Source organism: Leptinotarsa decemlineata, unplaced genomic scaffold (assembly GCF_025532065.1).
Source record: "Leptinotarsa decemlineata unplaced genomic scaffold, Ldec_3_MD MMD2_tig00000035_RagTag_RagTag, whole genome shotgun sequence".
Classification (NCBI taxonomy): domain Eukaryota; kingdom Metazoa; phylum Arthropoda; class Insecta; order Coleoptera; family Chrysomelidae; genus Leptinotarsa; species Leptinotarsa decemlineata.
The window spans coordinates 10,267,191-10,339,279 of NW_027412540.1; the positions used below are offsets into that span (position 1 = coordinate 10,267,191).

Sequence of the window (72,089 nt, forward strand, 5' to 3'; positions counted from 1 at the left end):
TCACAATTGTGGAGTACTGCTGAATGATAGAAGCCGGTTTAAGTTCAAATCTGAGATTTTTTCAAGTCCGTTCTATAATTGTCGGTACATAAACATTGTTAGTTATGATCACATGAGTAAACGACTGATATGTATTGATAACAGTCTATCTTAAATGTTTTACACTTATTCAGTTACACCCTGTATATCATTGATATATATATATATATATTATATATATATATAAAGTGATAACTTTCATTCTTTTAATAAATTGATGGATGTAGCCGTTACTACGTTGCAAGAAATCATAATGAAGAAAAAGAGAATTTAAACTTTCTATGTTTTTACCACTTTTATTTGGAAGTAACGTTACTGCAGTTTCGTCCTATAAGGAGTGGTAAAAAACATAGTGAGTTTCAAATCTCTTTTCTTCATTTCATTCTTTTATTATCTAATCTTTTCCCCACTTTTCTCTAAACCACTATACAAAGCGATGCTTCATGTGGCTAACTCTTTATTTATTTGTAATATTGACATTGGTTACTGTAGTCGTTTTTGGCAAATAAATATTATTATTATTATTATGATTATATGATGATCACCAAATTATTTAAACTCTCTGGAATATTCAAACCACTTCAATTAACTCCACAGGCAAAAATCGTTTTTTCAAACCTATTCAAATGTAGTTTTAGATCTGTTTCTTTTCGGAAACAAAATTATAAAGGCCTTGAATTCACGCATGATTCTGCGTGGACTGTTCTTATTGTCTCCCAGTTGTCAGTCAATATATCGTTACATCACAACACTCCAGAAACCTTATTGCATAGCTTCTCACGGAATCAACATAATTTCTGAAAGCGAGTGTAAAGAATAAAGAAGTCCAAACGGTATGAATAATGAATGTAAATAACTTTTCAAGTACTTTCACATGAAATAAATCAGAGTATTACTTATGTTCAGTGACAATAATAGGTAACACAATTTTTTCTTGACTTGCATTTTTTCAATTCAATACTGCACTGAAATGAATCATCAGTTATAGATCATGTGAGCAATCTCTTATTACTTGAATAACGCATTACATACGGATTAATTACATAATAACTATCGAAATCTTTGTCGAGAAGTTTCATCTCAATTCTCAAAGGAACTTTCACATGAATCTGCACGCAATAGTAAAATTAGATGGAATAAAAAATCAGTGAAAACAAAAATCAGATTTCAACATTCTAATCTGTTTGATGAATAAGCAAGTATTGTTGATAGAACGGCTTCTCACAGAATATCAATAATTTCGATAGTATGCAAGAATTGTCGAAGAAAAACAGCAGTAGTTACAAAATATTCGTTATTGGTCACTTTTAAAATATTCAAAGGTCTTTTTCTGAAGCCATATAGCCAAATAAATCCCGAAAACTGAATTATAACCAAAATATTGTTCTTAATGTCATAGAACAAAATCATAAAACCTACAACATATCTTTGAAGTTGATGGAGTCAGAAAAAATAATTCGAAATTACGAATTCTTTTTCATCTTTTTTCCTGAAACTTATATCTCCTAAAAAGTCCCCTTTCCATTCATATGAATTATCAAATCGAGTTCGTGAAAAAAATATTCAAATAATTTTTTTTAAGTGAATATTCTCGTTCATATCATGAATCTTTTCAATGTGGAAGTTTCCTCAAACATGCAAAAAAAAACATTTGAATAATTTCAAAATAGTTTTTCATTATTCGCAGCAACTATCGTAGTAGAAACACGAGACATTCGGAAGTAATAATCTTTGCATTGGGTACTACATTTATGACTAATTAATTCAAGAAATATAATTTTTCTTATTAGTCGGTGGGCTATGCTTGAAGACTGGCACTAAACAAATCTAAAGAAATGAACTTTAAACGTTCAAGCCAGTCTCTAATATATCTACACAGTAGGTTAAATGGACTGACGCCTATCAGAAAACCACTACACCCCTGGCTGATACCACGAAGGACGTTGGATTATATCCGACAGGCGTCTGTGCAATAATCTTCACAGAAAATTTCCTGCATATGCAATTGGCAATACAACTGAAAGAGTCGACCGGTTTCGGGCCGAAACCGGTCTGCAAGTGTGCCCGTTCCAAAATTGAAGATCGAGACTGGCTGAAACGTTTAAAGTTAATTTCTTTAGATTCGAGAAATATATGTCTGAAGAAGAATTTTTTTGTGGATCATCGACATATTATTTTGGAATCGTAGGGTCTCAGATTATATCTCATCAAAACCCTCGTTAAACAAACTGTGTTAGACAGACCTAGAAACTTTCTTAGAACAGATATGTTATGATATAAAACATTACATATAACAAACATTATCTTAGTCAATCAGAGGGGAGAAAGGAATGTTGCCTGGTGGAGTAAAAATCTGGTGATGAAGATGAGACACCAAACTAGAAAAGCGTTTCAGAGTGCAAGAAAATCCTTCCAGAGTGTAAGGAAATCGAGTATGTGAAATCAATGCAAAAGGTCACCAACTGAAAACAAGACCGTGATGAAATCTCGTGAAGAAGGCAATACGATAAGGACGAACAGACTAAAGTGTGCGCCAGAAAATAAGATACACTCGATAAGACCTCAGGTCTCAATAAATAGTATCTAACGGATAGGCTATACTAGAGCATCTCAGATTGCACTTCCTCGAATTAGAAATCACAAATGTAAAACCGAAAACTTGAACGAATACTTTTACCATCAACGCTGGTGTTCCCCAACGACTTATTGGAAAAAACCAAGAATCCAATATATTGCTTTGCTGACGACAGCACACTTGTTTAGTCACTTCATTTGGATTCCACAACATCGGCGACGGATGCACATCTTCACCGGCAGCAGGAGATTGCATATCTCAATGAGGATCTAGAAGTACTTTAGAATTGGAGGAAAAATAATCAGGTTCAATTCAATGCAACAAAAACCCAGGCATTCTCCCAGATTTTCTCCAAAAAGATAAATGTTTCCGAACCGGATATAATAACGTCAGGTCAGACAATTCCACCTTCTACTTCGATACGTATGTTGGGGGTTGAAATGGACACCAATATGTCTTGGCACAATCATGTCGCTGGAATTGCAAAGGCTGCTTCTCAAAAGCTTGAAACACTGTTCCGAACTACCAAACTACACAACTCAGCAACTTTTGATGCTTTATAAAGCTCAGATCAGACCTTCTTTGGAGTATTGTTCTCATGTATGGAGCTTAGCCCCGAAGCTGCTGGATTCCATCTAGAAAAGATCCATCCACCTGATTGGAGACGCGAACATCACTTGCAACCTTGATATTCTGGAACATCCAAAATAGGTTGGAGTTCAAGATTTTCCTATAGTGCTTGTGTTTTGTCCTTGAAAAAAATATATATAAATAATCGAGACCACTTATATAGTAATGCTACAAAGAATTGAAATATTGACTCAAAAATTATGTGTAATTCTCCTAGAGTACCTATCGACTCATACTTAACATTAATGAATTTCAATCACCTTCAAACAAACTCAACATTGATGTTATAAACCGACATTCGTGTATGAGAGAAAACCATTACTAAAAATGTAATTTTCCAATAACTATTGAAAATTCAGCATAATTATTCGGTGTCTTTGGGGAAACTCACCTGGTTCTCTCAATATCTTTAGGTTACAAAAGCGAGCCATTCGAATATTGGCAGATGTAGGTTTTCGGGAACCGTGTCAGCCAATTTTTAAAAAAACTAGGTATCATGCCTGTACCAACGTTATTCATTTTTCATGTTTTGCTAGAAATCCACAGAATTGCGAGTACCTTACCTAAACGTTCTAATATTCATCAGTACCGTACGAGAAACGCTGAAAAAATCTGTACAAATCGATATCGCCTAGCTAAATCACAAAAAAATTCTTTGGATGACAACTTATATAACTGTTAACCAGTCAAGCTGAAAGATCTTAGTATGAATAAATTCAAACAATCCATTAAACAACTACTATTGGAGGGCTGCTTTTACTCTGTCTCTGATTACCTGGAGTATTTTAAAAATCGCTCCTAAGTCTCAACATACAAGCAACATACTCATCTGACTACCGTAAATATGCTATATCATGTTGTTCTTTCATGATTTTAATGTTAATCTTTATGTTGCTCTACTTTTTATCTTAAATTATATTTTATACTCATCCGATCTGAAATTACTTTTGCTGTGCGTAAGCATATGTAACAAATTTGTCATGACTTGCTACAAACATGTAAAGTGTAATGTGGTTAAATAAAGTTCTATTCTATTCTATTCTATTCTATTCTATTCTATTCTATTCTACTATGAGTTTTATTTCGATAAATTTAAAAATACTTTATTGATAGAACTATTAACGGCCTAATATACACTTGCTAGGATCGGTCTTGTCTTCGAATCGAGTTTGGTTTTACGACAAAAACTTCTCCATGCCTGGTCATTGAAAAAACAAATTATGCCAACTGAAACAAGTGGGTATTTTCAACTACTGCCTTTAATGATGAGTGCGAATGTGTATGCAATCATGCAAAGCTAAAGGAACTTCAATTTGAAGCTTCAGCGAAATGAGCATAACAGTATTTTTACAGACAGACAAGCTGGTCTGAGAATGTAATTGAAGGCTGAGACAACTGCCGGATACGACGAAAGAGCTGATGAGTGTGCCAGACACGGATCCTCAGCTTTTAATGTAGTACCTGAAAAATGTTGTGTGGTTTGTTAAATCTCTTGTATGGTATCAGGAAGTCTATCAGAATTATAACCAGAAGATACTGGGAAAATGATAGGAAATAGTAAAATACTCGGAAACACAAACGGTGTTCACGAAGGATGCATCCAAAAAGAGAAAACTGAAGAGCTACTTCAACGAAGCAAGGATCGTCTCAAAACAATCACAACGCTATTCATAGGGCACTGAAGACTGAGAAAACACCTGAATAATAGAGATCTTAGCTGCAGGCGATGCAAAAAAGGATAAAGACAACCTATCATGTTTTTTGAGAATATGGTGCCCTGGATCATAGGAGGCCAACAATTCATGGATAAACCAGAAGAATATGAATAACAGCCTTCAAGGAATGATAGTCATTAAATGGGGAGAATGCAATGAGTCCATGACGCTGCATGTTTTCCGGAGACTTGGAAACTGAGATTATCTTCATATGAGAACGGCGAAATAAGTGATGAAATTATTCAATAGATTTATTAGCATCATCTTGTTTGATCTGGGATAATTATATAAGTAATTCTTTAACGGTAATATATTTGGTGACCTTTAGAATCTGTTATATTTTATTATACCTGTCATAATAAATACACTCCGGAATAAATTGGATGATTACCATCAATTAATAACTTTCAATATCAAGGTGATTACGTGCATAAATGTAAGTGCTTGCTTCGTAACTGTAAGTTTTTTAACGATGACATCAATCAGAGACAGAAAGGCCGAATGTACTGAATACAGAAAAAGTACCTAGGTTATTGAAATTCCCATCAAAAATATCATATTCAGTTAATTATTATTTCGAATCCATGAATTTTGATGAATTCAAGCACTACGTGCACGGTGTTGTAATTTGGAATATTTATCTGTAGTCTAATTATGAGTAACAGTGAAGGAAAAAATAATTAGGGAGGAAACAGCGAACTGTTGAAGGAAAAACTGATTAGCTACTCGAAAGTCAAACAGATACTAACATAAAGAGTTACCACTGTGAACAATGACTACCCCAACAGTGAAAGAACTCAAAATATATAATTATTTACGTGTTCCGTAAATTATTCTACCATTTTCACTTCGAATATGAATTTTCACTTGTATATGAAAATGTAATATTACGTACTTTGAAAGATAGGAGCAAAAATTACTTTCCAAAGCAAGCTTTTATTGAATCATACTAAGCTGATGTATTGAAACTGAAATAAAATGAGTTTTTTCCAGAATAGAGAGATATTTTCAGTAAAATAATCAATAAAGCGAAGAGAACAATCAGAATTAACCCGTCGAATAACGATTATCTTGGGACTAGAAAGTATCACACTAACAAATTGTATCGTTGTATTCAGAGTGATTTCCTGATCATGAATAAAATTAATTGATTTTTTTCATGAATTTCATTAGTTCGGACTTCCATTGTCTGATATTATATAAAATGATCAGAAATCCCTGAAGGAACTAATAAAAAAGAAGCATTAAAAATGAATAGCTGAAAATAACAATTATATATGAGGCAAAAAAAAAACCTGAAATGAAATGATGGTGAAATAAAATACAAGTAAAAATAGAACAATTGAACAAAATAAAAAATAAAAGTTAAGAGATTCCAAGCCAAGTTACTTCACGACGTTTCGACTGTAAGTACCTATCCAAAATCGTCTTCGGGTGATGACTGGACTAATTTCACCAAGTGATGACTGTTTATGGGTCATTCGAGTACTTTCACTAATCTCCGCTTTCCTTTTTCCGCTTCACCGGTTTAGTGGGAGATGACCGTTTGGCGTGGAGTTGGCAATTTTTCGCTTGATTATGGGTTTCCATATGTTGCGTATCTTTACGCTAGCTTGGCTGAATACATTTTTGGACAACATGAATGCGGCTTCTTCGAATTTCCTCCTGAACCAATGTTTCTCCCTGTGTATGATCTCAGCTTGGGGCTACTCGATGTTATTTTGATGGGTCCAAACATGCTCTGCTATTCCTGATTTGCTGGTTTCTCTTCGCTGTGTATGTTTCTTATGCTTGACAATGCGAACATTCAATGGCCTCTTACTTTCACCGATATAGGATTTTCCGTACCCACAGGGTATCTGGAAAATGAAATTCTTGGAATCGCAGTCCGCGTTTGGTGGCCTGGTTTTCATGAGGCCACTACGGATAGTGTTTCCGGGTCTGAAGTAGGTTCTGATGTTTTACTTGTGTCCAATTCTTCTTATCCTTTCCGATACTCCTCTGATGTAGGGAAGTGCAAGCACTGGTTGTGACGAATTCTCTTCTTTGCGAGGCTCCTGCTGTCTTTTAGCCAAAGTCTGTTCCACCATCGCTTGAGAGTAGCCATTCCGTTGAAGATCATTTTTGATGTAATTCGTTGATTAGTTCCTTCAAGGATTTCAAATCATTTTATATAATATCAGACAATGGAAGTTCGAACTAATGAAATCCATCACGAAAAATTGTCAATTATCTTCAAACAAACGTTAAAAAATTTTCATGCTGAACGGTTTTGTAAAAAAAAAAGATGATAATGATGTAGGTAATGTGCTAAACACTAAAAATTAATGCGAAAGGTAACAGCCATCACACCACTCTCCTCAGCAATTTATAGTATTGATCAGATAAAAAGTAATGAATTCGTTGGGCGTAGTATTGACATATTTACTAAGGTAACGCTACGCCCAACGATTTTATTATTTTTTTCATCTGATCAATACGGTTGATTGCTGAGGAGAGTTGTTTGATGACTGCTACCTAGGATCTTCCGTATTATTTCTTAGTGTTCATCAAATTATCTATATCATTATTATCTTTTTTTCAATAAAAACCGTTCATCATGAACATTTTTTTTACTTTTACGATAGCCAAGCGGTTCGGCATGGGTGCTTTGTTCACTCACTCGAATTGACTGCCGTGTTGGTCGGTGGTTCAAGCCCTAGTCTGAACGATCGATCTTCACTTGCTATCGTCCAACCCGTGTTAGGAATCACACGTTAAAAGGTAAGACCTCGTTAATCCTTAGCTCGCACAAGTTTCGACTTGTGTCGTTCGTAGGGGTGCGACAGCTGGTTAACGGAAAAGCAGATTTTAAGATTTTAAGCAGATTTCATTTTGAAGTTTTCAGTTTATAATTTTGTTTCACAATTCTTCTCATTCTTTCAAGAATCGGTATCACAAGGTAATATGTAATCCGCCATTTTGTAGCTGCGGCCATTTTGAATTTGCATCTTTCTCAAAGTTTACCTACTACTTTTCTTTTAGTCAAGCCCTGTCATTTGATACCCATATTGAGGTAGTTGTGATTGATACCCAGATTGATGTAGCTGTGAGGAAATATGTAATCCGCCATTTTGTAGTTGCGGCCATCTTGAATTTGCATTTTTTACAAAGTGTACTACTATTCTACCAGTCAATCCCTGTCATTTGATACACATAGTGAGGTAGTTGTAAAATAATATTCAATCCGCCAATTTGTAACTGCGGCCATCTTGGATTTACAATGATACATAATATATTTCATTGTATTGTCATCAAAACAAAATGTGTGAATCAAATTTCAGATCAATCTGTCATCACGAAGGAGGTCAAACTTTAATTACTAAATTTGACCCAAACAAATGAACAGGGCAAGCTGGAAATTATTATTTTTACAATTTTTCATTACTAATTATGTAACAATAACAACAAATATATATATTTTTCAGGATAGATGTTTTTTCGTATATTTTAATGTATATCATTCCTATGAATTATATCTGATTCAATTCCATGACAAGTGTTTGGAGTAAAAGCTGAATAGGAAAAAGGGATTTTCATATAATGTTATGTTCATATGGAATACGGTGTGTGGGAACAATTACTTTCACATTATACATGTGAAAGTAGTTGTTTGGTGAGGGCTTTTCTTCTAGTTTGTATCTGAAAGAAATTTCTATTCATTATTTACACACATTGCGTTCATTTTGAACCTAATTGCTTCTCTCCTTCCGAAGGAAGGAGACAATCTTTTTCTCATCAGATACAAATCAGTATTCATTTCATAAATAATTTTTGTCAATACAATTGAAGGAAAAAAATGATTATGAAATATCGAAGAGTTGAAGGAAAGGCTTTGTCAGGAAATCCAGTCAATCACAACCATGGTAGTAGATGATTTTCAACATATTTCTTATAAATTTATTGGATAGTGATTCGAAGTTCAATTTGATGATTTTCTATTGTGTTAAAATTTCACACATTTTTTTTGGCAAATATATCCGTTATTTGTCAACTGTGTGAAAAATCTGTCATCAGTTTGCTATTTGAATTATTGAAAATTCCTCAACCAACTGGCTAATTCAAAATGAAAATTGAGTCTGAGTATTTCACTGAATTACATTTAGAAAGCACTGTATATACTGAAGTCAAATCAAATCGATAATGACTTTATAACACCGCCGCTAAACGCTCGAAGGCCACGGAATTGCTCAGTGACAGTGAAAGTCTTCATCCGAGGAAATATTCAAGAATTTATGGGATTAAAATGTTCACCTACATAAAACAATGATACCAGGCGCCATACTTGACCCCATGTAGGTTCTGCCAGTATAATTTCTACATATCTCAATGGTGAGCAATATATTTTATTGTGTAATGTACGGAACTCAAACCCATTCATTACAACAAATCACCGTAAACGATCGGAATGGTTTCTAGCGAGTAAACATACGATTAAATATTTCTGAACAAGTATTTAAAAAAGTCGCCTCTAGTGGTTTATTTTTATTTGTTTGTTTTCCGACACTTCACTCCAGGATATCACATTTTTCATTATCAAACAATGGAATACTTCTCTCATAACATATTGACTGGTGGAAAAATATATCCTTATATTTATATCTATATATTTTCAAATTTCCCAACATTGTTATGTAAGTGGCAGCAATATGCCTATAGTCAGATGTGGTTGCCTTCTCTAAAGCGGTATTGCAATGAAAGAAATATTTTGATTTCAAATATATGACGACCACTATTATGAAATGAGGTGGCATCCGAAATGGATCTTTTCCATATCCAAATAATGAGTGTACACGATCTATATATGGAGAAAGAAAGTAGCACAATTCTCAAACACTAGTGGAAAACACATATCACCCTACGTAATAATAATGAATTTTGTCATATTGCTACTTTCTACTTAGAAGGATGGACGACCATAGAAACAAATAAATTACGAGGGATAAATCCCAACATCAGTCAACAACTATCTTGGTTTCGGTCAGGTTGGAGCCTGGCTCCCTTACCCTTTCAACTGTCTTTTGTCAGAGGGACAAATGGGTCATATCCATATCTAATGATGAGATGGCGACATAAATGTCCTCAGACATCAGTGCCGCCCTTCACGGAGTGTCGGGGCCTTCTATATCGGGAAGGGTCGTCTGCAGCATAATCTGTAGCTTCCCTAACTAACGGATTATCGTGAGTTTCTGCGCAATCAAGAACTCGCCGATTCCTCGACTGAATGGACTGCTGAATGGAAGGCAGCTGCAAATCTCTGCGGATGGCTTCGTTCCGAACGAACCATGGAGCATTCACAATATTCTTTATCAACTTGTTTGCAGTGTACAGAATAGCTATCCGACCCTCGATCTTTGTTTTAACGGATACAATGTGCGGGTTCCAGGTGAGCCTACGGTCTATTAGAAGACCGAGGTACTTTACCCTCCCTTGCCTGTTGATCTCCCTTCCAGAGACCCTCACTTTCCTAGCCGAAGAAGATATCGTTCTTTCCATGGTTATCGCCTGAGTCTTTTCTGGGTTCACTTGGATCTTCCACTCGAGGTACTAGCGCTCGAGGTCGTCCAATGCGCGTTGCATGTAGACGATTCCGGGCTCCCGACCCATGGAAGATGAGAGGAGAGCCGAATCATAGGCGTAGAGAGACACCTTCATACGCTCGGACTTCGGGAGGTCGCTGGTCTAGAGTGAGAGAGCACAGCTCCTTGTGTTATTCCAGCGAGGATCTCTCTGTTATCAGACAGAGAGCGCTCCACTCTTACCTGAAATGTTCTGTCTTTCAGAAAAGACCAAATCCACCGGATCAGGCCACGAGACAGGTCGAACGCAACTAGCTTATGCAGAAGGCCTTCGTGCTATATACGGTCGAAGACCTTCGAGATGTTTAACAGAACGATGTGAACTTTGAGATTGTGGTTCAGTTCTTGAATGGTGTTTTCGACCAGTCTCAGAGCCTGTAGTTTGATGGGGTGATCCCTCCTGAATCCGAATTGTTCGTTAGGCAGAACATTTCGGTCCTCAACTTCTTCGTTGAGCCTTTGCAGAACGACTCTTTCAGCCAGCTTAGCCGCCGATGAAAGCAGACTGATCGGGTGATAGTTCTGTGAGAACAGTGGGTTCTGACCCCATTTCGGGAGAATGACGACGATCGCATGCTTCCACCTTCTGGGGGAGTATCTGAGGACCAACGAACTGTAAATCCCAAAATGCACTCCTAGAACTACCAATCGATCTAAAAGAAAGAGTTATTCTCACTCGTCTTAGAATCGGACACACCACCAACAACTTAAGAGAAAATAATTTGCTGCGAAATGTGAAGTATGTTGTGTGATCAACAGTGTGAAGCACATAATCGTGGAGTGCTCCGTTTTGAATATGAAAAACAAGGGGATAAACTTCCCAATGACCTCAGTTATGCATTAGAAGTTGTGAACTTGAACTCTTCAATAACTTCTTTGAAATCTATCTAACGGAAAAACAGATTTTAAACAGAACAGAAACAGAACAGATTTCGGATGAAATATGATTATATCTAATTGTCCCTCCGCTAATAACCCCTAGCGGTTGATGCGGTGATTTTGAAATAAAAAATTAACTATTTTCTAGTGTTCTTATCAAGACAGGTCACTTAATGTGGAAAAGTTTCAATGTTAGGTTGAAATAGTTACGTTAAGTTGAAGAAATACATAAACCTCATTGCTCAACTTCAATTAGAATTTGGAATCTTCTACAAAAAGTCTCATGTAACGTGAAATTCATCATAAATACCTACTAATTCCTTCAAAGTTTCATTATCTGAGAGATACACGATTTCAACCATTTTCGGAAAGTGTTGACCATCATTTATTTCGAGTGGATTTCCGAACATTTCCCTTGATATAAGTAGTTCTCCTGAGGTTAACTTATAATTACTTCTAGATATTTATTTATTTGGAACTTTCAATTACTCGTATTATTAACGCTTCCAATTATTTTATTTTGGTAGTAATTAAAACGAGTAGCTAAGTTTTATTGGTAAAATAATTTTTGTAATTCTAGAAAGTTCAGTGCTTCTTTATAGAATGATAATTGACAACACTGATACACTGTTGTGTACCAGTGAGCAGAAGATTTTAAATGAATTCAAAATAACCTCTCAAAATACAATACATGTGCCAGTCATGTTATTAATGAATCTATTTTTTAAGGAAAGTAGCACATTTTCATGACTCTATTGCATTTTAATGATTTTTTATTTGTGAGTTGTCTCCCCAAGTGGAAGCAAAAAGCCAAATTTCAAAATCGAAAAAATAATAGTTTGGATGAGCTAGGGCAGGTTTTAGATTTTTCTCTTTTTAGACCTGTTTTTGAAAACGCCCTGTCTCTCAGCATCTGTTCATATCTTCTATTGAAAACACTTTCCCAACACCAGAACAAAAATTACGGTCTCTCGATGCGCGTTTGGCGTCCTCAGCGGATCACTATGACTAAATTTTACTAATATGTTAGTGCCCACAACGAAAAATTTTTGTGTTTGAATACATTGCTACAGTCTTTGTGAGAAATAAAGTCATAATACATTGTAGTTTGCTTTGTGAAATATTTGCGTTATATTTTTTGAAAGTAGTGCACAGAAAGCTTCATTCTGCACAACAGATCACAGAGAATATATTTTCCTTCCCTCCAAATGGAAGCTTTTGGTTTGACAACTCCTATTGTATATACTGTGGATGATATGAGTCAGATCAGATATTTGTTTCGCCGCTGTTTCAGCTAGTTTAGAACAAAGGCAAACTTGAGTGTTCTGTGTGAAGTACTAACTTCACATCAAATTTTTGGATTAGTAGGCTATATCCGAAAGAAAACATGAATTCGGCCTTTTGCACGAAGAAAAGACCTTAAGTAGGTTTATCTTAGAATTTTGAGAGTTCGCAGCTTTTTTTTCTTTTCTAGGAGGTTACGAAGTTGGAGTTTTGAAAGAAAACTCGACTTTGTAAATAAAATATTATATTGAATAATAAAAAAATTAAAAAAGTGAGGAACAACAAAACAACAAAATAGGTAATAATAAAAATCGGTGGATGATAAACAAAACGAAGGAAAAGAAACTAAATTTCTGGTATGTAAGACACTAAACAATTAAAAAAAACTAAACAGTGTACTGAAGGTACTACTAGTTTTTTCTTCCTAAATCGTCAACATCTATTTTTGCGTGCCTTCGCCGACTATGCTATCGTATACGGAGAGTGATTGTAATACTCAGCTCGACCAGCCTATGATATTTTAATACTGGCTTGAAACTTTGAAATAATCAAAACACACGAAAAACATTTGCGCCACTCTGTATACTACTTTTTGGCTAACTCCTTCCCAAAATTCATACAAATGTTATTCAGACAAGTACATAAATCTCACCAACGACTATTTTTCAAATTTTTCCTCGGTTAATCCAAAGGTTTCGATCTCGAGTGGACGTAGTAATCCGTTATTCAATGTCGTGGAAAAACCTCACTTCACGGAGAGAATTCACTCGCTTTACCGGCCACGGTAGACAAAATTATTATTCGGAAATTTCACTATAAATCCGCCAGATATACGCTCATACGCTCAAATTAACACTTCTTTATTTCCCTAATAAACCCATATAAATCGCGCTATTTCTCCAATCTTTAAAACATTACTTATTATCGCTCAAATAAGACGCTCGATCGCGCGTTGTTTCCGCTCTATCCCCTCGATAGGCGCGCGTCGCGATTTTTTTTTTCAAAATCTTTCAACTCGCTCCCCTACGCTTAAAGACCTCCGTCCACATCTTTTCTTTTCCCACTGCCTCTCGCCGGCCACTTTTTCAACATCCATTTCCCTGTTCCAAAATCTTCATCACCTCCCTCGACCAATTCCGGGAGGCTCTCTTTCTCTCGGGGTCAACTTCAATTAGTCAAGATCATGATTAATTAACCCATAACCCCGCCTTTTTTTTTTAATGGACGCTAAGCTCGGTTTCAAGTCTCGGAATTCCGACTTCCCACGAAATTGTTCACTCAGCAAAACTCCGAAAGCCTTTTGTTTAGATTACTGTCGCCAATCTACAAGTCTTTATGACCTAGGCTGTTTATCTTATCCAAGATTTCCGTCCAGCGGTCCCGCATTTGAAATAATAATATATGACCCACAAGTGTTCTTACATAAACATTTTCTCCTTCTCGCTAGTTAGCCGATAAATTTTTAACTGTTATCTCCTTCATGACTGAAATCGTTTTTTTTTGTTTTTTTTTCTTAAAGCGATAATTTTTTTCGAACGTCGCCGGTGAAATTTGTGGTGATGTTCTTCATGCAAATGATTCTATGTTTTAAAATACTGACATTGTTAGGTATTACATCTGTGTGTAGACTTCCGCTGACTAAATTTGACATTTTCCCCAAAATACCCATATTCCTCATCAGAAGAACGAACGTAACGTAACGTTAACTCTAATATTATGTCATTTTATGCAAAGTCGACATTTCTCACAGTCTAGTCATCCTCTCTGGTCTAGTCATCCTGGTCCCAGAATGAAATTCCTTATTCGTTTAATACTGATCTCTGGCTGCTCATTATTGTTTTCTCATGTATTGTATACGTATATCCGACATATTTCCGCTTTATCAATTGCAATGACATGTGAAATTTTGTTTTCATTAAATACTGAAATGTTTTTCAAAATATTCCAAGTAACCCTTCCTACATTTTTTTTTTTTATTTAAATTATCCAACAGACAAAAAACTTATCAATCCCTGAGATACAAATAGAAGTGTCATGAATATAATGACTACTTATTCGAACAGAAACAGTCATTGTCATGATCAGAAATATCATGCGAATGAACAATTACCCTAAGGCTTTCTTTCGAAGGATTGAAAGAATGTGAATAACAATAGCACCTAAATTTCTCAATTATTATAACTATCGGTGAACTTTTACAAAATCAAGCCAAATGTCAAGTAGTGAACCTTATAGTCGTTGTTGAAGTGAGTTAGTTGTATTGCATAAAAATTGTACACTCAACCTATTACGATACAATAAGTACTAAGGTGTGGCTGATAGATAGGCGGAAGAATTCAAGAAAATGTGTTGTTTATGCATAAAACGTTTCTGTCTCCGAAGAGTGCAATCTAACTGGGTCAAAATGTGTACACCATGAAATGGTTCATGAGTCATTGTTTCACGGAATAGTGTCTTATCCAAGTGCTGCAATTTCAAGAAACGCAAACAATTCAAAAACAATGAATGTACTGCCCCGTTACTTTATGAAAAATAATAACACTAACCAGGATAACAATTATAAAGTGATGCCAAATAATTCAAAAACAGAAAAATTATTAGTGAAAGACATTGAAATTTTTAAATTCTCGATAAAAAGTGAAAAGACTATAAGGTGGAAAACATCATCAATAATGAGGAATGTAAAATCATCATATTACTCAAATCACAGTTCAAAACTAACAATTTAAATTGAAGACCATTTACGAAATCTCATAATATTTGGTAATATGATCTGACATCTATATACAAGTGCAGAATGGGAAGACTTTCAGTTTTTCCCGATAAATTACTGCGTAAATTCAAAGTATTCTTCAGAAAGAAACATGTTTTATTCATCAGTAACTTGTCGTATTCGATGTTTTGCTTATCAAAAAAAGAACTAAGATATCATACAAAACTTATCTTAACGTTTCGGAGGCCAAAATCTGTGACAAAATATAAGTCTATACGCAGTTCTTCCTTTGCTGATTATTTTTATTTCTCAACTTCTTCGACAGATGTCAAACTCCTTTGACTCCTTTGACAAAATAGACCACGTTTTTTAAAAAATACTTTAAATATACGCACTAACCTATCGGGATGAACTGAAAAGTTTTCCCATTTTACACTTGCATAAAATTATCCATCAAAATTTTCACCCAATGAAAATTCGATGAAAAAAAATAATGTGACAATGTATGTGATAAATAGTTTAGGTCTTAGGAGATGGAATGAAGAAACATAACAAGTGTTTGCAATAATAATCTGTCTCTGTAATAAATTGCGACTAGGTATCACAAATTTGCATTTTAGCATATACATCAGGAGAAGGAGTTAATAACGAGGTGAAAAATAAATGAGGCTCCCCAAGGCGGTCAATTGCAAAGCTAATAATCGACATCGAGCACCGACGAGATTCTTCGTCTGTCTTTCACTGCAACTATATTACTGTGATGCAACACCAGACGGCGCTGTCTCGACTCACGTTAGGCCTCATCATTGGAATGAGTGAATAGAAAACGAAGTACACCCCAGATTTACCTTGCTAAGGAATAATAATCAAAGCTGTTGGAATTGTTTATTATAATATATCGATGTTAATATTTTATCTCCCTATAGGAATAATTTTGTTTTATGTTTTTGGTAACTATTGTATAAAGTAGAGTTCAGTTGTTAAAAATTATTAATAAAAGTCATTACGAGAAAAGTCAAAGTCTATTTTAAAACCGATAAAATTATAAGAATCCATCCCATTTACAACATTTGGCGACCGTGACAGGACATAAAAGATGGATAGTTTGAAGAAAAATAGGCAGCAGTTGAGGAGACTTTTCAAAAAATCTGTTGAAGCGCTTGATGGAGCTTTGAAGCTGAGAGATTCGACCAAAGATGATTTACTGTTTCTACTGAGACAATTGGAGGATAAGAGTAGCAGATTATTCGAGGCAGATGAAGGAGTTAAAGAAAAATTGTCATTAGAAGCCGTCGATGATATTGAATTAGAAGAGGAGTACGACGAGGTAGAATATTACAGAGACGAACTGATAAAATATAAATCCAAATGCGAATTCCGATTGAACGAGATTACGAAGACCCAAGAAGATAATTTGAGCTGTGCCAATTTCTCTATAACGGAGAAAATTCAGAGAGAAAATTTCATTTACCAAGAATAGAACTGAAGAAATTCGATGGGAACGTGAAGAACTGGATTGGGTTCTGGGGACAATTCAAGAAGATTCACAACGACCCAGAAATAGATAATGAAGACAAGTTTCAGTATCTTTTACAAGCGACGGAAAGTGGTTCAGTTGCTCGAGATTTAGTAGAAAGTTACCCCCCGTCTGGGCCCAATTACATTAAAGCCATTGACCAGTTGAAGACTCGTTTTGCCAGGGACGAATTCCTAATCGAAGTTTACGTAAGGGAACTATTACAACTTGTACTGCAACAATCTTCAAAAGCTAAAACAGGTATGTCTCTTTCCAATCTGTATGATAAACTTGAAACCCAGTTAAGAGCTTTGGAATCCCTAGGAGTTACTAGCGAAAAATATGCGGCTATGCTTTTCCCTCTTGTAGAATCGGCTTTGCCTGCAGAAGTTTTAAGAACTTGGGAAAGACATCGTAATTTCAATCAACGAAATGAGAAGAATGATAATGACACTTCCAAAGGTACTAATTATTTGAATATGTTATTAGGTTTTTTGAAAATGGAGGTTGAGTCAGAAGAACGAATACATTTGGCACAAAAAGGATTTGGAAAAGGACACGAGCACAACAAATATCATGACAGTAAGAATAAATATTTTCCAAAACAAGGTGAGCCCGAATTATATACAGCAGCTGCTTTGTACACAGCTAATCCCAAAGATTATTTAAAAGATAAGCAAAATAATTGTTTATTCTGCGATTTGAATTCACATGCAAGTAAGGATTGTTTGAAAGCTCAAAGTCTTTCAATTGATGAAAGAAAATCTAGAATAATGAAAAAACGTGGATGTTTTTCTTGTTTAAAATTGAATCACATTAGTAAGAATTGTCGAGCTGTAATTAGGTGTTTGATATGTTCAAAGAAACATTACCCCATTTTATGTCCTAATTTGCATGTGAAGAAAGGTATCACTGATCAAGATGATAAAAATCCAAACAATAAGGTTGAAAATACTTTAACTAACAATTTTTCGAACGAAACTCTATTGCAAACGGTTGTTGTCAAAATTGTCAATAATGACAAACAGAAATTGATTAGAACGTTACTTGATTCAGGATCGCAAAGATCATATATTTCACGACAATGTGCAGCTGAATTACGATTGGATAGTGTTCGTCAGGAAAATATTGTACAAGGTGTTTTTGGTGGGTTTCAGTCAGAACCAAAAATACATGATGTGTATAATATTATTATTCAAAATCCAAATAATACGTTTGAAACAGAAGTGAATGTGGTGGAACAAGTGAAAATATGTAACAACTTACCTCGTTTGATTGATTTATCCGTTATAGACTATTTGAAACAAAGAAATATAATTTTGAGTGATACTAGAAACTTTGATGTTTCAAATGAAATACAATTATTATTAGGAGCCGATGTTTTTGGTAAGCTTTTGACAGGAAAAATCGAAAATTTGATGAATGGCTACGTTGCTCTCGAAACTTATTTAGGTTGGACAATAATGGGTCAGAGAGTAAGTGAATGTTCGACATATTCTACTATATTTGCCGGTTTTACTGAGTTTTCCATTGCAGATCTATGGAATTTGGATGTGATAGGAATAAAAGATGTTGCACATATCAAAACCAAAGATGAACATGAAGAAGAAGTTTTAAAGAAGTTTAATCAAACGATAACTTGGAAGGAGAACAGATATGAAGTTCATCTACCTTGGATTGAAGGTCATCCAGAAATAATGAGAAATGATGAAATGGCCAATTCTCGATTGATGTCTACTACAAAAAAGTTAAGAAATACAGGTAAATTACAAGAATATGAAAAAATTCTTCATGACTGGGAAACACTGGCAATTATTGAGGAAGCAAAACAAGCTGAGGACAAAAAAGTACACTATTTACCACATCACGCTGTCATTAAAGAAGTCAGTATAACACAAAGGTGAGGCCGGTTTTTGATGCTTCGGCAACTGATAAGAGAGGTGTATCTTTGAATGGGTGTCTAGAAAAAGGTCCAAATATGATTGATTTAATCCCATCACTTTTAGTTAAATTTAGATTAGGAAAGATAGGAGTAACAGCTGACATTGAGAAAGCATTTTTACAGATCAGTGTTACTGAAAAGGATCGGGATTTTCTAAGATTTCTATGGTGGCAAGATGATTCATATGAAAAAATAAAATTTTTTAGGCATCGTCGAGTAGTTTTTGGTTTGAAATGTAGTCCATTCCTTTTAGCTGCAACTATAAACTACCATTTATCTAGATCACCTCCAGAATTCCAAGACACAGCTTATTTGTTGAAGAAATCGTTTTATGTAGATAACTGTTTATCTAGTTTTGATTCTGAGAAAGATATGAATAAATTTATTATTGAATCCAAACAATTAATGTCTTTGGGAGGCTTCAATCTTAGAGATTGGACTTCCAATTCCAATTCAGGCATGAAAGATGAAGTAGCTCAAAATGAAAATGAAAATATATATGTTTTGGGATTGATTTGGAATTTTCATAATGATGAACTCTCGTGTGATGTAAACGCACTCATTCAATTAGAAAACACTCCAAGAACGAAAAGAGGAATACTATCAGCAGCACATAGAGTATTTGATCCGATAGGTTTTACATGCCCAGTAACACTTATTCCAAAAATTATTATTGAAAGAAATTTGGAATCTAAAAGTTGCTTGGGATGAAGTTTTGCCAAGTGATATTGTAAAACCGTTCGATATGTGGTTGAAACAAATACATTTTCTCAGTCTGTGTAAAATTCCAAGATCACTCAGTAGTGGCCAAAGAGTTGATTATAACCATGCAACGATTCATGTGTTTTCGGATGCTAGTAAATCTGCTTATGCTTGCTGCGTATTTCTAAGAAATGTAGTGGAAGGAAGAGTGTTTGTTGAACTTGTTGAGGCCAAATCAAGAATAGCTCCTAAAATATAACCCTACCTAGGTTGGAATTGTTAGCCATTGTTATAGGGGTCAGACTTTGGAAAACTGTAAAAAGTGTGAATGAACTGAGTGTTCTGAAAACGTACTTCTGGAGTGATTCGATGGTTGCTCTCACATGGATTAAAACACAAGGTCACTGGAATACTTTCGTAGGTAACAGAGTGAAAGAAATAACTTCAGTGAGCAATGTTAATGATTGGCGACATGTACCTGGTCACTTAAATCCGGCAGACGTTGCTTCAAGAGGTTGCTCGAGTAAGACTTTGGTTGAGAAACAATGGTGGAAGGGACCAGAGTGGTTGAAGAATGATCCAAAACACTGGCCAAACGTAGAGATTTACTGTACGAATGATGAAGTTGATAAAGAAAGAAAAAAGACTGTAACTTCTTGTGTCAGTAATCAAAACCAGTGGTTTACACAAATATTCAAATATTTTTCTGTGTTCACGAAAATTACTAGGATGATTGCTTGGCTATTCAGATTTTGTTATAATGCGAATAAAGAGAATCATAGAAAATCAGGTCCATTAACTTTCGATGAAATTGAACATGCTGAAATTTGTTTATTCAGAGCAATACAGAATGAAAGTTTTTCTGAAAATATGGACGTTCTTCAAAATATCAATTTGTTTCGTTCAGAAGATGGTCTGTTGAGGGTAAAAACTAAATTAATCCTAAGTGATGATTCATTTGATTTCAAATATCCTATTATATTGCCATACAAACACGAACTTGTAGAAAGAATGATTAGACAACAACATCGAATACATTGTCATATAGGAGTCCAAACTCTTCTAGGATTATTGAGAGAAAAATTTTGGATACTGAAAGGAAGGAAGTTTGTCAAGGATGTTGTGGCAAAATGTTTGATTTGTATGAAACATAAGAAAAACCCCGCAGATACACCGTATGCACCGTTACCTTTGAATAGAATCAAACAGTCTTCACCATTCCAAGTAACTGGTGTGGATTTGGCAGGACCGCTTTTTCTTAAAGGAGGCGAGAAATCTTGGATTGTTATCTTCACGTGTGCGGTATACAGGGCAGTACATTTTGAATTAGTGCGATCCCTGTCTACTGAGGATTTCTTGATGGCACTCAGACGATTCGTGGCAAGAAGAGGAAATATTTCTGTAATCTATTCGGATAACGGTGGGAATTTTGTAGGTACTTGGAATTTGCTGCAGAAAATTTCGTGGAAAGAGATTGAAGAATATTCGACAACTAGAAAAATTAAATGGATTTTCAATGCTCCAACTGCTCCTTGGTGGGGAGGATGGTGGGAGCGAATAGTCAGAATTATAAAGGAACTATTGCGTCGTAATTTGGGAAAATCATCGTTAAATTACGAAGAACTCATGACTGTTTTGTGTGACTGTGAAGCAAATATTAATGCTCGACCTCTCACATATATCTCAAGTAGCGAAGATGATCTGATTCCATTAACGCCTTTGATGTTTATCAGTTCAAACTCAAGCACCGATACTCCAGAGTTGGATATGGTTGATAGAGGTCATCTACTGAAAAGGTACAAGTATCTGCAAAAACTTCGAGAGGGCCTTCGTAGTCGATTTAGGAAGGAATATCTGGCAGAATTAGTCCATACTGGTCAAAAAAGGGTAACTTCACTCAAAATTGGAGATATTGTACTCATTGAAGTGACAACAAAAAACGAGTAAACTGGCCATTGGGGAAAATTTTACAACTGTTTCCAGGAAGAGAGGAATAGAAGGGGTAAAAGGGTTGTGTATAAACAGAACGAGGGGAATTAATTAATTCGTCCTCTTCAGCGATTGTTCCATTAGAAATTGAGGCAGACACGGCGAACCAATTAAAGGAGACTAGAGAAGGGGATACTAACGAGATACCAGAAAATCGAAACGTAGAAAACAATAGCATATACAATGGAAAGGTAACACAGCAAGGAGAAGATGAAGAGGAGAAAATAGATGCGAAGAAGACACCAAGATGCGACGGCTTCATCACAAGTAATAACAAGATCTGGAAGAAGAGTGAAGATACCGAAGCGTTTTGGGTTGGAATGATTTTGCAATTAGATTGCAAAATGGGGGGAGAATGTTGGAATTGTTTATTATAATATATCGATGTTAATATTTATCTCCCTATAGGAATAATTTTGTTTTATGTTTTTGGTAACTATTGTATAAAGTAGAGTTCAGTTGTTAAAAATTATTAATAAAAGTCATTACGAGAAAAGTCAAAGTCTATTTTAAAACCGATAAAATTATAAGAATCCATCCCATTTACAACAAAAGCAGAGCAGCCCAAGAAGCATTCAACTATGGAATAGTGAAATGGATGGAGGTAGAGAAGATACACCAATATTGTTATAGGAATATATTGACTGTGTAATGCATACTGAATTGCTTTTTAGACTTCATTACATAGAATTCCAAATTTTGGTTACAGGAAACCATGAAAAAGTCCATATTATCATCCATAAAAATTTCTTGACGCGAAAGAAAATGCTTGAACTGCAAAAAATTTCACATCTTTCAATAACGGAAACAAGGCTGAAGTTTGGAAAACGATTCTAGTTTTGTAAATCCCCACGATACTGATGAAACTAGACTTTTGGAATAAGGCTTCAATCGTAATACTAAGCCAACATTATTTCAGTTGGTATATCAGTTTTAAGTATTGAAACAGACTCTGCGAGATACTTCCAATTCGTATAAACATATTGCCGCAAATATATTCAAGTATGAACCCGTTCATGGAATGCAGTTCAATAAAGAAACGAAAATTGCAAAATCAGTGCAACCAAAAATTAATGATATAGTTTTCACAAGCGTAGACAAAGGTCTATCAGTAAGGGGGTATATTCTGGGGAATGAACCAGTAACCTTTTACCAGAGAAAAGTCAAAGAAACTCTCAAGTCAAGTGATTAGTGAATTCGGCAAACGCAGGGTATTTGTCATGAATCCACAACTACCCAAACTTCATTCTCTCATCAAATTACATAATTAAAACTGATTTTCCAATCGGACCGATGTATTAATATGAAAGGTCACAACTTACTTTTAGTGAGGTTGGCCGTGTCGAAAAGAATGTTATATTTAAACAATTGAAATGAACAAGTAACTAATTAAAAGAGGTTGACTCCTCACAGGATACAAAGGAGAATATTACATTTAAATTTTCTAAAAATCGTTAATTTTTTCAAAATTATGGATTACTGATAAAAGCCATGAGGTTGAAGAACAAAGAGAGATACACAAAACAATTGACAATGTCAGTTGTCATGTAATTCAGTTCGAAAAGGTGTGTTTGTTTGTAGATGATAAACCATGGAACAAAAGAGAACTATTTTGGTGCGAGTGTGATCAGAGACATCTGCTGTTCTGTAATTAACTCAATAAGAAAAACCCAAAAATCAAATATGTTAATTAATTGAACAACATCCTCATTAGTCTTGAGGAAAAAACACAAAGTGAAGAGGTGTTGTTGAATGAAAGTAAAACCCTGCCTTAGGGAGGTTGGAATTTTTGTTGCAAGAGAAAATGTTTGAAATTTATGAAATTATACATTAATGAAAAACCAGAATTATTGATGGTTTGGAGTTCATGTAGATTTTCGTCAATGTCTAATAAAAAGCATAGATTTCACTAAGGTGATCAATGTTTGATCTTTCATTGAGGCAATTATTAGATTGTAAAATAAATGACATTTCCAAAAACAATCTTTTAGATTTACTTCTTTCAGTTGATGAAATTTTTGTTGAATAATAGTCCATTTCATGACCTTCTTTGGACACATGATTACTGAAAGCACATCTCTCAGGATGTAATCTACTATCACTTTTATGTGAGCTAATTCTGTCTTTGAGTAATCTTGACGTTTGACCAATAAATTCCCTACAACAATTTAAGCATGGAATAGAATAGATTAATTGAGATTGGAAGTTAATTGAAGTTTTATCTTTAAGTTTAGAGAATAATTTATTGATGGTGAATATGGTTCTGAAAGCTATTTTTACATTTGAATCTTCGAAGATTCTGCATAACTTGGGTGTCATATCACTTATGTATGATAAAGAAGAGAAAAGTATAGGAACTGGAGGTGGATCAGTCCCAATTGCGACATTGTCAAACTCTAAAGAATTTATGTCCAACTGGTTGTTATTGTTAATTTGAACGTCAATAGTTGACGTGCTAAATAAGATCTTCTTAAGTAGTAGACGATCCGGGTAGGATCAAAGACAGAATTAACTCACATAAAAGTGATAGTATATTACATCCTGAGAGATGTGCTCTCAGTAATCATGTTTCCAAAGGTCATAAAATGGACTATAATTCAACAAAAATTTCATCAACTGAAAGAAATACATCTGAAAGATTGTTTTTGGAAATGTCATTTATATTACAATCCAATAATTGCCTCAATAAAAGATCAGACATTGTTCACCTCAGTGAAATATATGCCTTTTTATTAGACATTGACAAAAAAACTACATAAACTCCCAACCAACAATAATTCTGGTTTTTCATCAATGTATAATTTCATAAATTTCAAACATTTTTCTCTTTCAACAAAAAATTCCCACCTCCCTAAGGCAGGGTTTTACTTTCATTCAACAACACCTCTTCACTTGTTTTTTTTCTCAAGACCAATGAGGATGTTAATTATAACATATTTGATTTTTGGGTTTTCTTATCGAGTTAATTACAGAACAGCAGATGTCTCTGATCACACTTGCACCAAAATAGTTCTCTTTTGTTCCATGGTTTATCATCTACAAACAAACACACCTTTTCGAACTGAATTACATGAAAACTGACATTGTCAATTGTTTTGTGTATCTCTCTTTGTTCTTCAACCTCATGTTTTTTTATCAGTAATCCATGATTTGAAAAAATCAACGATTTGTGGTGATTAGTGACTGCATAATTGGCCCATTTTTCTGCCAACAAGATTAACAGGTGAGTCCTACACGGATTTTTGCGAGATCATTTACCCATTTTGTCAGAAGTAGTTCCGGTACTCGCATGAGGCAACATGTGGTTAATGCACGACGGGGCTCTAGCTTATTTAATATTCTTGCTCGTCATCATCCGGATATCACCTACCCTAATCGCTGAATTGGACATGCAGGACCTAAAAATCAGCTCACTGTCCTGATATGTATCCTATAAATTTCTATTCATGGGGCCATCTGAAGGCTCTTGTTTATAAAACTCCTGTACTAGAATCGAATAATTGACAATTGCAATATCATAAGGAATACTCCAGGTATTTTTGAACGTGTCAGAAAATCAATAACAAATCGATTGCAGTCGTGTATTATATCAGGAGGTGAACATTTTGCTCATTTACTTCAAGGTCGAAATTGTTCATTATTTATTTCTTGATTCTATTTATTTTTGTCCATGGATAGATTTTAGAAATGATTTTTTTCTCGAATAAAACTCAAGCGACGAAAAAGTTGTATTTTTAGTTGCTCAATCTAAAAAATTTAAAACTACAAAAAAGTCAATGTCGTTTTTTTTTCTCAATATCGTTATCTGTGGTACCCACTAAGACGCCACTGGACCTGATAATTTCAATCTTGTTCAGGCAAATAACTGTAGTAGCATTTCAACCAAATCGGTGTAAGGATATTTATGATATTTTAAAAATCATTTTTAAAACTTCGACGCCCTGTGCCCTGTATCTCAGAAACGAAGCAACTCCGGACATATGTTCATGGAAACTTTTTTTCTTAAAATAACCTAGCGAATCAGCCTGTGCAGTTTCGCACCGTAGTTAGGAAACACCCTGCATTGATTTTCCAATCCTTCCTGATTACTTCGAATTACTCATTCTTACAATAATTATACTTCGAATTTCAAACAAAATTTGTCATTGGTTGTGAGTATTTCACCAATCTCTTCGGAAGATTCATGAATTTTTTCGTAATTGAAAATAATTTATCCTGTGGAAAAATCGTCATTTGCAAAGAACATCATTCATAAAATCATACAAACTATTTTGTCGTGATTATATTCAAAAATGACCTAGTATTCGGGAAAGAAAGTAGCCAAACTAGAACCTAATATAATAAATGGCGTTTCCTGTCCATGTATGTTATTAACCATTGGATATGGAATGATTATTCGTAAAGGATTCGCTGTTAACTATATTACTCACGAAGATACCGTGGAGATTTGTGTAATTATCCTAATAGTGAAATAATGAGGTTTGAATAATTTGGGTTAGTCGTTTCTATAAATATTCCATATGATTTGATTTATACATTACATATTTTAAAACTATACTATCTTTCTATAGTTCTCAAACATGAAATATCACATATCGATTTATGATTTCCTAAAAATGTACTTGTGAAATAATTGTCATTAACCGAAATCGTAAAATCGTCACTTGTTCTCAGGTAATTACATTGAAGTTTCCTATGGAAAATGATCCGAAGGTACAATTTGAGCTGATAATGAAAGCGAAAAAAATATTGTCACCCTGATAAGTTACTGAGTAAAAATCAAAGTATTTTTCACAAAAGAAAATCTACTATTTATCAGTAACCTGTTGTATTTAACAATTTTTCCTGCCTAAATAAAAACATTGTTAAGAAATATTACTTATCTTTTACGTTTCGGAGGCCAAAATCTGCCTCCGTCTTCAGAAATGGATGAAAAATTCGAATATATTCGCAGTTATTCCTTTTTTGAAATATTTAGTATTTATTTTTATTCGTTTATGAAATACCTTGTTCTTGTGATAAAAGTTACATTGGTGAAACCTCGAGACCATTGAAAGTGCTTGAGAATGAACATCGAAAATTACATAAAAAATAGACAATCGACAGGATCAAAATTATCAGAACACATTTTAAAATCTGACGGTAGAACATCGAGTGGAATGGAATAGGACAAGAATGATTACGAATGAGCCTCATTCTAAGAGATGTAAGCTAAAAGCATCAGCGTAGATTCTCATGTTTGGAGAAATTGAATCTCGAATAGCTCCTTAGAAATAGACTACTTGGCTACCCATCTTGAAGAAAACTTTGTATAGTGGCGAAAGGGCAACAGACTGATATCGGAGAGTACCTTGTATTACATCGAATGTTACAATTGTCAATCAACAACATTGACATAATTTAATATTTCAAAAACTTCTTTGACATCTGTCGAAGAAGTAAAAGAAATTAATACTAATATAAAATGGAATACTGCGAATATGTTCGATTTTTTATCCATTTCTAAAGACAGAGGCAGATTTTGGCCTCACGAAACGTAAAAGATAAGTTTTATTTAACTTAATATTTTTTTTAATAGGCAAAATTTGTTAAATACGAAAGGGTTACTGATTAATAAAAGATTTCTCTTTGTGAAATATACTTTGATTTTTACGCAGTAACTTATCGGGGTAAACTAAAAAGTTTGCCCTTCTACACTTGTATAAAGTTCTCCATTATAATTTTTATATTTTTCAGATTGTGGAAGGTAACAAATACCCAAAAAAGGTCGATAAAAAATAATTATATCATTTCACAAGTTCATCTTTGAACGTTCATCAAAGTTCTATTTCTCAGATTCGTTGGTATAAATTTAAAGGGGTATAATAACTTTTGAGAAAGAAAGGTGTTGGTTTACTATTTCTCCATATTTATATAAAAAAATGGGGGAAATCTCCCAAAGAAAAGAAGAAAGCAATCCATTTAAAAAAATAACTCTATACAAAGATGAATTACATGAAAAAAAAATACTTTCTGCGCAAATACTTTTATATGAACACTGGATTATACAAAAAACTCTTTTCTCCAGAATATGGTGAATGAGAGAGGTAAAATTTCACATACATCATCACTGGTAGACATACGAAGTTTCGCCATAAGACACTTGTCTTTTCATCTCTTCAATACTAAATTTGAATAAAATAACAAATTTGAATAACATAAAATAACTTTGGAGGTTATGAGAGACTTGGTGGATTTCGAACCGATATCAAATGACTGTGAAAACACTGAAAAAACACTATACTACTGTGGAATATGGTTCATGCGGAACAATAGTTCTAAAACTTCAGGAAGACTTGAAAATTAAAAGAAATCAACAACTATTTCGGTTTCTATGATTTATTGACAGTGATCATGGGATCATAATGGCTAATAGAAGATACACTGAAGCAGTATATGTTCGAACAACTTAGGCTTCAACGACTATCGGTCTTACATTGTGTTAAGGAAAGGACAAAAATATGAGAATCAAACAAAATGAAAATACAAAATGTTTTCTTCGTTAATCAGCTCTTGGCTTACAGACAAATTTTGTCTGTATTACCAGTATACGTTCTGGACACAACACGACACGCATGTTTGGAACGTGACAGACAAAACCCCCTGCATGGACTCAATATTCCACGGGCCACCAAGCGACAAAAAAATAACGAAAATTCATTATTTTTTCATCGAAATCATCAGAACACCTCACTACTAAGAAAACTTACAACTACCTCTTGAATGAATCAAAGAGGTATGTTAGGCAATTCCATGAAAAATACAGAATGTATGTATGTATGAAAACAATAATCTTTCTCTAAAATACCCAACGGTACACTTTGAGGTTGAACCAATGGGAGTGAAATCGGTCATAATGAATATCAAGTGCATGGCGACGTATAATTGTTTTTCACTCCTTTATTGTTGACGCCGTAGGAAGAAAAGCTAACATCACTAATGAATTGTTCGAAATGGCAAACTTGCTCGAAGGGTTTCATATCAATTATCGACTCAGAGTTGAATGATAATTTTTTATCCAATTAGAAGATAGAATGGAGGAACAGAGGGTGGTTGAGTACAACCACGACCTATTGTATTTTCAATTTGGGAATGGAAATTGAAACCACCTTGGTTAACAGATTACTACAGTTCAACAAAGAATTTTCAGAAAGGCATTTGAATCCAATATTTTACTTCAGTGATGACAGCAAGCACTTTTGGCTATCTTTTCTTCAAGGAGCCAGAACATCAGCTACCGAAATATATCTTCAGCTAGAATGTTTTGTATCTCAATGAGGATCTGGGAAAAGTTTTGGCTTCGGATGACAGAAACCAAGTAGTATTTGATGTTACGAAAATCCAAGCATGGATTTTCTCTAAGAAGGTGAATGTGGCGAAACATTATAATGCCATGACACACAATTTCACTAGCTGGTCAATTTGATGGTGTCAAATCGAAAACCAATATATTCTTCGAATGACATATTCTGTGAAAGAGTCAATATTCCTTTTATAAAGCAGAAAACCGATGTGGGTCTTGTCAGTAAAGGCAATTATGCCAATCATCAGATTTGATCAGTTCATATGAAATATTTTGAGAAAGTCAACATATCCTTCAAATGAATTGTTGATGTTCAAATGAGATGTTGATGTTATTTCTGCAAATGTAGTGATCAAAGTGGCAAAATATAGAAAGTATAAAGTTCTACCTGAAATAACTCAATTTTGGTTGATAAGAACGAATCAACCCTCCAATAAGAAGAAAGCGAGAAATTTCTTGGCATAATATGAACTAATATAACAAACGATATGATATCGATTTCATCACCAAAATTGTAAATAATAAATTATTTGTTAGAAAAAAGTTTTCAGTGTGATGTATTATGTGAGAAACAGAAAGTCGTCATTTCTCATACTTTTCAGAATTTCATAACAATAAATAACTATTTTTCATAGCATCTAGTCTGTAATGAGAAAATGTAAGAGTATGACGACCTCACATTTGATTCGTTGTAGATTTTTCTTTGTATACAGCTTTTAAGAAACCAGCAATAATAAATTCTCCAATATATTATTGTACTTGTATTTTATTATTTCAAAACCGAATTTATTCTGTAATCATTAACTGTAAAATATAACTGCTCACCAAATCCTTCTCATAATCTAATTAGCTCACCTGAAAACAAAAAAAAAAACAATTTTAATGGTGAATGACTCATAGCAAATCCATCGAAAATCAGCCAACAAGATTCTACTAATTTTATTCAATTGCAATTAATAGGCGTACTCGTTGTTTATTGCATTTGAATTGGACATTTATCAATATTATTCTATTCATTTATTCAAATGGGTTGCAAATTACATTCACGAGTGTCTTTGGAATCCATGGAGATATACGTGCCTTCAATTCACGGCCTTAATATGTGAGGAAATTGTTATGGCCGAAGTATAATTTCCCACAGATTAAAATACGGGCACATTCACACATTCGTTATCCATAGATGCTTGCATTATTGAGGCATAGGTAGTGTTTACTATTTCATTTCGACGATATACCAGAGGATTTTGCTTAACTACGAATTTTAACCACCAAATGTTCAGTATGCGGTGTAAAAAAATTAGAAGATTTTCACAAATTCTAGTATGTTCAAAACAAAATATAGCAAATAATTTACTAGATTTTACAAATTCCTCTTATCATTATATTTTCGACTAGAAAACTTAAGAATGTGCGAGTACTGCTCCAACAGTGAGTTCTATAAAATCGACTTTCCGGAAGAATACATGAGTGCAGAGCATTTAAAAAGTATATCTAATTGTGAGCAGCCGTCTGCTCACTATTAGGTCTAGGTGGTAGAAATCTCGAATTTTCTTGAGAAAACTCTAAAATCTCCAAAATATTTGTCATGGAAATATCACCTGTGAGACGAAAGTGCATTATGAAGGTATAGTCCATTCTTGTTGTTTGTGGACATATTTATGGAAGTAGTAAAAATATCACTTGGGTCTTCTGCGATTAGAGTTTGTCGTAATGTAATTTTGTACATTGTTGACCATTGGTCTAGTCATAAGTACAGTGAGAGTGACAATATATATATATATATATATATATATATATATATATATATATATATATATATATATATATATATATATATATATATATATTTGGTACACCTATGGGAGCAAAGATTAGCCCTATTTCAGCAAAATATGTCATGGATGACTTGCTTGACTTGGTCTCACAGGTTCTTCCTTTGAACCTCTTTTTCATAAAAAAATATTTCGATGACATCATTATCTCCCTTTCCCAAGATGGAATATCTGAAATTGTGGATATCTTCAATAGATATCCCTGTCCTAAGGCAGGGTTTTACTTCATTCTAATAAAAAATTGTAGGCTTTTGACATTGGTTTTCTCATTAATAATCTCACAAAACAGCAGTTGACTCTGATCACACTTGCACCATAACTTTTCTCTTTTGTTCCACTCTGAAACATAAACTTACAAACGAACGATCTTTCAAATTGAATCACAGAACAGCTGTCAGTGTCAATTGTTTTTTATCTCTCTCTGTGGTCTGCAACCACATGGATTTTACCAGTGAAATTATAATTTCAAACCATAACGATTTTATTATGTAAATTCAAATGGACTACTCTATCTCTGAACACGTAACGAATACCATTTTACCAGTATAGTAAGAAGTGAGTTGAGCAAGGTCAACAAACTTCTGAACACGTTACAGCACATCTAGATAATGACAAATGAGATTTTGTCGAAACGTCGGTGAAATTAGAGATAATATCACATACACGGATCAAATACCCGGAAAAACCAGTTCAGCATATTCCTATCCGTGAAAACTTCAGATTTCATATTCGATACCTTAACGGGGAGATGAGGTCAACTAAGAAGAAGAAGAACTCAGGTAAAAACTCAACAACATGTAAGTAGTAGGTAGTAGAGAGTTTATGGACTACTCTATCTCTGAACACGTAACGAATACCATTTTACCAGTACAGTAAGAAGTGAGTTGAGCAAGGTCAACAAACTTCTGAACACGTAACAGCACACCTTGATTATGACAAATGAGATTTTGTCGAAACGTCGGTGAAATTAGAGATAATATCACATACACGGATCAAATACCCGGAAAAACCAGTTCAGCATATATATATATTTATATATATAACCAAGTAGTTCATTGAGTACGATAATATCTCAACCCCTCACATGAGCAAAAATAAATATAGAGTCGTCATTCGAAAAAGTTCATCTCTGAGTGGAATTAGATAAATCATCCATCATTTATACCTTAGTCTGAAAAGCACCTCAATCTTCAGTTTCAAAATATTTTTTTCATTTGTGATACACTTTTTCATCAAATTTTTTGCAACTTTCGGAAACATAGGTCAACTTTTTTATTTCAATATCTAAAAAACTAGGTACATGGAAAATTCACAGCGATATAACATAATATTTTCCAGAATTTGAAAAGATAATTTGCGGCAAAAAATTGTAATACACCGAACAACAATACTCGATATGGTGGTAAATGAGAGTTTTAACTAACCTGAGTTTCATTTCTTCTGATAACTGATACTTGAATTTATATAGCGATTTGAATATGGAGAATGATACTTTGAAAATGTTTGTCACGTGTTCATGGAAAGACAAAGAGCTATCTATGGTTACGCCAAGATTTTCAGCACTGTTCCACTGTCTGCGTTATCGAGAGTGAGCCTAAAGTTACACTATGAGTTTCTACTATTTGTCTTTGAGACCCTATGCATGAGGCCAAAGTTTTATTTGAATTGATTCTCAGTCCATGATTCTTCGAGTGTTATGAGAAGACAAATATAACTGTATATAATCTGCGTATAGATGTACTTGACAATGTGATAAGAAAGTGGGGTAATTAAAAATAAAAACTGAAAATATCAAGAGACCTATAATACTTCCCTACGGTACACATTAGATTGTTTCTTTTAGGGATGACCATGAGTAATCATCCAGTTTGACCCTCTGTGATCGCCCTGTGAGATAGCTGGTCATCCATTTAAGAGAAATGTCATCGAATCCTATGAACTTGAGCTTGCTGATGAGTAAATCGAAATTAACTAAATCTGAAGCTTTACCTTGATCAAGCAGTACTAAAATGGTGACTTTTGATTGATCTCTGAATCTCGCAAGATCGTCGATTACTTTCAAGAGGGCAGTCTGTGTTCCGTGTTTTTGCGAAAGCCAGACTGCTCGTACGAGAGTATTCGATTTTCTTCAAGAAAAGCTCTTATTTGACGGGAAATATTTTTCTCGAATATTTTAGAGAATGAGAGCAGAATGCTGATAGTGCGTATGTCACTAAACGTGGTAGGTGCATTCTTTTCGGAATTGGAATTATATTAGCAACATTCCAAACATCTGGAAAGATACCCTGTCTGAAGGACTCGTTGAAAATATGTTTAACTTCATCAATACAGTGTGGTATCACTAAAGAAATCATTTTAATATTTATATTGTCAATACCTAAAGCATTAAATTTCATTGCTTTCATAGCAGTCAAAATATCATCATTACATATATCAGTGAGGGAAAAGTTCACACGAGTCGAGTATGATGAACAAGGTTTCCAAAGGCTACCTTTGACATCGTCCACCGAACAGCATTCACTGCAAGGCAACTAAATGAAACCATGAATCTCTGTTTCGACCTATTATTACATCATTGGTACTAGACTGAACCACGAATGCATTGTCACCCTCATCTGTCCCGAGAAGGTCGAACCCTAGTAAGTAAGCATGGAAATCTCCCATTGAGACGACGCCATCTGTGTAATCGATAAATGACTCAAACCGAAGCTTTCAGAAATGAGCCGTTGCAAAATAATTGGTATGCTTGGAATGAGGCCTTTGTCGCTGTTCATAGATCTCATTTCATTTCAGATTTCTAAAATTTCAAAGGCGCCTTGAAGTGTCACTAAAATTCTCTGTTTTACGAAATCGAATTTGTGAATTGTATCCCTTGAAATAGGTTATTATTAAGTTGTTTCGTAAGTTTTATCCGTTTTCATGTCATGTGTTTTTAAAGATCAATATCCCAATGGATATTCAGTCTACTGTGTCGTGGTATATATACCGATCGCTATAATTATAATTTTTGCCTCTTTTGAGCTTATATATGATGTCGTTGAGCGATTTTTGGTCAATTTTTCTCTACGAATCCAAATTGAACCAAAACGCTGTCGAAACAGCCCAAAAAATGTATCAACGTGTGATGAAAAGTGGATCCTCTACGACAACAGAAGATGTTCAGGACAGTGGTAGGACACCAATGAGCCACACAGGCACTTTCCAAAGGCGAAAATCCACCAAAAAAGAACATGGTTACTGTATAGTGGTCAGCAGCTGGTTTGATTCAATATCACTATCTACAACCGTTCGAAAACATCAGAGCTGAGTCCTATTGTGTAGAAATCGACAAAATGTATCGAAAATCGTGTAAGTAGCAGCCGGCACTGTTCCACAGAAGAGGTACAATTCTGTTATATGATAACGTCAGTCCGCACGTTTTGCAAATCACCATCCAAAAATCAAACGAAATAAGCGTCGAAGTTCTGTCTCACCCACCATACTCTCCAGACCTCTCGCCAACTGACCACCATCTTTCCAAGCACTTCGATAACTTTCTCATCGATAAAACTTTCGCGAATCAGGACCAGACAAAAACGGTCTTCGTCGACTCCTTTGAGTCACGATTAAATTGAATGGGTATTCACTGAGATCATACAGTTCAAAATAGACTCATTGAAAACAGACAAAACTTTTGAAAAAGCCTAAAATGTTCCACTTCGACCAACCAATTTTGAATCAAAGATGAAACATTGCAAAATAATTTTTCAATGCGTCTTCATTATTTTCAATTCTCACACACATTTTCATGGAACAGAATTGATTATAGTTCAACAACTGTTTCTACAAAGATCACGAGGGTACCAAAAAAAGAAACCCGTTCTGATATGCAGATTCAAATGAAAAAAGCGTTAAAATGCTTTCGATCATTTACATGTACCTACGGATTTTGGTTTATTCTCCTGATGATTCTACGCTATTTTTCGATGCTATCTATCAAATGAACTGAATATTCATAAAATATTTCGAGCAGTAGCACACAAGCATAGAAATGGAAATTTAAACAATTTACGTAGCGACTTTTCAATCACCTGAAATTACAGAACAAACAAGTATTTGAAGGGAGAACTGTATCAATATTTAATTTTTTTCTGAAACTAGTTGATTGAATTACATTTTTATTTGACTTTCTCTGATTTCCCACTATTAACTTATCGATTATAAATTTATTTATATTTCATTGCTTTCATTCACGTATAATTCGAGTTGGCTTCATTTTAGTAAAATTGGGAATATTTCTGAATGTATATCATTATCAACACACATTTGTCATTTTATTGGATTTCACATATCTTCTCAGTATCAAAAGGATTTAATAATCAGTTTCAAATAATGTTAGCCCGTCCCAAACGCATACTCTTTGTGGTAATAAGAACCTCAGAATCTATGTTCGTGCCAATAAACTAGCCAGCAGATGCAGTTCATCTATTTATTGAGATATCCATCCATGCATCGCTTTGATTATTATTAACCCCATTCCCCGTCCCACAATGGGAATGTAGTCGGTATTGCAATCGTTAATAAAGTTCAATTGAAGCGTTGCATGCTGTAACCGGATGCTTACTTTGAATAATCGTGATCTAAGCAGGCATAGGTTAAGGTTGTTCTGCGCTCCAGTCTACAATGGACGGAAGGATGCTGCCTGCTTGCTAGCCTCTTACCGATATACACTGACCGTTCACTTTCTAACAAACGATAACGCCTGGCCTGGTTACGCAATTTGTTCAGATTGTTCTTTTGAGCGAATTTTTTGAACTTGACCCGCTGTCAATCATTCGTGAATATACGCTGAATTCAACTCGATTGCGAAATGGCGTGCATGGAAATTAAATATAATGTGAATATTCATTTGATATCGAGAAGTCGTCCGTCATCGCCAGGACCGGACTGGAAGTCTTTTTTAACTCAGACCACTATTAGTATCTCGGAAACGATAGTGGTCCAGTCATCTTAGTCAAAATTAGGTGAATATCTCCAAATTTAAGATACCCAGCTATAAACTCGTATGAACTTTTGTATTTTGACATCCTAAAATCATCAAAATGTAAGCTCTTCGTTATATACAACTGCAAAAGTTGTTGTGGTTCGCGATACGTATGCAGGAAATCGGATTTGCAGTGCTCTTTGGCTTGTGGCCAGTGTTTTTCGGCTTGATATGTTGATATGTTCGGTTTTCATATGTTGCGTATGTCTACGCTAGCTTGGCTGAATGCATCGTTGGACAACATATGAGCAGCTTCTTTGAACTTTCTCTTAAATCAGTGTTTAAAGAAGCTTATGTGAACTTCCCCTTGAACCAGTGTTCGAAGAAGCTGCATATATGTTGTCCAACGACGCATTCAATTGAGCTAGTGTTGAAATTTTTCCAATATATGTAAACCTGTGATCAAATGGAAAAACAGTCAACTCCTGGTGAAGCAGTGAAGCGAAACTGTAAATGGTGATCTCTCGGAGGAATAGTCAGTCCAGTCACCACCTGAAGACGATTGTGGATACTTACAATTAAAACGTCGTGAAATAACTTGGTTTGAAATCTATTTTGTTTTTATTCTTCCTTTTTCAATTGTTTAATTTTTTAAAAGTTTTTGCTCATTTTTATTTTTATTTTACTTTAATTTCATTTCACGTTTTATTGCTTGATATAATTGATATTTTTAGCTTTTCATTTCAATTTTATTCGTTCTTCCAGAATCATATTGGACAATGAAAATCCAAACCAATAAAATTCACCATGAAACATTGTCAACCACTTTCAGACAAATCTGTTTCTAAATAATCTGTTTCAAAATCTCTCAAAAGATGAGAAACTTGTGCAAGCTGGAGGACTAACGAGGTCTTACCTTTTAACGTGTGATTCCTAACACGGAAATAAATTGATACTTGATTAAAAATAGATACATGAAATACGTGAAATATTTATTGAATATAATGTTTTTGACCTGAACTACCGGTTAGTCTCAAATGATGCTCTAACCGCGTGCTCTCTGCCCTCTATTTCGAAAACTATTCAACAATAAAAAAAAATTGAAAGAAAAGTTGTAGGGAATTTGATCCTCTACAATACTGATAATGAATACAAGAAGCTCAAAACCCATAGGAACAAAAAATATGCAAAATATCGATTTTTGAGAATCCAATATATTGCTCTGCTGACGACAGCACACTTCTCTCTTCATTCCACTTGGATTCTAGGACATGGGCTGCGGATGCACATCTTCACTCACAGCAGAAGGTTGCATATCGCAATGAGGATCTAGAAGTGATTTTGAATTGGTGTGGAAGTAACCAGGTTCAATTCAATGCCACAGAAACAAAGGCATCGGTTTTCATCAAAAAGATAAATATCTTCGAACTGGATATATTAATGTCAGAATGGACAATTCCGCTGTCTGCTTTGGTAAGTTTGTTGGGGGTTGAAATTGACACCAATATGTCTTGGCACAATCATGTCGCTGGAATTGTAAAGCCTGCTTTTCAAAAGCTTGAAACACTGTTCCGAATCAAAAAACTGTACATACCTCGGAAGCTTTTGATGCTTTATGAAGCTCAAATCAAACCTTCTTTGGAGTATTATTCGCATGTTTGGATCTGATTCCCTAAGCATACTCTGAAGTTGCTAGATTCCATTCAGAAAAGAACCATCTTTCTGATTGGAGACGCGAACATCATCTGCAACCTTAATAGTCTGGAACATCGAAGAAAGGCTGGAGATGTGTCTCCCTTCTATAGATACTTTCACGGGAGGTGTTCAAGTGACTTGGCACATTTGATTCCACCAAGAGCGGTACATATCAGAAATACACGACGGACTGTGGATGCTCATCGTTTTGAGGTTCAACTCAGTACACCTCGAACGATACTGTTCAAGAACTCTCTCATTTGGAGAACTTCGTTAATGTGGAATAAACTTCCCGAGGAAGTTTTTCCAAATGGATTTATTCTCCAGCGATACAAATCCAATGTGAATCGCTACAAATTTCGGTATTTAATTTTTTTTTTGATATTTAACATTTAAAAATAATGTACTATGCCTCAATACAAACTCATGCAATTTATGGTATCATAGTATGGGGTGGAGCCACAAATGTATACATGAGACACTTGGAGATCACACAAAAATGGATTTTGAAGGTAATCACTGGAAACGGTTACAGATATTCTAGTGATCAGCTTTTTGAAGATGCTGAAGTACTAGATATTCATCAGTTATTTGTTCGGTATCTGGCATTATATCAACACAGAAATGCATATAACACCAAAAACATTGAACATAGTTATCCGACTAGATACAAAGAATGTTCCCTAAGTATACCCCGTATGCTGAAAACAATAGGACAGAGATGTCATTTATATCTTGCACCAAAGATTTATAATATTTTGCCATACTCATTTAAAATACTCAACTTGGTATCTCTTTTCAAGTCTAAAGTACGGAAATGGTTAATGAGTAAACCGCGCAATGCAATCCATAGTCTTATAGACCTAAAAAATAACTATTATTGCATTATTTACAATATTAGGACACAAGCGAAAGTAATATTATTATTCTTATTTTTTTTTAATAACTATTCATATTAACATATTTCTACATCATTTATATATACATATTTATATTTATTTTAATTACATAGGTAGGTACAGCATCAATCCATCGATTTTGAAACGATGCCGATGATGAGAAATCAAAGTTGAGCAGATATGTATAACCCACGCACAGGATTTCCTTTGTGAGTTTCTTGAATTTGTTCAGAATAAATTAGGGTAATTGTAACCAATGTATCGTATCAATGTATTTCACATATTATGCGTGCCTGTAACATTGTATTTTATGTCTTTACTTGAATAAATTCACTATTATTATTATTATTATTATTATTATTATGACTTTCACACAGGCACTGCTCTTAGAGTTCCTCAAGAATTTTTCTGTGGTGCTTGTGTTTTGTCCTTAAAAAATGTCATATGATTAGGTCACTTACGTCTCAGATATTTCCAAGACGTTTGATTTTTAAATGTCACGATGAGACTATTCCGTCAATTTCCTCATTACGGAGATCAAAATTATTGTTGTCATTGAATTCAATATTGTGATTCTGCAAATTTTTTCTAATCAGATAAACTTAATTTTGTATTGATAAATTGTAAATAATTTTGTTAGTCCCCTCATATGAATCGAATATGAAATATATACTTCCACATCCATATTACTTTCATTCAGCAATCTATTAACTTTCGTTTCGAAAGTTTTCCGTATTCAACTTGTTATATTGATTCAATGATACTTTGAAATGGCCTGAGAATGTTAATGATGCCTATAATAAAATTTTCAAATGCTCATATCACCTTAGCTTAGCCGAAAAATAGAAAATGATGACTATAATCTTTTAAATTAAATTCATTCAACTGCATGACTTTTCGTCAATACATTTATAAATGTCAATAAATCTTCTCAGCGAATAGTTTCGTAATTAGCGGAAACAACGTAATTGCATACTAAATACAGAATAACTACCATCAAGGAGTCATTTACGTCAAATAAGTTACCTTGTTATCTCATAGGTTACGTTTTTTAAGAAATTGAAATTGCACCTCTGTAGCGAGACTTCGCCTGATGAATTTATGGAGATTAAAAATCTTATTAAAGCTATGATGAGGGTCAAAGGTTGTCACACCAACATGTTAATTAATTGGTAGTAAATAAAGATATACCGTCAACGGATATTTTCTGAGGAAGTGAAATTTCTACATGGGAGTCAAGCCTGAGCTTTGAAAATCAATAATACATTATAAAGGGAATAATCGACGCAAAACGTTCATTGATTTATCCAACACAATTTATTTTACAGTTTTGTAACTCTGATATCAAATATTTAGATTATTATGAACATTCTCATTAAAAAATGTGAAATATGTTTTACTGCAAAATTAATGAAAATGCTGACAAAATAATGTTGGACACCCATCGATGAAAAATTCAAGAACGATATTGAGAAGTTCAAAACCAGTATTATCGCTAGTGCGTTCTCTGCCATTATTTTATTATAATTGGAATACTCAAAATTCAGACATAGTTTGCTTCAGTAAATCTTCAATGACATTGAGTCTTTCATCCAATGGCGCGTTACTTTCTCACAAAGAATGGAAATACAAATTTTCAGGGAAAAAAAATTGAAGGAGTTTCTCCAGTCTAAATTTATTTTCCCAAAAACATGATTTTCGACATGGAGAAACAAAAAATTTGTCAAACGATAAATCAGGAGAATTCAGGCAAAGACACAGACAAAGAATTCAGGCCAGAAATACTTGTCTGCGGTTTGCATATTTTCTGAGTGCTTTGTCAATGAACTTTTTCTGCTCTTGATTATATCAAATCCTCCCGCTAAATCATCATCAATAACGAATACTGAACCCGAATGTCGGCTAGCTGAAGCTGCCTTCTGGCGACTTTAGTGAAATCTGCTGGAAAACAGCTGGAAATGCATTATTTTCAGCTTCCAAACGCTTGCAATAATGTTTTTTCTTTCGTTAATTTTCACTCAATACACCTCAAACTTCACTGTTAAGTACTCTTTCATTTGGAGAACTGCGTTTATGTGAAATAAACTTCCTAAGAACGTTTTTCCATATGAATTCAATCTCCAGCGATTCAAATCCAACGAGAATCGCCACTTTCGCACAGGCACCGCTCTTAGAGCGCCTAAAGGATTTTTCTGTAGTGCTTGTGTTTTTGTCCTTAAAAAAAACCTATTTCAACAGAAAGTCAAGAAATGAAAGGAATGAAACTAGTTGCAGGAAACTATTTTTATAAGAGGAATGGTGTTTTTGTGAATGAAAATTTGACAATTTCTTCTCATACTTTTCATTCAGTGCAGATGTAAATACCTTCCCTCTAAACTTTCGAACGGAACAAACTATCAAGAATGATCGTTTTCAGTACTTTTTGATAAGGAAGACTATAGTGTATTAGATCACCCGCTCCTGAGAAATGAGCAGTTTCATATTAGTTTTGTGGATTTACAAAAAAACGGTATACACCATAATTGAAAAAAACGGGTTTTAAATCCACTTCAGTTTATCCATTAGATGTTTGAAAAATCTCCATTCATTTCCTGACAATAATGAAGTTCATTCATTGCAACTTCATCATTGGATTATTTCTGGGGTCATTTCGTTATGAACACCTTTTATTCTAACCATGATCTCTGGAGGAGTCTGCGGTTGTGTAACGTAAACTTTAGATTTCATCAATCCTCACGCGAATCTAAGGTTGTCATATAAATAAAAGCAGCACGTCATTCCAAGGGAACACATTCACCTATCCACTGGTTTGGATAACTGTCATCTAGTCACTTTCAAACCAGCTCGTCTTGCTGAAACCTAATATTAGTTGAAAACTCATTCGGGTTTGACAATTTTTCAAACTCGTGGACAGGTAAACGTGATCCCTCATAAGAGCCCACTAGATCACCAGATATAATACCTCTGAAAGTTTATGAGGGAGCATGGGACATCTGAAGTGTACGATACACAACCGGAATTAATTTTAGAACTCGTAGATATAAAAAGTGGTGCTTGCAACGAAATTACACCCGAAACACTTCATAATGTGGAAAATGAACTTCGCTTTAATCAAGTATAAAAACTAACTGATAATTTTGAAAACTAGAAATGTGGTGGTATATAGGGAGTTTGTAGGTAAGCTGAATGGGGGAGGGGGTAACTAAATGCACAGGGGTGCCAACTATAAAAAGTCTATGCCCAAAAGAGATAGAATGAAAAAACAAGTATATATAGAAAAGACTGTGAGAAATGCTCTGCAGTATATAACTGGTGGTAAATATAAAATAACTAGTGGAAATTAGACAGTGTTTTCATTCATTTCATGAATTTTCACGAAATTAACAAGTAATAAACAAGTCGTCAATTACAGAAATTAACTAACTTCATTATTTTCAGAAAGTGCAGATTCGGTAGACTTATATTAAATTGCTAATTACTTGGGAACGGCTGATTTGATTTCCAATGATGAGGAAGCATCAAATAGAGAATTCAAATAGCTATCAAACCAATCATCACAAAACCCTCTTTCTATTCGAAATAGAAATTGATGCACCACTATCATCCTCACTCATAAAAAAAATAGTGGTGGTAGTGCGCCTGACTCACGATCGGAAGGCCGTGGGTTCGATGCCCGCCTAGACCAGATATTTTTCTCGAGAGAAATTATCTGGTTGAAGCTGGGATGATTCTGCAACCGTGTTAGGTATCACACATTAAAAGGTAAGATCTCGTTAGTCTTTAGCTCGCACAAGTTTGTCAACTTCTGAGAGTTGTCGTTTGTATGAGGGTGACAGCTGATTAACGGAAAAACACATTTCAAATAGATTTTTAAACAGATTTCCTTCGTAATCTCCAGAGTCATTCGGTTTTTCCTTTTATAATGCTCCACTATCCTCCATTATTCATTCTTACGTATTATAGGTATTGTGTTAGAAAAGATAAAAATAGGTCTTTACTCGAACACCATGAATCAATACAATTCAAGTCCTTGAGGTATATGTCGTATACCCAACATTAACCGAAGCATGTTTTCATTATGTAACACATAACTCGAAGTGAAACATAACAATGCAGTTTATCTGAGCGCTGATCTTCATGGCTTCTTGTAGGAATTCGTGAAACGATGATTATGTTCAAATGCCACCAATGTGGGTTCGTTGATAAAGGTAACCAGAATTGTGCCGCGGGTTAATTAAAATCATCTCGCGTTCAGAATTAAAGGTTATCTTTTCATTGGAAAAGTAAATCAACATGGCTGCACGTATATCGTCGCTTCCAGCTTCCCCATTCATTACTGCCCACGTATACCTTTTTTTAATTGAAGTCAGCTGATGGTATATATTTTTTTTTTTCATTATCAACATCATCCACCCCTATGGTCAGTTTCTCGTTATGGTTAAACTCCCCAAAGCCATCTACGGAGTATCTAGACTATTTGCAGGGCCGTCAGCCATGTGAAGTAACAGTATCAAACAACCTCAACTAGAGAAAAGGATTCTCCAGAAGGTTGAGGTTGGGTTCAATCCCACATCTTTTCGATCGTTAGCATAGCACACTACCGCTTACACCATTTTACTGTTTGGAAATTATTGAAATGAATGCTACTGTGAACATTCGCATAAAACAGCGGTCGTTTACCTTTTGGCAGGCAAGTGGTGGAAAAATAACCTGATGACGGGCCGCACTTGTAATATTAATATAAATGCGTGCGATCGCTGCTAATCATAAAGTTCTATAGGGCGAAGCGCGGCCTACGACGCGTCGCCGCTCCTCCGGCCGTTACCGCCGCAACCGCTGTGTATCTGCGTTTCAAATCTGTAATATCTTCGAAAATATCCATTTGAATTACATGTTTTGGAGGGCTATATTGATGTATATTAAATGCCCAATGTATTTAAGTTACTCAATTGGATAAGGATTAATGCTGTATTGCTTAAATTCGTTTTGTGAAAAAGTGAAGGATAACATATTTATCCTTATTGTGGGTTATCTCTAAGAAATAGACATATACCAACGCGGACTTTTTTGCAGACTTTTTGAGGTGTACAAATCTGTAGTACACTATTTTGATCTATCTCGTAGAGTTCAGCCAGCGGTTGCAATGTAAGCGCAAAAAAATGTATAGCTAGAAAAATTACCACCGAAAATATATATACATATATTTATATATTATATATATATATATATATTATATATATATATATTATTTCAATATTAAATTTTACAAACAGGAATTGAAAGTAAAATGTAATATTGAAATACTGAAAATAAAGGCTTTCTACTTCTCCATCTTGATACAAAAAAATATGGGAATATTTCAAAGAATGAATTACTTGTGTGTTTTTTTTATGATGTTATCCAGATTTGGTACTGAAGAGCTGACAAGGCCAGTGTCTTACGAAAAAACATCGGATGTCTGCCAGTGAGGAGGATGACAGTGTTCCATGTAAGTGAAGTTGTACCTCTTCCACTTACTTTATTGGGTAGAAATCCTGTAAATGATATCCAATTCAAGTACATAACGAATGTTTGGAATACAAACTGTATAATTCAGTATTCATATACAAGTATTTGTTTCGAAAGTATTTGTTTTCGTGTAATTCAATGTTGATATGGAAGTGGCTGTTTCGAAAAGGCTTTTCCTTTCAGTTTGTGTCTGAAAATTACTTCTTTGCTTGATCTACTCATCTAAGTATAGAATTTTTTTGACATTGATTGCTTCCCTCTTCTCTTTATGAGATTCCCTTTTTTTATCAAGATGGTGAAGTATAAAGTAACTGATTTTATAAAATATCAGCCTGATGTCTTGGGTTGCATTTTGGATGTTATTTCTTGTATGTTAGCTGTTATATTTGTAGTTGCAATTCGTAAAATGGCTCCTCAATTCTCACTTGTGAGACGAGAAGCATTATTATTTATTCTATATTTGACAATTGAAAATCGTATAAAGTGCTACCAAATATTGTAATGTTCATGTACTGCTGAGCAAACCTTCCCAATTCATCAAAATCAGACGGCAAGCTGCCATAAAATTCAACAAGATCATTAATTTCATAGAGAAAGCTTCTCCGTATCTGTAGAGTAGGGAGGGCGAGTGTAGGCCCACAGGACTTAGGCCACATGTGACCCATTGAACATCCTTCCAAGGAGTTGTACTCCTAGGTCATCGTCCATCCTGTCCTTTCCAGGAAGGTAGACAGGATGCATCCTGCATTGAAGTGTTTCCTTAGTTGACAGTGGCCAGTCAGAAATCCTACTGTTAGGCGTAGATTTTTCCTGGTCATCGCCAGATATTTCTTCGGTGCCAGCTTCCCAGGGTCGCCAAGGGTGATCCTGGCAAGATTGCATCCTTTGATTTCATCCCATCTCTTTAGGGATTGAGCATGAGTATGACGTTTGGCTGGTTCCGCAATTGTCGAAGTCATCAGCCCATAGGTGCCACTAGGTCCTAAAATTAGTCCAGACGTTTCCTTGGCTAAAGAGTCGGCAATGCGATTACCTTCACTCTTATCGTGCCCTTTAATCCACCTCAGGATAATGTTATTATCTACTGAGGCTTTGGCTAAATCTTGGTGGCACTCTAGTACTAGCCCTGAGGTAACACGTTGTCTGTTCAGGGCTAATAGGGCTTCTCTGCTATCAGTGCAAATTGTTATGTTTTTGCCAAAAATTCCTGTTCTGATAATTTTTTTTTTGTGACGATTGAGATACCAGATAGAAAGAGCTTTTGAGAGCATCATCAGAATTGAGTTTACAGTTGTATTGAAATACCCTCCATTTTATCACTTTTCCGATGAAAATTAATTCCAGATTCTTCGAAAGCCTTTTTACAATTCGGAGAAAGATCTAACTTTTTTTTCATAAAAATGTTCAGGCAACTGTCATCACTGGCGTTCGTTTCAATCGAAGGGAGCGGGGAAGCCGTTCCACCTGCGCGTCACTCATTTTTTCGTTCGCTGGCAGAACGAAGCTCTTTCCTAATGCTATCTCAACACTATGAGGTCGGTCAACGGTTCATTAGCGATTCGATTTCGATCTGGTGAAATATTATTTAATGAAAAATGGGATTCGACTGGAACTTGATTGTAATGGATAGTATTAGTACACATTGTTTTTCATTTAATAATGTCTTTTCACACCGAGATCGGACCGCGAACAAACCATGATCGACCTCATAGTGTGGATTCGGCCTAAGAGGCGCGCTAACTCATTGATTAATACATTTATTTCGATATTTTCAACTTAATTACTGAACATTCAAGGACCGCTGCCTCAAACCATAAACTTTGCACTAATTTCTGGAAATAATCCCACCTATCCGACTTTCTTCAAGTTCTATTTTATGTAAGCTTGGACATCTTTCCTAATGAAGACGCCATCTATGGGATCGACTAGCTAGCCTTGAAGTCAAATCTGCAGAGAAAAAACACAGGACGAATATCCTTTGGCGGTCGATGTAGAAGCCTGGCTTTGCAACTGGCCGCCTTAGGGAGCCTCGTTCATCTCATCTCATAGATGGCGTTTTCGTAAGAGAAGATTGTTCTGCTGATTTGTTTTTGACCTCTGGAATCAATGGATTTTGTGTTACTGAAATGAGATATAAAAACCAATTACATCATTCATTTAATAGATATTTGTTATTCGTCCTAAAAACTGTGTCAAAATCGATTTTTCAGCGTCTGAATACATTCAAATGATGTTTTCTGTAAGGTCGATGACATAAATAACAGAAAGACATAACATATTTTGATCATTGCCTGCACTATTGAAACATTTAGGCAACAAATATGGATGGATGTCGCCATTCTGATTGAAATCAGTGGAAAGTTTCGAAACTTCAAGATTGAAAATCGTACATGGAAAATATAGAGAAAGTTTTTTTTGCATCATCTATTGATTGATACTTGGATAAGTATTAACATCATGAAAAGTGGTTATCTTTGACATTCCAGGAAAAACATAAAAATATCAGGAGTTTTTTCAAGTGAATCTAGTAACCGATTACTCAAAGCTTGGGACCACTAATATGGGACTAAATTATTACAAAAATTTTTATTATGATCAACTATTGAAAAATGTTCCTGGGATCGTAGACATTAACGTATGCAAGTATCATATCATCACGCTGTGCAACTCTGTCTGTCTCTGTTTTCCCGTTAACCAGCTGTCGCACCCCCACGAACGACAATCCTCAGAAGTCGAAACTTGTGCGAGCTAAGGACTAACGAGGTCTTACCTTTTAACGTGTGATCCCTAACACGGAAAACTAATGCAGAAAATAATGTATTCCACACAATTAATGAATACACGGCTGGATGTAACGAAATTTCACGAATTATATGCACAAATAACATACTATACTTTTTCTACGATCAAATTTTGAAATTTGTATTTTTCAATTTGTTGGCTAATTAGGACTACAATTGCAATATTAATTACAGGTATATTATCTTGAATTTTCACAGACTCTTTCATTTCTTTAGAAATAGATATTCCACTAGTATTATAATTTTTGACATATACAAGGTGTGGTATTGTAGTGGAATGTGTATCGATCTAGGTCCGGGTCCATAACTTCCATTTTTTTTTTAGTTTTACATAAGAGTGCAAGAATGGCAGTATAGAATAATATTCCAAACAGTTTAGTGCATGTGTCGGGATTGAAAACATTCTGGTTTGAAAAGTAGTACGGAAAATGACATTTTCTGTATTGATCGTATCGAACATATTTCGTCTTTACGTCTTCGACTGAAATTTGACAACGTTTATATATTTTGCAAAACTCTTATGGGTCTGATCTGTGCTTTTTTCAGGTGAAGATATTTGACATTTGGTGAATATTGATACATTCGAGCCTCAAATTGAATGTGATAGAACTGTTATTTTTATTTCTGATACGAATTGCTTCGGAAAATAGCAAAAAAATTAATGTAACTGTACCTATTTTACCACTGCACAAGTCACCTTCTACTGAGACTGAGAAAGGCAGAAGGCATTTTGTCTAACCGCTACAAAATTTACTAAATTATCGAGCTCCCAGGTGCTATTGAATAACTTTTCGAATTATATCTTCGACTACCAGAATGATTTCAACATTACTGTAGTAATATTTAATTTGGAAATGGCTAGGGTTCCTAATTTTTCGAATGTTGCTGCGACTAACTCAGTCTTGACAGCAATATAAAGAGTTTGGGATAGTAGACGAAACAACCAGAATTTAAAGAGTTGATTGGTCATGTTTTATATTGTAATCGATGTTATTTTTCTTTCGAAAAAAAAATATGTTCGTCATAGTAATATTGAAAATGAACTAAAATCAGAGTTTAATATGAACTATAATACTACAGAAAGGAATCATTTCTGAAAGTTTTCTAAATGAGCATGGTTAACTTTTTTTTTTCATCTCATATTTGGGAAAATTTGGTATTGCTCAAAAATAACAAAGTTGGAGTTAAAGAAACTGGACATTCATCAACTGAATCTATTTTATTACCTGAATAATAGAAAATGTCAACAAGAACAGTTGTTTGAAATTTATGAACAACGTACGTAAGTGACTGAACTCGAATTTTTCAACAAAATAATTCAATGTTGAAATTTATCTTGCCTCGACGCGGCTGTATCCACCACCAATATGTCGCGTTCTTTGTTGATCTCATTGTGAGAGAAGATGCCTTCACTTTATTATTATCACATAATACATATGCATAATTCTCAGAACCACATGTAATCGTTCTCATATCCATTTTATGAATCATTGTATAAAAACCGTTCACAATATCATTCAATTTCAGAATGTAAACTTTGAAATATCAACTTTTTAAGCAGTATGATCTATTTATCAAGAGTACCGTAGCTGGGATGATTTTGACAAAATATTCTATATAGGGAAAGGATGCATCTAATCACACCAGGTATTCTATACACCTTGCGTTACCCAATGTCGGCTATCCAAACCGCAATCTTCATCCATTGTCAATCAGTAGACAACTGTATCCTCCTACTATTCCTATAATTTCTATGACATTAATGAGATTTTTCTCTTTCACGTTTCGAATCACCTGACTGTTCCTAATGCAAACACCTGCATTTAAACAGTATTGTATAATATTTTGCTTTCTTGACATCATCGATAATTTAATTTTCTTTTGTGTTCGGTAAATATGATATGTCCCGAGTTGAATTATGTTTGTTCATCAAAGAGATTTATTTAATAAAATTGTATCTAAGTTATTAAATGTTTGATTCTGAAAGGTTTTCAGCCCATGTCAATTGATCTGTTTTATTCTCAATTATTAAGTCATTTAGAAAAAAAATAGTCACACAGAGACAACTGATCTCAGAACACATGACTCTAATTATTTTATGTATGACATAATTGACACAAATGTACATCTTCAGTATTAGTGATCTGGCTTCTGGTCAAAACACTCCAATAGTTCGTCTTTTTTGCATCATTATAACTCAACTTGATATTCACCTTTACAGTTCACACTTTCGATTAATTTGTATTTATATTGCATTTTTTGACAATTACATTTCCATTTTTGACAATTACATATATGTAGTTTTCATTCCAATATGAAAAATTGCTTTATCCTTGGATATTTTCACTAGTTTCCTTCAGCATAACATTTCATTGCATTATAACACATATTTTAAAACACTCTGTGTACAAATACAATGAACCTCTGGTAAATCTACAAGGCTATTGAAATCGTGGGAAGATAATTATCATTTTAAATGGTCGTGGGAGATGGTTACATATGGAGATCTGCAGTCATATTCTAAAATTTTGCATGAAGCACTCAGAATGAAGATTTCAACCTTGATATACAAATGAAGTTGCAACCATACATAACTATTCTAATGATGACGACTCTGATGAGATGTTTCGAGAAAAATACTTATCTGGCGAAATCAGAGTATAATGGAAAACGATTATGGGTGATGTACTTATATCAAAATTTAAAACAATAAACAATAAAACAGAATTCCTAGTCATGCGTGAAATAGCACGTAAAAAAAGGAAAACACTCGCCTTCCTTCAGCTCACACAACACTCATGAAGATTTCTGAGCAATGCCGAAAACCTACTACCCTTAGTAGCTGATCATTGGTGAAGAGAACGAATGATTAGTTGAAATAATCTGTATAAAAAAAGAAAAACATCAACTCTTGCTATTGAATGAAAAACAAAAATTCTTTCATTGCTGAGTTAACAAATTCTAATTGCAACAGCTGATGAAGTGCGGAGAAACATGTAAATAAGTTTTCCATGTTGGAGAAATTATCTGAGAGTTATTGTTTCCAAAGTATTTTTTCTGGTCATATGCATCATCTATACATTTTTGTGAAGAGTTTATTTTGAGCTTTGAATCTTTCTTCTTTTTTCGGAGACCGTATGAATTGGTCTCTTTCCAGTGACCAAGTCGTATTCTTCTGTGAGAAATGTATGTATTTGCAACGTTTGCATCTTCAAAATTTCAAATAGTTGGTGACGAGGAGTTGAAATCAAGTGGTTTTAATCCGAAACTTTGACGAAGTACCTACAACTCTTTCTTATATTACGTTCGTTGTGTGGAATTCCTGTGAATATTATTCATGTGAATTGCATAACAAATGTTTGGAGTACAAGCTGAACAGAAAAAAGTAATTTTAGTTTAACTCAATGTTCATATGACGAGTTACTCTCTCATTTTTCTCGCAAGATCCCCACATTTTTTGTATGAGACTGCAGAAATAAAAACCAAAAAGCTTCTATCCCAAAAAAGTCAAACCGTTTTGGAAAATATTACCTTTCAAAGGTTTTTCTATCCAGAATCACAATACAAATAGTGAATTCATTCGAATAATTTCAAATGAATACTTTTTCAGTTGGTAATATTATGAACAAATTCAGAGTTTTCCAAAACAAATCAGTTCACCAACAAAGGTGACTAGACTATAGCGAAGTAGAATGGTTTGGGCAATTTTTAGACTATGTTCTCTTAGAGTTACTATGATCCGTCTCTGGAAAAATGACTAAATTATAGAATAAAGTGATCTCTTTTTGCATAACATGCTTTCGTGGTTGATTTGAATTTGCTTGTAACAGAAAATATCATCTTCCAAAAACCCTTTTTCCAAACCAGAACAACAACTTGAATCAAACTTTAAAGATACCTCAAAATTTCATAAACATCTGAGCCAACCATCACTCTTCCCAAATTGAATCGATTCCTATAATAACTATATTGTTCTACAAAATAATGCAATAAGTGTTATATTGTTATACAATATTATAACACTGAATTATTCTGGAAGTTAATTCAATTCAGCCAAGGCGATGTCCTGTACAGATTTATATAAAACATTGAGGTAGCCGTGAAATTTAGTTCTGTACTCTGTCCAACCAAGCGATGGAGTGCTCCAAAACATTATCATGCATAGTGCACGTAATCTCCCAGACGAGGCTGCTTGTACAAAGTCGCACTAAGGAACGACCAAAATTTAATTTATCCAATAATATGCGGCTGGATCTAGGAAAATTTTTAGGTGAAATACGTGACATTCTGAAACTTCAAAATACCGTATTTGTATAAACACATCTATAGGCGTTGAAATGTAACTGACCACTCCGACAGTGTAACAATGAATTCCCTCAGCCGATTGCAGTTGAATCTGATTGGCCAGCGTAAGGAGGCCTGATTTTCTACCCAATAGATGCAAACGTATGTGGTGATCATGCTTTGATCACGCATCTATCATTGTTTGGGTTACTTTGTTTGTTGGATGTAGTTGGATGAATGTAGTTTAGTCATATCCTGATGATGATGTGTGTTTAATAGATTTATTTCATGCTAAAAGTTTCAACTCTGTCAAAAAATATCATATCATATGATATGATAATACAAGTAGCCAAACTTTGGCTTCTTGTATTAGTTCACCACAAAATTGTATCAGAGATATATAACTGGTTTAGAAACTTGATAGCACATAGGTAATTTACAATCCTTCTGAACACATTGGTATTCAGTCACTTACCTGTATCATGAGATACTTTTGAATATTTGCATAGATAATATCATACTATTCCACACACGTTCGTCATGAAAATGTAGTTTAAATAATTCATTCGAAACTATTTAATGTGTGCCTGTTTGAAATCCTTTACGATTCTATAATGAGATTGTTTTTCTCTGTTAGTCAATTTGCCATGGACACCATTTGTTTTTTCTCTTGCGAGAAAACATTTCCCTCCAACTAGGAAATTGATTTATAAGCAAAAAAGTCTAAGTAGATACCGAAACTCCTACGAAACGCTTGAGTGACAAAGATGCGGAAATGAAGTTCATGAATGACTTATATAATCTACTTCTTCAAGCAGCAGGTTAGGTACAAGGTGAGTGGGTCTATTCAACCCTCCACCACAACCCGCAAGAGTTTATTGTGGCTCCCACCTATTCACACTTAACCAAATAAACCCAGCTTCTTAACGAAGCCGATTAGTTTGTATGGTGAGTGGTCTTTCAGGTCAGATGGTAAGAGTACGTTTCTACCGAACTCTAAACACCTGATTCGGTCCCCAGCGTGGCAAGCACAAAGTATATGCTCTGCTGTTTCGTCGTTAATGAGGTAGTCGGATAGTTAAGATGAAAGATTCAACTTGATACCCGCGACAACCTTCCCATATGAGAGTATTTTCACATCAGCTACACCTGACGATGCCTCAACAGGGCTTTTTCGCCTCTGGTTTCGGTGAATCATCACTTGAGCGCAAATGTTTGCTAACCTGCTCATGGGGGGTTTGTTCCTCTAGCTAGAGATTCTGCGTACGCCGCTCAATAATTTGGTGCAAGGCGGTTTTATAAGGTACCCCGCTCTTGAGGAGGCGACTCAGTCGTTACCTGGCTGCACCACCAAAACTTTTTTTAGGTTTAGTTATTGGAACAGGAGGTCAGTTGGAGTCGTAAACTCGACATCCATCTCCTCTGTAGACTCGCTCCTGGACTAAATTTCCAGGGAGTTCTCTTGGAGTGGTAAACTTGATATCCATCTCCTCTGTAGACTCGCTCCTGATCTAAATTTACAGGGAGATCAGTTGGAGTCGTGAGCTCGACATCCATCTCCTCTATAGACTCAGCTTCACTAAGAATTTTTAAGTTTACTCTGTCCATAAAAGTCCCACGAGTAACTAGGGAGAGAAGGTCAATCACGACAGAACCACTCATTACCGTGACAAGGCGATGCTACGACGAGAGGGCGCCTGGTATCTGGAAGGTTGCGTAGAGACAGCTGATAGGCTCAGTGTCATTCATCCTCTCGGCACGGATACACACACCTTAGGATTAAGCCATCGTTGGGATGCCATTCAGTTAGGAAATAATAGAACCACAAGTGATTCTGTCATTCCCGTATCCAGCGGGGCTACGTGGAAGCAGGCATCCGATGACCGGTTTGCTCAACCCCCACATCCCAAGCCAATGCACTCGCCAAAAATAGCAATTCAAGCAGCAGAGTAATGAAACATTTTCAAGTTTCTGTTTCATAGGCGAACATATTTGAATCGGTTGAAAAGTAAAAAATGTAGTATTCATTTGGAACATCTAATGTTGTATGATTTGATAAAACAAAAACATTCCATAATTGTTCGTATAGATGAATAACAAAAATATGAAACACTGGCTTTAATATTCAAAAAATTCTGTTATAGACACCCCAAATTGTTATAATTTTTGAATTTCGATTGAAATTTTCAATACTTTCTATAAAAATCCCTTGCTAATGTATGACATATCTGCACGGCTCACCTGATTAGATCAGGCATAGCTCAGATATTTTCAATTGTCGCTGGAAAAAAGAATGACGTCATGATTCGATCTGATCCAATAGTGCTTCAATCAGGTACTTTATCACCTGTAGAATGTGAATTGATAATGAAGCTCTTGTGTCTCAGTTGGTGTTGTTTTTGGTAAATTATACTTAGTGTGTGAAGTAAAATGGCTACTTTAGTTTCCAGTAAAACGAATGGGCAAATGTGCTTTTGCTGTTGACGAAAAAATTGTTATTCTATATGATGGCACAAAAACGAAAAATTGTTATTCTGCATCAACCCCCTTATTGATTCGAACTCAGTCTAATTGAACTCGTTTAGGCTCAAGTAATAAAGGGTTTCGTTGTAAGGAAAAAACTAAAGTTTGAAATGAATGATGTCAAAATACTCTTTTAGGAGCCCTTGAAATATTTCGATTTAAAAAAATGGCGAAAATGTATTGAACATGTTATTAAGATGATGACAACATGTAGAAATCAGGCCATTCAGTTGAATGAAGTGTAGAACCTCCAAATATAACATTCGACGAAGATTTATCGGATTTATCTATTGATATACCATAATTTCGCTTATACCTAGTATAATACCTAGTATAATAGGTATGCAAATAAGCATACCTATTTATCACTATGTAAATATTCCAAATAAAAAATAATCAACCGTATATAATTGAATTCACATAGTTATAAGTATTTTTGATTAAATACCCAAATGCACGCCACTGAAGGTAGAAAACGACCCGAACGCTCATGAAACATTTTATTTGCGACCCGTTTCCGATACAAAACAAGGATGGACCCGGTAAAGTATTATAAACCTACCCATACCAGCTGTGGCAAATGATCACTAAATCACAAACGAACCTTCGAAACAGATGAGTATGAAAAATGCTTGCCTTCCTGAAAATGAGCAGAGTATTCACTCAACCAAATCTTGGGTATAAGGAAGTGTTTACAAAAATATTTAGGAAAAACGCCTTGTCTGTCATCGTAGATTTTAATAAATGTATAATTTTTCACATGGACTCAGTTAGTGGATATGTCTTAGGATGTTTTTATATGTTGTTTATTGTGCAGATTATTACGGAAAATTTGCTGATTGGACTATTCTACTATATGGGTAATCATGTTGTTATTGGCTTATTCGGGCGTGTCTTCACGCTCCAAGAAGTTATTGTATGGCGAAACTCGTGTTGGGTTTTTGTAAAATCGTTTAGTGAACATCTCACAATGAAGTGTTTTTTGAATACATCATAAGATTCATTGATTTATCTCAATAGTCTTATAAAGAACCGGATTAATCATTCAATGTGCCGATCTTTCCGTTCTATATAAATTATAGTTGTTTCATTCACATACTTTGTGACATTTTTAATAAATAGGGAATTTATGTTAGCACAACACTCCCGAATGGTATTCTCTGAATGTTCTTTGTCTGCAAATGTTCTGTGCTTATACAATTTTGTTTCAGGTAACACCATAGAAGAAAGTCTATCGGAGATAAGTTCGATGATCTTGGTAGCCAATAATCTTCCCAGTCTCGTCCTACCACTTTGCCCCTAAACATCTGAGTGAGACAGTTTCACTTCTACCGTTTGGTGGATCGGTGCCTTGTCAAGCTGATACCACAAATTTTGTTCCAACACTTAGAGACAGATTATCCAAAAGTTCATACAACTGATTCATAATGAAAATTCTGTACATGTCTGCGTTCAAATTTTCTCAAAAAAATGGTACAATTATTTGGTTATATAATAACCCACATATTTGTCTTGAATGAATACTGGTCACGGCATTCTATCAAAAAAATAGATCATTGTTGGACTACCAACTGTTCCGTTCGACGTGAAAGTGCCTCGACTGTCCATAAAGTCCTGTAGGAGAATGCGGATATCATTTTCTCTCTCACCTTGGAACCAACATGAAAATCTCACGCGAATAACGAAATCTCTCTATTTATGAATGTTTATGAATTGTGGATTATATTGATGGAATTAATTTTTCTGTAAAATTTTTCTCACAGTTTTCCTGTCAACCTCTGTATCTTCACTAATACTCCTACTATTAGTTTTTCGATTTTCAACAACGCTCATACAAATATTGACTTGTTCTCCATTATACATGAAACTTATTTGTGAATTATAAATGTACGACACAAAACAACTCGACTTATCAAACACAATAATTTGACATCAACCTAAACTGAAAATTTGTTTCAATAGCCTACAAAGGGAAAATTTTATTTCGATTTAATCAGTACCTACTATTTTCTTCCCGACATGTTACATTAGTCTTATAATGTTTGAAATCACGAAATTTTATATCACGTTTAGTACAAATCGCTAGAACAAAAGTCTTTTGAATGGTTATGAAACTGTTGGTTAATGTTTAGTTTACCGAAAAGTATGATATTTCGGGATAGTTTGTAATTGAATTGTTGGTCAGAATAATATAATCAAACTGAATGATGAGAAATACTTTCATTAAATTACTGATATATTAACGTAGATATATTGAAAATACAAATCAGTTTAACAATGAAATTAAAAAACTAGATGAATTTTGCAACAACAAAGACAAATTTCCGCAGATGTATTTATTTCTTTTTCTGGTAACAGGCTGATGCGGGTATTTTCTGGGCAAGATATGACATTGAAGTCTCGTATTCATCAAAAGTATGGAAATTGAATCATGTTTCGATCAAATCGATAGAGTGAAAGATTCGAAAATTTAAAAAAATTGGAAAAAAGTCGAAGTGACATTAGAGAGTCCAAATTTTGAACAAGGGCATAAAATTAAAAAACGGGCAACTTTTTTCTTTGGCATTGAAAATTTAAAAAAAAAACTGATTTTTTGAAGATTTTCAAAAATAATTTCAAATTTGACAGGTTTAGACTAGCGCACGATAAACGGAAAAAGGATATTTACTCATTTTTCAAGCACAAACTAACTGCGGAGTCAAATTTTCATAAAATCTGTTAATGAAAAAAATCTCGCATATGTCGCGAACTTTATGTGTGACACTGTATAAGGATCGATTAAAGATTATATATTGTTTTTTGCAAATATAGACAAAATGTATAATAGAAGTGTTATCGTTAAGTTAAATAAATCCTTATCTTAAATTCCATTCAAACGCAATGACATTTCTAAACAAATTTAGTAATTTGTCGTCTTATTTGATCAACTTTCCAATTTGACGGAATAGAATACAAGAAACACAATGGAGTTGATGTTTATTCCACTAATTTGATTATTATTTTTAAATATTCATCATCACACCAAATTAACAGTATTTAATTTCGACTGCAACCTTAATTGATTATATCTGACTCATGTACTATTGTTTTGTCACTAACTTCTCACTCACTAATTTTGGCTCGATTTTGCAAGAATAATTTAATTGCCACATTGTTCTCACGAAGAGCTGAGGACATCGCCAATTCACACCAACGTTAACGAAAAACTCAAGAGTTATCGAAATATTTGAAGTACATCAACAAAAATTATAATTTGTTGTTGGTGTCATTGATTGTATTGCAAATCCAACTTATTATTCTTGGTGAGAATAGTTTTGTGGGTGTAAGTAAAAGGTATTTATGGAAATTTTAATGGACGATGGTGATTTGTCGTCAAACTAACTTCACTGAAATTCATACGAATCCGTACAATAATCATAAGTGAAATTGTGGAGTTACTTTCAATTTCAGACCAGTTTCGAATGAAAACTGGAACTGAGAGACCATTGATATTCATTTCAGAATTTATTATATTATAATTTAAGACAAAAAAAATTGAATTTTCATTTCAGGTCGTTAAAGGTACGCGTTTTGGTTACGGTTTTTTTTCAATACAATTCACGAAAGTACGCTTCAACTGGAAGTTGTTTTGAATAATTCCAAATTTTGACCCTCCAAAGCATGTCAGGAACAACATCACTATAGGTAGGTGAGGTTGACAGACCTATGCTACATTTTTTTCCTCTTCAGTATGAATCTGATCAGCAACCAGTTTGCTACTAACTTCCTCAGATACGTAAGCTTGAGAAATAGGTCTCCTATATTACACTTCAGGGAAATGCTCTCCCATGGCTGCAGGTAATGAGTGCATCCACCAGCTTGAAAACGCTCTTTTGATCCTCTCAGGTAACCTGTGACATATCAGGCCGGACTGTGTAGCTGTAGAATCGTAGCTGTGGACCACCTGCTGGAATATTTCCCACGGCAGCTATAATGACATACTGAAGAGATTCCAGTTGTTTGGTCGATATAGAGTTTATCGGATATTCAAGGGGCAAGATTCGTACCGTAACGACTGCAGCAACCTTCCCATGTGAGAACACCTGTACCGCACCATTACTTGATTATAAATTTAATTTAACCAGCCAGGGTTTTTGTTTATGGCTTTATTGAATATTCTTGTCAGCCTAAATTCGCTGACCTGCTCAAAGGAAGATAGTTTTCTCTCCTTATGCAGCTTCTGCTGCTCAGATTTATGATATCCCGCAGCCTGGAAGCGAGTCGCTTCCAGGCTGCGGAGCCTTCTCAACAGCAACAAAAACGTTACCATGAGTTTGTTTTATATGTTCTTCCATTTTTGAGCTGCAACTATTCCCACTCGTCGACATTTTTTGAGTTTGGTAATAAATATTATTTTTCTGTAGATACGAAAAAATATCGGTTGTTCTTCATGACCTCTTCCCTAATTTCTCTGCAATCTAAAATTTAATAAAATGTTGCCTAGCTTATAAAACCCATAGAAACGTTCGCGCTATGTGACTACTTTGATTGAGACGCCCGTCTAAACAACACTGACGCATACTTTCCTTTCGGCAATGTTGACATTAAATCATTTCTGTTACTTCTCCAAAATCGTCGTATTCGGAAACACTTCTGCATAATCAAGTTATTATATACGAAATAATATCTGAAAACTAACTGAAAAACAGCTTCGATTCGCCATAATGATACATTCCATATTGTTCAATAAGGAAATAAGGAAATAACTTCTCTCACCAGTTATACAGTGTATTTCTTCAATGTCCCCTCCCTTTTATTAATTAATGCATGAATACTTTATTTTGAAGTGAAATTGACAGATGAAACTTTTAAGATGGAGACTGAGCGCCATCTTGGAAAAAAAATTAAATAGAAAGGGAGGTCTCGTGACACATCATTTTGAAGCTCCTAACGAATACTTCACAACTTTAGAATATGAAGTCAATATTTTCACCTACCACAAAATGGCGGAACATTTAATAATTTCCTGAAGACAAACAGGATATTTCTAGAAATATTCCTTTTTATCTGCCATATGGCAATTCCAACAACTCGATAAGGTTTATTGAATTATTTTTTGTGGAATTGGCCGCGGTGGTAGTGCGCCCGGTTCACGATCGGAAGACCGTATGTTCGATTCCCGCCTCGACCAGATATTTTCCTCGAGAGAATTTATCTGGTTGAAGCTGGAATGATTTTGCAATCGTGTTAGGAATCACACGTTAGTCCTTAGTTCGCACAAGTTTCTCAACTTCTGAGAGTTGTCGTTCGTATGGGGGCGACAGCTGATTAACGGAAAAACAGATTTTAAAACAGATTTTTTCAAACAGATTCTTATTGAAAACGGCAAAAAATGTCAGTACGACAATGAACATCATGGTTCAGTTACAATATTCTCATTTAGTTTTCGGTTTTACTAGTAGAAAAGTATCACGTCAACAATATCTAAAATAGTCGATTCTCGTCCATTGGAAGGAAAAATTGAAGCGATTTTTATTTACGGTGCAACGCGTAACTTTCACGAGACAGAAAGGATTTTCAATGAATGTTTTCCGAATCGTCCTATATGTAGAAAATATTTGAGGGAACTTGTATCCAAATTCACAACTACCGGTAGTGTACATAACAAAAAACTCCCAGGTCAACCATCCATTCCGGAAGAACAGCAAGTGCAGATAATTGATGAAATGGTATTTAATCCTGAACAGTCTACTTATTTCGTCGCGAATGTTCGTGAGGTGTCTCCTTCTACTGTGTGGAGACTTTTGAAGACGAATAGGTATCATCCATACAATATTGAAATGGTACACCAATTAACTGAAGATGACCTTGATCGAAAAATAGCATTCTGCGAAATCATGACGGAAACCATTGCAAGACATCCTACCTATCTTCACAATATTTGTTTCAGTGACGAATCTACATTTTTTCAAACGGCAATATTCAGAGACATAATTGCTGTTATTGGATGACACCAACCCTCACGTATTCCGGAAAACACTTACCCAATCCAGAAAAAAATTAACGTTTGGGCAGGAATATTGGGAAACCATATTGGTGGACCTCTATTCATTGATCAAAATTTAACAGGGGAACTGTATTTGAATATGCTGGAAACTACTGTTGACCCTCTCATCTCCGAAATCGTCAAAGCCAATCCTAATGAATTCGATATGGATATTGTATATCAACAAGAAGGAGCACCACCACATTATTCCAGATAAGTAAGAAACTATTTGGATACTACTTTTCCTGGTCGTTGGATTGGCCATCAAGGTCCTACAAAATGACCAGCTCGCTCACCAAATTTGACAGTTTTGGACTTTTTTTATGGGGCCATTTGAAGCAAAAGGTGTACGAAACTGAACCTGCTTCAATATTGGATATACGGCAGAGAATAAAAAATATAGAGATATTGACGTTAATGTGTTCGAAAATGTTCGACATGAAATATCGTATAGATTGTTGATATGTCAAGGAATTCAAAGCAACCTAGTGTTGTGAAGCAATTGTTATGAGCTTCAAAAATATGTGTCACAAGACCCCCTTTTCCCTTTAATTTTTTTTCCAGATGGCGCTCAGTCGCCATCTTGGAAGTTTCATCTGTCAATTTTACTTCAAAATAAAGTACTCGTGCATCAATTTCATTATCTCAAATTTTAATTTTTTGAGTTGACCCGTTCAAAAAATAAAAGGGGGAGGGACATAAAAGAATTGGACGGTACATTCAGTTTTTTCATTTCTTGAAAGTAGACAAATCGATTGAAACATACTCTCCTCAAACCATTACTTCAAAATAGTTCATCTTCATTTTGGTGGCGATATCAGACAGTAGTTACAATTCACTAACTTTGTTTAGCAGTTCCGATGATGTGATATAAAATCTAATGTATTATTCTGAAAGCAGTTTCTTTTGTACACAGAAACCATTCTTGTTTCGTAGAGAGAGCACTTGTTTCTGTATATGATATCACTACATCACTACATATTATAAAAAAGTCTCCTCGCCAAGTATGTCTACCTGTCTGAACGCTATAAAATCAAAGATATTGAACAGAAAGTCATTTTTTGTGGAAGGCTGATAAAAAATGAAAAACTATCCAACGGACTTTCACATGATTTTCACTGATGAACGGAATGTTTTGAGAGAATAGTCAATGTATAATTTTGTTTTGTGTAAACTGATTGACAGTGACGGTGCTACTCGTGGAGCTTCCATCAAATACCATGCCTAATCCCAATTTACTACATATGTTCTTCTTTCATAGATCTACATAAAAGTCTACGATAACATATATCTATTTAGACGGATATGTAGATAGGTACATACCTGAATTTGGTGATAATTTAAAAGCTGATGCAACACCATAACAGAAAACAATCTGGGCATAAATGATCTGCCTCCCTTGCGAAGCTGAATTGGCTTAAATGGGTAATTTTTTCTTTAACGACTCAGCAAAATGTGTTTCGAATTGCCTATTATTTTTAAAAGATAGCCATTATATATTGACATTGCCACCACTACTGGTTGCATTTTTTGTGGAAGCATTATCTCACCTATGTTCAGTGATAATTAACATAAATGGAAATCATGAATATCTGAATCTTTCAAGGAGATTTGACTCACGACTTTATAACTCAAGTAGCATCAGTCGCAGAAATACAAGTACAACCGGAAGGTAGAATAAACGAACATTTTAAAAAACTGATTTGAAGTCTCTCGATGTTCGAATCTCATAATTACCACATCAATAATCGTTTCAACAAATCATCTAATGTTTCGGATCACCAGTTGCAATTAAAATACCAACGCATATCAATTCATACAATCATTCATTGATTACAGCAATTAATGTATCTTTGAAGTTATGGACGTAATCAATTTTACAGTGTAACCTCCATAAAACAAATCTGAAATTTAGTTACGTAAATTAACTGTATACACTTGAAATTACTCGAATCAGCAAAAGTTCAAATTAATTTCCTTGTAATTGCAGTTTAACTCACTCACTGGAGTCGAAAATGTTAATGATGCTCTGAAATCAATGCAACAGTGTAAGTTGAACAACTTCTTAAATGACCCATGAACCTAATGCAAGAGATTGTAACTGGGTTATTTCAACAGAAAAGAAGGACGATTTTTTCTTGATTGTGATATCAAGTGCATTTCTAAAATGAACACTGTTCCCACACACCATAACTGCAACATTTACCAAGTTGGCGTCATCAGTAGATGAACTGTAATAATTGCTTAGGCAGGCAGCTCACATGCCAAAATATTTTGGTTAACAACGATTTTCTCAACATTTGAGCGTGCATGCAGAGCGTGAACAACGTATACCTGCGTGTACCACACACTGGTCAAAACTTTTGCAACCTTTCGACCTCAACCATCTGAATTCCGTTTTGAATCAAAATGTCTTGAAATGTTCGAATAGCGCTGTGCGTGGAGAGAATTCATCTTATATAGGATTCTTTCTTTCCTGTGGTACCTCAACCATTCTGTTGAAAAAATCTGTACAAAATCCAGCTCCCCTCTACGAACGACAGCTAAGGACTAACGAGGTCTTACTTTTCAGGGTGTGATTCCTAGCATGAACTCTCACAATAGAGTGTCAACCTCTGCTCACTCTACTATCATTAAAGTTGTTTCGATTCAAAACGTTTCTATCTGTACAGCCAGCTCAACTTCAACTTTATGTATGTCGAATGGGTGAACTTTCGAACTTTAAGCTGCCTTTGATATTTCCATGCCCTGAAATTGTTATGACTGGTTCTGCCACATTAATTGCAGAACAATGGAGAAATATGGATCTCTGTGAAACAACGTCGCCTATAGTAAAGGCATTAAAGAGAGAACCATTGACGGATATCTGAGAAATCTAGGAAGTAATGAACAAAAATAATCCGTGAGACGTAACATCCGTGAAAATTAATCAGTTACCACCCAATGTCAGACTCGGTTAAAAGCCTTAGAAATATCAAAGGCAACAGCATAATACTCTCCTTGTTACTATTTTAAATTCCCCACAAAAAATTTCTATAAAGAATTAAATTAGATAAAACAATCTGTAACAAACAACAAGTCCAATCCGAACATGATTCATCTCGTCCTTGACAAAAAACTTTTCAAACAGGCCATTAACCAAATATACTACCACGTTAAAAATAACACTAACGCCTACAGAACACTCAAGTCTACATGAAAATCATCGGATAAAATGAAAATACGAATCGTGAGGTGTATTTTATGAAATTACTATGGATCTTCATCAAGTAACGGCCGAATCAATAAAAAAAATACTAATAGAAAAATAGAAGGTTAACATAGCATATAAGACTAGTAACTTCTTGGGACACATGAAAAAGAATAAGTCGAAACGGTACAAAGGTAAGAAATCGGGATCTACAAACTAACATGTGCATCATGCCCAAAAGTTTATATAGAAGGCTTCAAGAAACTATAGTAATTTCGGAACATAAAGAACATAAAAAGTTTTGAGCTGAAAGAAAATTATTCCACCTATGTTTGCCACCTCTTAGAGAATAACCATGAATTCAACATGGTTTACCATATATCGCATACAGAAAATGAATGACAAAAATTAAACCTGCTGAAATCTCTGGAAACCAGTGATTGCAAATATTCAAATTTATTTTTCAACAACCAACAGGAAGTTATTAATTCAGCATAATTGAACTTATTCTCATAAAAGGGCAACAGTTAACATATGTATATAATATTATATAATTATATTATTATATAGTATATGAAATATTATAGTATATGGAATATTATAAATATTTATATAATTCATATAATAACAATTAATTTAACGGAAGCAAGAAACTCTTTGGAAGGTTCGAAATAGATGAACATTTCAACCTAGCAGACCACTGTTATAATATTCATGCAGTCATTGTTCACTGTGGTTCTGGCGTTGAATGTGGTCATTATTACGCCTTGGTCAAAGAAAAAACGGACTGGTTTAAGTTTGACGATAGTCGTGTCATGAAGTGTTCTGGCGATGCATTGAATTTATTGGAGCCTCTGGAGACACCCTACATTTTGTTTTATGAGAGAGAGGACATTGTTAGATCAAGATCTTCAGATGATGTGGTGCTGCAGGTTTTTCCGGGTTTTCCTGCAGCTGAAAAAGCAAATGCGCCACTGGAATCAATGAAGTCGCCCGGGAGCGCCAATTAATTTTTATTGTTGTATTTACCCACAGTTATTAAGAATTTTTCCCAATATAAAGAAATTAATTTAATATATATTTTTTTTGTGTTAATATTGATACTTGTTTATAAAAAGGATTTGAAGCATTGATAACTTTTGATTATTATATGCGAGCGCTTTCGATAGCGGACTGTACCATCATCTTCATGGCTATACTCAAACGTTTTAACTTCTTGTTTGTTCTTTTATACGGTTAGATCACCTTAGTGATGTCTCATTGAATTTGCCTGTACTTGAGTTACATCAGGTAATAATCTTTGTAACCCAAGAACAGGAAAATTGAATGAGACAGATGAAAGGAGAGGACAGATACCTACCCAAATCTTAATTAATGAAGCTTTAACAAATTCACTAAGGCGATCTAACCGTATGAAAGAACAAACAAGAATATAAAACGTTCAGTTTGAGTATGGCCATGAAGATGATAGCACAGTTTGCCATCAAAGAGCTCACATAATTAGAAGTTATCAAAGCCTCAACTCCTTTTTGTAAACAAGTATCAATATTAAAACATTGAAAATGAAGGAAAACCAGTTGCATCAATAGAAATTTTTTTTTTTAAAATTATGTATGAAATATGAAATTGTATTGATTGTGCTCTTTGAATCTACTCGTTTTACCAGAACTCATCATTTATTCAATTCAGTTTTGATTTAAAATGCCAATATTTTAACCGTTTTACCGGATTTGATCATTCTTTTTATGAGTTTTGTTATCACCTACTGCTGTAGAAAAGACATTGTAGAATAGTTTAATGTATCAGTTACTGATGAAGCTACTGTGTAGCGAAACGCATTTTGAATAACATTCATTGTGAAAATTTCATATTGTTGTCATCGATAGTATTCCAAAATAGGTGATATGATAGAAAATCCCCTATAGATTTTTGCTTTTGGAAATGAAATTGATGATCTGTTATGGTAGTGAATTATTACCCTTCTTAGTAGGACAGGCTTGAGAATCTACTAAATAGTTGTTCAAGTTCATTGGCACACCTTCTAGACTCGATAACAGAAGTTTAATTATGGGAATAGTTAAGATTAACTGTGGATTGAAATCAAAATTATTTGTATTTTGCATTTTCCAGTATTCTTTGGGTAGTATGGAGATGATCCGCTGGAAAAATGAAAAAATATTAATCTTATGAATGACTGAAAGATTTACTTTAAATATTGTGAAGGTTTCTGTAGTTTTTATTGAATACTTATTGATATTGGGAATATATTTTGATAACAACTCACAAAAAAATATGACATACCTATATTTCAAACACCTTTCCATAAATACCATTCAAACTTTCTTGGATCATCAGAAAAATATTGTCAACTATGAGTTCAATTTGTGTTGGGTGTTTTCGGGGCTTTCCAAGCATCCACATTTTTATGAAGTTATTCTTGAAGATACCAAAACGTATTTTGGTTTCATTATTAGAGAATCCAATAAAATATAAACCACCCATAAATATCAAATAACGATACAAGAAAATGTATAGGTTTTAATCAATCTTGTGATCAGTCGCCCTGTAGAGTGCGTTCCTTTGAGCATCAGAAGTAAAAAAGTTTTCATAACTTAAATCTCTAATATTCAATACACAACCATTATAGTTCATACTTTCTGACTGAACTAAAGCTGTTCAATAAATCCATATTTCCCAACGTCCAATTTTATTGCACGGCAAATTGTTGGTTGTTCCGACTGTATATCACGCAGGAAATGAAATTCCTACTTGTATTAGTCACATCAACAAGCAGGCGGATTGAATAAGTGTTGAATAATCTTGAATTTCTGTTCAATTTGTGGGTGGGTTATTATCACTATTAATTTATTTGTACCGTTCGAGCCGGCTTTAAAAAGTTTATTAGCATAAAATTGAAAGTTTTCATCGAATAATTGAACCAAAAATGTGGTTCATCTCAGCATGACGCTACTAACTTTAGATGTTGACATTTTTGGTGAAGAAAAGTACAGGCATTGAATACTGTCTGCGTTTCTACTATAAGTTGCAAATGTTACCTGTCGTCATTGATTTTTGCTGGTTCTTGTTGAAATAGATGCGATATCTGAGAGAAGAGAAATGAATATTCGAATTACTTAATTGAAAAACAGATTTATACTCAAAAATATAAGGAGATAATAATGAATATTAAAATATTGAAGCTAGTTCGTAAAGAAACAAACTCTTGTGGATTGGAATAGAAATGGAATGAAAAATATTGCAAATAATAATATTTCTCTTCTCCCCTCTATTCATGCCAGTAACAACTTTTTTCCAGGAAGTTTTTTATTCCTTAGAGAATTTCAGCTTCGGAATATCTGATTTTATTCTGCTATCGATGATTTGCTAGTTTCTTCTCAACAAAACGCAACAAAATAAATCAAAATAAAACTAATTCTGAGTTTTGGCCATAGACATACAGAAACAGGTAAATATAAAAAGAATAATATACTATGCAACCAGTAACGGTGAAAAGTTCTCATCAATTAGATTTTTTCTGTCAAAGCCTCGGTAGATAATAACATTATCCTGGGGTGGGTTAAAGGGCACGACAGAGGTGAAGGTAATCGCATTATCGACTCTTTAGCCAAGGAATCTGGCTGGACTAAGAATTTTAGGATCCAGTGACACCTACGGCCTGATGACTTCGACAATTGCGGAACAAGCCAAACATCACACCCATGCTCAATCCCTAAAAAGATGGGATGAAATCAAAGTATGCAATCTTGCCAGAATCACCTGAACGACCCTGGGAAGTTGGCGCCGAAGAAATATCTAGCGATGACCAGGAAAAATCTACGCTTAGCAGTAGGATTTCTGACTGGCCACTGTTAACTAAGGAAACACCTCCATAATATGGGGCTAGTGAACACACCTCTATGCAGGATGTGTGAACAGGAAGATGAAACTAGTTATCGTAAATGAGAGAGTGTGAGTTCGGCGAGTCTTGACCTATACCTGCCGATGTGAAGGAGATGTCCACCTTCCTGGAAAGGACAAGATGGACGATCACCTAGGAGGACAACTCCTTGGAAGGAGGTGCAATGGGTCACAAGTGGGCTAAGTGCTGTGGGCCTTCACTCACCTTCCCTACTCTACAGATACTGAGAGATAGATTTTTTCAATAATGAACTGATATTTCACTTTGGAAATAATTTTTTTCAAATACTAAGTGAATTGGTGGATTTGAATTCATTGTATGTCATGCACGGATTTTTATTTATATTTACGAAGAATAAGGCGTGGTAAAGTAGATTCGAATTATTCATATAATCCATGGTAAAATCCATAGAATCGTATAAATAAAACATTGAAATGCAGAATTTTGGCAGAGAAATATTGAACGGGTGCAGAGGGAATTAATCACTAATATTTTTGTGAAAAATTGTTACTACATGTAATTCTCGACTACTTAGCATTATCAACCATCGACCGTCAACTAGTTTGTGAAAAACGTTTTCGAATTTACGCATATAAACCTGAAAAATGATGTTTGTATCCTTTCTGTACATGAAATGACTGAGGAGGAAAGAATCACAACGCAGTATTTTTGTGGGCGCAGAAACAACATAGGAAATTACATTTTTACACTTGCATATGATTTCTGTATTCATTTGGATATATGTTCTTTCAATCGAAGCTTGTGATCAAGTTCCAAGCAAAATTCGAAATACATAAGCATAAAGTATTTTTTCATCGTCTGTACTTTAATTTCTTTATACTTGTTTTTCATTCTTGTTTTAACTCAGGATCATCACAATTGATTCACTAGAGTTTATACAAAAACATGTTTCTTCGATTTAACTGACAAGTTTTTCAGATCGTTATTTATTGCTTAGAGTCATTATTATCGAAAACATATTTAATCTGCGTGTCATCAGCATACCGCACTCACATGATTTCAATAACGGAACTATTTAACTATATATGGTGAACAGAATAGGACAAAAGATTGACCTTGGGGTACACCATGTTTTTTTTTTCATTTCAATTGTCAGCATCATTTTCTATATATAAATAAACGGGATGAACATATAGGTTTGGTGAATATTAGTATCAAATTCCTTTGTATAATCAATCAAAACTAATGCTGCCTTTTTTCTTCACCAATTTTCTCAATCAAACCATCTGATATATGTCATGAAGATGGAAATTGTACTAGCGCTTTCAAACAGCTGAAATGGTACCTACTTTCTGAAAGTCAGGTTTTACGATAAAAACCACAAAATCATTCGGCATTTTGACGCAGTGATCTATTATATTTATGTAAACTGATGCTGAAGATTTCATAACAAATGTCGCCTTTGCCTGTGTCGACTTGATCAGTAATTTCAACACCGTTCATTTTTCACAAGGGATTCGTTATCCCCAAAGCAGGACGCAATACTGTAGGAGTGCCGAATGTGGTACTGAAGCATTCATAAAGCCGCCTTATATCGATTGATATAGGCTGCTTGACATGCCGACAGCAAATGTACGAAGGTCTCAGGCTCCTCACGGAAAGTTCTGCACCTGGTATCTGAAACCTCTGTTCCCATCAAGTGACTATAGGAAACCAAGGCCATAATGAACCTCCACTTTCCGACTGCAACCCGCACGATCTGAGAAAAAATTCAGATGCTTGGACAAGCCGAGGTCTTTTCGAGAGCTTGCTGTATATACTTTTTTTGGCAATAATTTTTTTTTATTGAGAAGCATTACACAATGAGATTGACAAAGATGAAGACAGAATATGTTTTATGAGAACATTTTCCCCATACAACAGAAGTGAAGCAATTTTCTCATCGTGTCGTTAATCAAGTTAGCATCCTCTAGTCTAGATATTATTTTGGAAAGAGCGTTTTCCGTATTTTCATTTCACGCTAGAGGTTCTAATTTTACGTTTCAAGATAATATATTTATAAAAAGATTTTTTTCAAAGATACCAGAGACTTCTTCATTCTTACATTTCAACAATATTTCACACAAGTGCAAATTAGCGTAGAAAGCACTCAAACATGCGTACTCAAATATGGAATGATTACATCACTTGGCTACATCGCCAAGGGGAAAGGGGAGAAAGGTACTAGCACCTTGTTGGAAATAGCACTAACGCACCAAGTCATTGGTGGTAACCACAAATAAATATATAATTTCACTTGTTATGAATCGCATGCTGAAAACTGAGACTTCGTTAATCCTTGTCTCATACAAGTTTCTACTTTTGAGTGGTCCAAGGAATCATAGTTTTTAGTAAGGTGTCCACCTCAAACATATTTTACACTGAGGTAGGTATGATGACCAATATCAGTTATATGAACTATGAGAAGTTTTTGATAACAAAATATTATTATTCAAAATTTTAGTTCATTGTTTACTTTCGAACATGCCTCTCATTCATCGGTTGCCCGATTCATCAGTATCCCAATATATTTTCCTGTTATCAGGTATTCCACCATCTAGTCTAGGTCCAGAAAAAAGAATCAACGGAATGGTCAGGAATTCAGTTCTAAAATTCAACTCTTTGGCGCAGATGCTAGATTGTGATATTTTGAGTATTTTCACACATATGACATATGAAAACTTCGTGATTTTAAATTTGAAGTCAGTTTTCACTTAATGTCTTCATCTTCCTGTTCCTACAATTCATATGAAATCCTGATGATGAGAGAATAAGTGAAATCATTCAATGATTTGATTTGATTTGATGCAATATATTTGAATATTTGAAATGAACGAGAGTTTGTGCATGAAATTGATATATCAAAGAAATAATAAAATGTTGAACATACAAATGGAATTAAGTAATAATAAACATCAGAAACTTTTTCTCAGAAAAACTTTGCATTGTAGACGAAACGCACATCATTGAGATTGAGCCAACACCCTGAAAATCTCCTTGTTCAAATAATTTGACTTTTGACATTATTAATTCAAACTGGGAAATTCGAACTCTATCATATTTCAGATAATCAATTTCATCACTAACTCTGTTAACACCATCAAAATCATCTAGCTATAAACGAAATGCTTTTGAAAAATTTGTTGAACACTTTTGATTTTTTTTTCGGGTGAACTGATTTTCCAATAACAACAAGAGAAGTACAGTATACTCAATAGTTGGGGAAAGACCAAATGAGTGTGAAAATACAATTCCAAATATATCGTTTGCATCATTCCATTTCTTCGAGTACATATCTTCAAAACAAACGAATCCATAACAATGAAAATGAAATAAAATAACAGTTTTTTCCAACTCTGCAAAATTTCATTACGAAAGGTATGATGGAATAAAAATGTTGTCTGATTTCTATTTCCATGAATTTATCTTAATATATTACCACACGTAAAGTTTATTAATTCGAAATTAAATTTATTTATTTTCGAAAAAAAAAAACATGCATTCATTTTCTGTCCGCGATTTCAACTTTTTTCAATTTACCCGGATCATTTCGCTTTCTTGTGAATGCACTTAATCCACTCAAATGCTAATAAGCGGCACGAAATCACGAACGGAGTAATCAAGAAAAGTGAAATCAGTTCCTACCTTTAATGTCATCTTCCAATCTCACACGATATCACTCTGAAACTGACAACATTCAACTTCACTTAAAAATATCCCCTAGTCCGACACTGGAACACAAATTGAAAAGGATGCTGCAAATACAATAACAAACACTTTTATACCAAAGCCACCAGTGGGAGATTTCTTAGAGAGGGGCATCTTTGCAACAATGCATATGTAATAAGTATAACATTAAAATTTGCGCCAATTCTTCGGTATCATCGTACTATCCGTCACTCCATTGAAGATGTCGGCTGTAGCTGTTTTTTCAGTTGAAGAAAATGATCTTTTCCTGACCACAGACTATGAAGTAACTGTTAACTGCAACTATCAAGAATTTCAATTTGTATATTTGCTTTTTATGGAAATATCTGTATGTTATTAGCATAGGAATTGATGAATTTACTATGCCTACCAGCGTGTCAGTATATATCTACTTCCTACGTTTCTCATAAGTGTCGGAAGAAGGTAAATATTCGTAAAGGATATTTGTAGATAATTTTTACCGACCATCAGTGTTTCATGATTCAACAAAAAATTACTGGATTGAAATGATATTTAAGACACCAACATTATCTATCATTTCTCGAGTTAACAAACGCGAATGTCGGTCAATTGAAAGTATTTGATTTTTTTTTTGAAAATCATGCGACATGCGACCTAAAGAATATTTTGAATACTATATTAGCGAAATAGCGATCCATATGCATGTTAAAAATAATGTTTAATGAAGGAAAGACATAGTATTAAGATGTTGAAGAATAATCCCTTTTACTTTGAATAGCAAACCGATTATTCGATTTTGTTTTCACTTGTACTTTCATAAACTGATTGCACTAAGACATTATTGCAATGTTTGAAGAGCTCTGAAATATATGGACGAAGGAGTTCTACAGTGTGTTATATTCTTTGAGAACGCCCAAGTTTGGATTTTCGAATATAATCCTACATCGTTGATGCCCACCAATGACATCAAATTAAATAAATCATAATCAGGAACCTCCATTTCATATTATATTTTTTTGAGTTATGTTCAATTATGGCATAAAATGACCGCCAAAATTCAAATTGCTTAGTTAATAAAATGACATCATCAATAAAAACTGTTTTAATTGTAATATTTGAATTGGAATGGGTAAATTTTCAAAATATATTAATTTATTTGTAAAAACGGATTCGGCTTTCTACTTCTCAATCTTTCCTGAAAAAAATATGGGAAGGAAGGATAGACGCAATTAACTTCAAAAGTGTTTTGTGAGAACGTTAAAACCTTTACATATTTTGATTACATTCATCATCGTAATGAATGATTTCAGTAATTCATGCAAATTATTCACTTGGCAACTGCCATGAATTCATTGATGATCTTCCTTTTCATAGCATGAAAATATCTATCAAAAACCTTCAGAAACACAATGTTCGTGATTCACACGAATCAAATAAAGATTCTGATTTATCAAAAAATAATTTTTTTGAATCATATTCCAGGAGGCAATAACCAACCAGACGCCTTTTCAAAACACCAAATAAAAATTTAGGTCAGTTTCACGAAAAATATTAATGGCATGATTATGATGACAAATTGCTTTGAAGCCACAAATTTCTCCATCATAACATTACGCGCAATTGAAGGAGAAAATGAAATAAATCCAATCATCAGTTTTTCTGCTCAAAAATCTACTTGATTTGTCGAATTTTGCAGTGAACAAATTATTCACAATGAATATTACTGTAGTTTTTCCCAACACCAAGAGGTTCAATGTTTGTTTGGCAAAGCCTGAAGCGATACCAATGACAGGTTCTGGTCCGATGAAGCTGCTTGCAGCACCCTCCTTTCCAACGG

At 34.5% G+C, this 72,089-nt stretch overlaps 2 protein-coding genes across 2 annotated transcripts; both read left to right on the forward strand.

Annotated features, from left to right (window-relative positions):
- The first annotated feature begins 17,232 nt into the window (after positions 1–17,232).
- LOC141481113 (uncharacterized) lies at positions 17,233–18,873 on the forward strand. The gene has a single exon (XM_074172228.1). It carries the CDS (start codon positions 17,233–17,235, stop codon positions 18,871–18,873), a length of 1,641 nt encoding a protein of 546 aa, XP_074028329.1.
- A 1,109-nt stretch (positions 18,874–19,982) lies between these two features.
- LOC141481114 (uncharacterized) lies at positions 19,983–21,560 on the forward strand. The gene has a single exon (XM_074172229.1). The coding sequence runs from the start codon at positions 19,983–19,985 to the stop codon at positions 21,558–21,560; it is 1,578 nt and encodes a 525-aa protein (XP_074028330.1).
- Positions 21,561–72,089: the final 50,529 nt, after the last annotated feature.

Coding starts and splice junctions, on each gene's coding strand:
- LOC141481113 (XM_074172228.1), top strand. CDS start 17,233: ATGTCTCTTTCCAATCTGTATGATAAACTTGAAACCCAGTTAAGAGCT.
- LOC141481114 (XM_074172229.1), top strand. CDS start 19,983: ATGGTTGCTCTCACATGGATTAAAACACAAGGTCACTGGAATACTTTC.